This window comes from Rhododendron vialii, chromosome 1a, assembly GCF_030253575.1.
Source record: "Rhododendron vialii isolate Sample 1 chromosome 1a, ASM3025357v1".
In the NCBI taxonomy this organism is placed as follows: Eukaryota; Viridiplantae; Streptophyta; class Magnoliopsida; order Ericales; family Ericaceae; genus Rhododendron; species Rhododendron vialii.
In genome coordinates this window covers 38,323,481-38,384,428 of record NC_080557.1, presented here as the reverse complement: position 1 = coordinate 38,384,428, position 60,948 = coordinate 38,323,481, and the positions used below count along the sequence as shown (strand labels likewise).

Sequence of the window (60,948 nt, the reverse complement as noted above, 5' to 3'; positions counted from 1 at the left end):
TTAGAGAGCTTTTCTTCAAATATTTTCGTGAATCTTTATGCTATTTAACAGAAGTTGATACGATCAACTTCTGTTAAGTCTCATCTGGTACTAGTTGTCCAGTTTTTGAAGTCCAATATTAGTAGGACATATATGCAGGTAAAGAGATAAAAATATACTCTAGAAGAAAAAAGGGATACTACAACAGAAAACAAAGTTTCATAATGAGAAAGAAACCATTACGAACTCTAGCTAGGACTCTGTTTGTTTGAGCGTAAAATATTTTACTTATTTTTCAGTGTTTGGTTGTGTAAAAAATACTCCCTCCGTTCCTTTTTTTGTGTCCAGTATTTCATTTTGGGCTGTCCCTTAATAAGTGTCCATTTTGTAAAGTTAGGGGAGTAAAAGTTGGTGTATTGTCTATTTTGTCCCTAAAAGTAGATTTTATTTTGAAAAGTTAGTGAGTAAAAGTGTAATGATGATGGGTAAGTAGGGAAAGTGAAGGAAAAAGTTGATGTGAAAGGTGTAATGATGATGTCTTTTTAATAAGTTGGAGTTACGAAGTAGGACACTTAAAAAGGGACGGAGGGAGTAAGAAAAATATTTTACATGTAAAACATTTTTCATTAATTGGATGAAAATGACTTCCTCTTACATCTTCCGTACGTTATTTTCCGAAATGAGCCCACTGCCCTCTACTGCAATTCTCAATGCTCAGTTTTCTCAATCGTCAGTCCTGACCCACGTTCAATTCCAATATTCTCAATTTCTCATCTCTCCACCGTTTAAGCCTCCCTCTCTCTACACTATTTTGTTAATTTTTGAAAATATTTTCAAGTGCCAACCAAACACCAAAAAGTAAAAGTTTGAATTTTTTTTTCAAAAAAAATATTTTACATCGAAATAAACGGAGCCTGGATTCCAAAGTAATAACGATTTCTATATATGTGCTAATGTATGAAGCATAAGTCCATTTTGTGGACTGTTAGGCCTGGTGGTCTTGGCTTGGAACTTAGGAATTTGCTTCCTCCAAAAATTTCAGGTTTGATTCTTCTTGCCAACAATTCAATAGGTCATCTCTCTCTCATGCATAAACGTGTGAAACAGCTATTGGAGGGGCTGTATGGATTACTCCCAGGTGCGCTTAACCTGGCTTGAGACATCCTACATTACCAAAAAAAGAAAAAAAGAAAAGAAATGGGAGAAATACTAATTGATGGCCTTATGACGAGGAATAATGTGCAAAAAAAGTGCATTGCCTTTTGTAAAATAACTTCTTAAATTTTTGTTTTAAAAAAATGTGTATTAATATCTACGAAATATGTGCATTATAATTCTTATGTTTTCAGCACTCTACGAGTATTTGTACCTAAAATAAAATCTGCCCAAAAAGAATACTATTAGATGTAAAATGGGAAATCTGCCGCCAAATGTAAGAAAAAGTACAGTGGAAACAAAGAATGTCTCACCTTACCTATGCATGAAGTGACCTAGTCTACGTGCATGCCTAATTAACTCAAAGGCATAATTCCAAGTAAACCCCTTGAAGGAGAGAGAGAGAGAGAGAGAGAGAGAGAGAGAGAGAGAGAGAGAGAGAGAGAGAGAGAGAGAGAGAATGTCTGAAATTTGAATCCCATAAACAACTTAAAAAAGGTCCAAAACCAAAGCATGAACGAAAAGAAAAGGTATATCTGATATGGAAGAAATTTGAAAGAGTGCAAATTAAGAAGCCCTTAGGAAAAATGCATATAAAGGCCCCCCCTCTCTCTCTCCGTCTCAGCTGTCTGTCAGATTATCATCATCCTAGCTAAGAAAAACCAACCCTAGAAATTAAGGAAGGTTAATTTCTGAAGATGGATCAAAAGCGTAAATCTGCTGCACCAGGTCGGGAGTACATCGATTTTGATCCGGATACGCAGTTAGTAACGGAAGTAGACTGCGACACGCTGCACGTCGTTTTGCCCGGTTTGTTTCTTGAGAGAGACTGTTCACAGCGGGATGAATCTAGATCGTCCAAGATGTCCGGATTTTAAACAAACTTTTTCCGGAAAAATTTGTTTAAAATCCGGACCGTCAAAAACACTTTTGGACGGTCCGGATTCGCCTCCGTAAAACCTATTTACGAAACCCTCCGTAAATAAGTTTTTCTCTTGTTTCTTTACTTTTTTTTTTAAAGTTCTGTTGTCCTGACTAGATTAATAGCGGAAAAATATATAGTTTGATGGGAGTAGTACTGTTATGGGAGTAGCAGTAAAGAGATTAATAACACACATCTCCCACCATGTTTTAACGTTTTGTGGGATAATATTTGATGTTAATTTTACTAAGCGCTTGATTAATTGTCGCTTGACTACTCCTCGCCGCTAGGTGGTGGTCCAACGCCTAGATTACGCAGCCCATTAGTCCCACGCCTTGACGTTTAAGTGGCGGACTAGTCGGCGTCTAGGCGCTAGGTGACCCTTTTCCGCTCTAATTTTATCGCCTAACGACTTTTAGACATTGAATTTGACATTTTAATCCAGACAAATAGTTGTGGTGTAGGAGCGATATCATGAGAAACATTAGTTATCTGATGTGACGCTATCTGATAAATCTGCATACCCATGTGATTGACTTATTCGACATTTAAGATGCCACATGAGATGACTTCCCAATATAACTTACAAATATGGAATGCAGGATTTTTGTTAGTAGGAGAAAATCTTATTCACGGTGGAGCCGTGAATAAGGTTTACGGCGTTCAATCTCGGCTGTTCAAAAGTATTTTTGGACGATCAGCATTGAAAACAATCTATTAACATTAAAAGATTATCTATTACCGTTAATGGATTGTTTTCAATCTGAATTGTCCAAAAACACTTTTGGACGGCTGAAATTACGCGAAGCCGTGAATAACTTTATTCACGGTTAGTACATGTTTGAATCTAGTTTACAACTACAAACTAAACTTATTGGAATGCAGGATTAACTTATCGAATTGAGAAATTGGATTCATAAACAAACCATTAGAATTTGGATATGAATTTTGAAAGTACTGTTACTAAAAAAAGAGAGAATCGTGATAACCAACCAAGAAGGAGCAGAAAAAAGAAATCTCAGGGAGATTATGCAGACCATGTCAACTAATGCAATTAGGTGTTTGTACAGGTTTCACAAAGGAGCAACTGAGGCTTCAACTGACCACGGCGCAAACCCTGAGGATCATGGGAGAACGCCCGCTCGCCAATAACAGATGGCTCCGTCTGCAACGGGAGTATCCGATTTCAACGAACTGTGACACCAGTAGAATCAGTGCAAAGTTCGACAACGGCATCCTGTATGCTAGGCAGCCGAAATTAGTCCTCTATCCCGCGGTGAAAGGAGAAAAAAGTGAAACTCAGAAGGCAGTTATTGAAGCCCCTAAGCCTGACCAGAAGTCCGCAAATTACCAGCCGCGGCCTCAAAAGCCAGCTAGTGAAGTCCAAAAGGCTAATGAAAAGCCCGCAGATGATCAGCCGAGGCCTCAAAAGCCTGACCAGAAGCCGGTAAATGATCACCCGCAGCCTCAACAGACTAATGATCAAGAGACGAAATCAACGGTTGATCCGTCTAAGCAGAAAGAAGGGAAGAAAAGCGAGTCAGTGGATGATGGAAGTGTAGGTAAAGGAGATTTGGAGAGGGAGAAAGGTGAGGAGGAGGAGGGGAAGAGAAATAGGGTTGATGAAGACGGGAAAGGGAAGATGAGGGAAACAAGCGAGGGACAAGAGAGTCGTGGTCGTGCTGGTGGTAGGGCGCCACCCCTGGTGGCGATGGGGAGTAGGCCAATGGGGAAGTTGATCATCAACTTGGTTGTGGGTATTTTGCTGGTCCTTGTGATTGGGATTTATGCTAGAAATTGGATGAAGGCTTTGCCATGGAGTACGGAAAATGAGTCTTGATGTCTGGTTTGGACATAGTGTTGTGGAGTATTTGGTATATCTATGGCATGGGTTTGTCAGCTAATGTGAAGTGAATAAAAAGGAGTTTCAATTGCAGCAACTGTATGCAAGTGAGGTTTATGTGGATAACCCAAAAATAACACAAATAAAATAGGTGTATATAATTAACGATACTGTATGAATTGGGGAATGGTATTGTACCGGCACTTGGGTGCCTGGGAGGTTTTGGGTTTGAGCAGCATCGACACCCTTGTGGTACTCCAACTCGGTATCCCACCGATGCTACCTATGGCCAATACATAAACAAAAAAATGAAGACTAATGAAACTGTATGTAATTGGGACCGATAGTGTAATGACTAAATGGGATTTGAATGAATGATGCCAAACCCTACACATCCTATTAAAGGACAACTAAACTGTCCCCATCGATACATAATGTTATAGGCCAGGGGTGCTGCCGAAAGCACCCTTGACCTTTCAAGACTCCAGAGTCTGGTGAACATTAGAACATCTTTATAATCCTTATGCAAAAGCAATATGGCAGTTAGATGCGCTTCGTCATACCCAAAGAAATCTTGGTTAGTACATTAGACAAATAAGAAGCCAGCAAAGGGCATATATTCCAGTTAGAACTTAGAAATCCCAAGCAGAAGTTTGTTGAACACAACTCCAGCAGGATAAGTCTTGATGTGTTATATATGTCTCAAGTGATTCTCAGAAAACAGATGTGTCATCAAGTTAAAAATAGAAGTCATTCCATTTTCACCTTTATAGGCCATGATCGAAGCAGTCGATGAATCATTTACCCTTTTCATTAGGGAACTCCAAGCTCACGGCAACCCACTTGCAGTCGTCAATGGGAAGCAGCACAATGCCCTTGGGGAATGTAATTTCGGGAATGCATGTATAAACTCTGACCTTGTTGCCGAGCAAGTAACTCTTCACCTCCACATTCTTCTCTCTCTTTGAATCAGTTATTGCCAGAGTCGATGATTTAGGCGGTGATTCAAATGAAGAAGGTGATTTCCCACTTCCAATAGTTTCTTCCATCTTCGGTAATATTGGAGATTCCATAGTACTTGCAAGCACATTTTCAGTGGATACCACTTCTTCGTCTGTCAGAAAGATGAATGAGTAGACATAGAACACATGGGGAAAATTTGCCAATTTCTATTTTAAGGGAGATTTCGACATATAAAGCTAGACAGTACCTTAAGATGTAAGATACAAAAGGGTCATTTGGAATCGGAAAAAAGATGTTACCATTAGTTTCTTCAGCCTGTTTCACAAACTCTTTGGAAGGGTCTGGGCTAGGTGAGCATTTGAGCATTTCTTCTTCATCGGAACCTCCTGAAGTAGGATCACAACACCTGGTTGATTTACCTTAACCAAAGAAGTAAATTTGAACTTGTAAAAGCATTGTTGTGCTTTCCCAAGAAGAAGCTAAATAATGAATTCAATGCAATAGACCATGGCCTGTTCCATAAATTGGTTCCGCGTTCAAGCCTACACATACAGAGATGCTGTTGCAACTTAGATTATTATCCATAAATCTAGCTGCTTCTACATCCAGGCTTAACAAGTACGCATGAAGTGATTGCTGTCAACCAATTTTAGGAATGAATCCGTAACAGCGATAGACACACCTTACAACATGGAAGCCAAAAATGACGTTTACGGTAACTCAAACAGGAGCCCAAGAGGAACCAAAAACTAAACGTGTGGGGGATACTACTTTTTCTTTATATTCTGGATCCTAGAGTTGGAGATCTTCGTTGAAGATCTTTGAACACCCAGTTTCATAATCCTAATCCAGATCTCAAGTGTTCAGACTCGTAGAATATGTGCTTCTGCCTACCGTTGTCCAATAACCTAACACTGGACAGAGATTTCAAGTCAAACAGTTAGGTTAATTACTTTCACTAGAAACGTATAAAAATTTGCTTAAAAGTAACAACTGATAAGCAGTGCAGTTTCATTGCAGGGGACGTACTCTAGGTCTGTTCATTAACCTTATCTTGTCATAAGGGAAGCAACAAAAGCACAAAGAGCTATCTTCTCACAAATTACCATATAAATCAGTAAGATTAGCGTCACATTTTTTCCATTGTCATAACTATGATCATCAATCTATAGGATAGTCAGACTATGACCTGTGCTAAATGTTGTTAGAAAGAGAGAGAAATGAGAAAAGTGTTTAGGGTTGTTAAGTTACCCTAACACACAAAGACTTTATTTATATTATGAGATACTCATTACAATGAGATAATTAGCCAATGTGGGACTAACATAAGCCTGACAATACTCTAACACTCCCCTTCAAGCTGGAGAGTAAATATCACAAAGTCCCAGCTTGTTACATAACAACTCTAACCGGGGCTTGAACAATGACTTAGTAAACACGTCAGCTAACTGAGCACCTGTAGACACAAAGGGAGTAGCTATCACACCACCAACTAACTTCTCGCGCACCAAATGACAATCAACTTCAATATGCTTAGTCCTCTCATGAAATACCGGATTGGATGCAATGTGAATTGCTGCCTGATTATCACAATACAATGGAATGGGTAATTGCATCTGAAATCCCAGCTCCTCAAGAAAGGATCTCAGCCAAACAATCTCACATGTGGTATGAGCCATAGCACGGTACTCAGCCTCTGCACTAGACCTTGCAACAACAGTTTGCTTCTTACTCTTCCAAGTAACTAGGTTGCCACCAACGAAAGTACAATAACCAGTTGTTGAACGCCTGTCAGAAGGTGACCCTGCCCAATCTGCATCCGTAAATGCCTCAACACGAAAATGACCATTAGAACGGTAAAACAAACCGCGTCCAGGATGAGCCTTAAGGTACTTAACAATGCGAATACAAGCTTCCCAATGTGGAAGACGAGGAGCAGACATAAACTGACTCACGGTACTAACAGCAAATGAGATATCAGGACGTGTATTGGTAAGATAATTCAACTTACCAACCAATCGACGATACTGGTCTGGACGAGGAAATACCTCCCCCTGATCAATGCAGAGTTTCACATTAGGATCCATTGGAGTCTCAACAGATCTAGCTCCCAATAAACCTGTCTCCTCTAGAATATCCAACACATATTTCCTCTGGGATAGACTGATCCCATCCTTGGACCTCGCTACCTCAATGCCTAAAAAATATCTCAGCTTACCCAAGTCTTTAGTGTGGAACTGACTATGTAAGAACTGTTTTAGCTCATCAATCCCTTTTTGATCATCTCCAGTAATAATAATGTCATCTACATAGACAATGAGCAATACTTTCCCTCGAGCCGACATAAGGGAGAATACAGAGTGGTCTGATTGACTTCGACACATGCCAAACTTCATAACTGCATCACTAAACTTGCTGAACCACGCTCTAGGAGATTGCTTAAGTCCATAGAGTGCTTTGCGAAGACGACATACCTTATGATTCTCCCCATGAGCAACAAACCCAGGTGGTTGCGCCATGTAGACTTCCTCCTGGAGATCGCCATGGAGAAAGGCATTTTTGACGTCGAGTTGGAACAACGGCCAACCAAGATTAGCAGCAAGAGAAATAAGAATGCGCACAGAACCAAGCTTGGCAACGGGAGAGAACGTTTCTGAATAATCAACACCATAAGTCTGGGTGTACCCTTTGGCAACCAAACGGGCTTTGTGGCGCTCAACAGTGCCATCAGGAAGGTACTTGACAGTATAGACCCAACGACAACCGATAGTAGTTTGACCAGCAGGAAGAGTAACCAACTCCCACGTGCCATTATTATGAAGAGCAGACATTTCATCTTCCATAGCTTGCCGCCACTCAGACCGTGATAATGCCTCCTGAACAGTGTTAGGAACAAAAACAGAGGAGACAGTAGTAGTGAAAGCACGAAGAGATGGAGATAGATGATCATAGGAGATAACTTGAGAAAGAGGATGAGAAGTGCGAGAACAATTAGAAAAACCATATTTTACAGGCGGGTGGCGATTCTCACGAGTCGGATAGCGAGGAGCAGGCGGATCTGGCGACGGGGGAGAAGACGGAGGTGCTGGCGAAGACGGTTCGGCAGGCGAGGAGTGTTCTGTATATGGAGGCTGGGTTGGTGCTGGAGGCTGGGGTGGTGTTGGTGCAGGGGAACGCCGAACATAAACCTGCAAACGATTTGGTATAGTGCCAATTGGAATAGCCATAGGTAACACAGACTCTAGGGTAAGGAGGTCATTGGTAGTAATAGGAGCTGAGTAATATGGCAAAGACTCATTAAACGTGACATCAGCACAGACAAAGTGACGACGTAAAGTAGGAGAGTAACATCGATACCCTTTTTGAGTGTGTGAGTATCCCAGAAAAATACACCGAAAAGACCGAGGGTCAAGTTTACTCCTATCAGGGTCAAGAGCATGGACATAACAGGTGCACCCAAAAACTCGAGGAGGTAAGGAATGGAGAGGCCGATCAGGAAATAAGACCGTATGGGGAACCTGACCACCTAGGACCGTAGAGGGCATGCGATTGACTAAGTAACAGGCAGTGAGGGCAGCGTCGCTCCAATATGACTTAGGAACCTGCATTTGAAATAATAAGGCACGCATAACTTCAGACAAGTGCCGAATCTTGCGCTCAGCTACTCCATTTTGTTGTGGAGTCCGAGAGCAAGATGATTGGTGAATAATGCCATGATCATCAAAAAATTGAGAAAGGGTACTATGAAAATATTCACGGGCATTATCTGAACGAAATGTCTTAATGCACGTATCAAACTGATTCTTAATCTGCATGTAAAAGGATTTAAAAACAGATTTCAATTCAAATCTCTCTTTCATTAGATAAAGATAAGTGATACGAGAAAAATCATCCACAAAAATAACATAATACTGAAAACCAGAAATACTAGGCACATGAATAGGCCCCCAAATGTCTGAATGAACTAATTGAAAAGGACGCAATGCACGACGCTCAACCCTAGGATAAAAACTGACTCGATGATGTTTACTAAACTCACAAACTTCACAAACCAACTTATTAATGGAACGACACGAGGGCACAAGTCGCTGCAAACTCTTAAGAGAGGGATGACCAAGACGACAGTGCTGTTGATATGGAGACTCTGATGTCTGAAGGGCAACAGGTTGAGACACTGTCAAGTAATAGAGGCCACCTCGCTCAATGCCCCCACCAATCTTCCTCCCCGTCGTGAGATCCTGAAAAACACAACCATGAGGAAGAAATGTAACGGAACAATTTAAAGATTTTGTAAGACGGCTTACAGACATAAGATTAAATGGGAAACGAGGAACATGTAATACAGATGTCAATGTAAGAGAGGAAGAGACAGGAACTGAACCCAAACCAGTAACAGCAGTGGTAGATCCATCAGCTAAGGTAACATGAGATGATCTACCAACTGGCTGTGGATCACAAAGGAAAACAGGTGTACCAGTCATATGATCCGTAGCTCCCGAGTCAATAACCCAAGGAGAGGAAGAAGAGGAGGCAACACAAGCAATAGATGGACCGGTCTGAGCAAGCGTAGCAGCGGAAGATCCTGTCGTATTCTGAAATGACAATAAGCGCTGGTACTCATCAGCTGAAATAACCAAACTATCGGTAGAAGATTGAGCAAACTGTCCAATATCCTCAGAGACAGTGGCCTGATGAGCCTGAGGAAAACCATACAACTCATAACATGTGTCCACCCAATGATTGGTCCCCCCACAGTAAGTACACAACCGAGCACCACGGCCGCGACCACGGCCTCCCCCTGTCGTGCGGCCACCTCGACTAAATGTACGATCACCTCGACCACCGATAACAGTATCTGTACGGCCAACAGAACCACGACCATGTATTCCAAAATCGCGGCCACGACCTCTAAACCTAGAATCACTGCCGCGAGCACGACCACGGCTGACTGAGAACACAGAGCTATCAGAAACAGCGGAAGTTAAAGCAGAATGGTCAGGAGTCGGGGCAGAAATAGATGATGACTGACGGAGACGACTGAAAACCTCACTGAGAGGAGGTAAGTCACGAGTCCCTAAAATCTGATTACCCACAGGACCAAAGTTCGATGATGCACCGGAGAGAAACCGAGTGACCCTCATACGGTCACGCTGGCGCCGCATAACCTGAATATCAGTAGAAAGTGGCTCACAAATATCCAATTCATTACAAATGCGCCGAAACTTAGCATAATAATCTTCAAAAGAATCATCACCCTGAGTTATAGCAAAGAAAGACCGATGAAGGTCATATGTGCGACGGAGATTGTCGACACCTGAATACAATTCTTTTGCCTGGGTCCACACCTCTTTAGCAGTATCACAGAACATTAGAGTACTAGCAACTTGTTCAATCATACTATTCCATAACTCGGAACGAATACGGGCATCAATAGCTTTCCATGCCCTATATGTTGGTTCATCAGTAGTAGCAGGAGCATCATCAATCAAATAGGAGTCCTCGAATTGACCCATATAATACACTTCAACGGCTTTAGCCCAAAGAACATAATTGCCCCCATTTAATGGGGTGGAGGTAATAGGGCGCCTGTCGCGAGACCAAGAACCACCAGATAAGCTACCAACAAGAGTAGAACTAGTGCTAGATACAGTACCAGAATCAGAATCCTTCTTCTGCTCAGACATTTTACCGGTCAACGGAGAGGCACCAATCAATAAGAACCAACAAGATCAACTAACAGGAGCAATAACTACCAATAAGCGAACATCAACAAAAGCAAGAACAACTAGAACTGACCACAGCCATAAATACCCAACAGATTGGACGTGCGTTAGACATTACAGTCACGGATACGAACTCCATAGATGACGTAGATCCACCAATAACTAAACAGGATAAATCGAACACCGTCCAACCCAAATAAACTGAACAAAACAACTTCAAAATGTCTGACTTACATCAATATTGAGTAGAAGATAGAGAAACGACGATCACAGGAGGCTGAAATCACATGAATCTGCAACTAGGAGACTCGCCGGAGTCAGGCGAGGGTCGCCGGAGACTGGGTGACTGCCGGCGAGGGTCGCCGGTGGCTGGGCTGTGGGTGGCGACGGGTTTGAGGCTGGTACAAAAGAGAGTCGGCAGAGAAAGGGGTAGATATGATAGAGAAAGAAGCGGATCTGGTACAGAAGAGAGTCGCCGGAATGTCGCCGGAGTGTCGCCGGAGACTGGGCGACGGCCGGCGTGGGTCGCCGGCACCTGGATCACAGCTCTGATACCATGTTGTTAGAAAGAGAGAGAAATGAGAAAAGTGTTTAGGGTTGTTAAGTTACCCTAACACACAAAGACTTTATTTATATTATGAGATACTCATTACAATGAGATAATTAGCCAATGTGGGACTAACATAAGCCTGACAATACTCTAACACTAAACAAAATAGAAAGTCAATTGAAAGAAGACATACAGCTCTTCCAAGTTCTGAAGTATGAACATTTAGCACGATGAAGATTCTGCATGTCAAACATTCAAAACCAGCGGCATAGATATTTACAAGGTTGAGGGGCTTACGCTCCACAAAAGTCGCGTAAGCAACCTTTGCAGCATTTTGCTCTGCCAGTTTATGGGATTTCCCCCCTTTCCCCCGGAAAATTTCTCCTTCTACTTCCACAGTGGAGAAGAAGGTCAGCCTATGGGGTGGACCGCATTTTTCAGTTTTATATTCTGGCAAGGTAAAACCTTCACTCTGAGCCAACTCTTGCAAGAGATTCTTGTATAATCGAGCGTCAATCTGCACAAATAGGAAACAAGCCATAGTCAGACTAGAAGTAAATCACATCTATACACACATTTAAACAATAAACAAAGAAAAAAGGCAGAAAATTTGTAATGAGTACAATAAAGAGATGCATCTTAAAACTTGCCTCTTGAAAGGAATCCAAGGACAACGACATCAAAGCAACCTTTGCGGCAACATGTTCTGCTTCCTTTAAAGTCCTAAAGTGCCCCGGACTGTCAAAGGAATGGCCGTCAATGGTAACTGTTGCCTGGAATTGAAGAGCATGAGGTGGGCCTTCACTTTTACTAGAGTACAAAGGTGGATCAAGAGTTTTGCTTTGAGCATAATTCTGCAGCTGCATCTTGTACTTATGTTGTTTACCTATAATCATCAGGCCAGTGTAAGATGCAATTTTGTTTGAGAAAAGCAAGTAAATATAGCCACATGTATGCATAAGCATGTCACTGATTGAATTTCTTACCTACTTTCACATCTGACTCATTTGAAGGGATTATTGAGTTGATATGTGTTTCTTCAGTCTCTGCCCCTTCAGCAACGGGTTGGATATCTACAATTAAGTGAAGCGGATACAATTGAGATGCATAAACTACAGAGTGGAATTTGCAAAATAATCAGGGCGGGCAGAGTTCTCATCCAACAACTATTTGAAAACTAGATTATCATCAGACTCCTTAAATTTCGATGCAGAATGGTCTCAACATTTGCTCAAGCAGTCTAAGCATATGACCTCTTTCACTGTCATGACTTACAGGTTTATAAACAACACTTATCGCATGATTCACATCAAATAAAAGTTGTGATTAAGAAATTCTCTTTACAGGGCAGTTTACCCTGTCGGCTTTTTCATGAAAACAAAAGGCAATTCCGTCTAGAACAAAGAATTGTCATGAGGACATAATTTGTTCGTGATTTGCAAAAGCAGTCAATGGAACAAGTGTGAAAACATAATGGAATACTAGTATCCTATCAGGCAATCCTGTTGAGGCAAGCAGGAAGGAAATGTGAAATCGGATACAAGTTGTTGGGTATAGCAAATTATGATGCTTGTGATAAATAGAAATTATAAGTATATCCATGTAGGAAAAACCTTAGATATAATGCTTCAATTGGCATTATTCACAACATATGAGGTTTCTAACTTATTCTTGCTAGAGACGACAACATATACTCCCATGTTCCACCCATTTGTATATCCACTCATCTTCAATAGCAACATATCTAATTCCTTGGTGTAGGCCTTTTTTCAGCAGCTGTCTGCAAATAATCAATCTAAGTATGGGAACAGGACATGCTCACGGTCAAATAAAACGACAAAAGGACTAATAAGTTGTTCGGCAGGTTTTTTTTTTTTATGGCCGACGACATATTATTCGGGTTAGTCATAGTTTAATTTCTTGATTCAATCCCGTAAGCAGCAAATACGAACATAAAATTAGGACATATAGATGTACACAAATGCCATTTAACTGTTTAAGCAAGTGGCCGGTCCATACAGAGCTTTGCACTTTAATTGGGACCCCGCAGGTGGGTGGTAGAATTGGTCCCATTAGGGGTCGTCCCGGGGGAGCAAGGGGGGCCTGGACCTTGCACTACTCCAAATATTCTCAGGTATAATACTAATTTCTAGGTTAATTAGGAAAAATTATGGGGGATTAGCCCCTGCAAGTCCTTTGAGTTATTTTTAAAAAAAAATTCTATATGTGGGGTAAAAATCCCTAAACTTCAAGTTATCAATATTTTTTAGGTTGCATGTATAAAACTAAACGGTGGCTACACACGTATACACAATATCGTCTCTTCTTCGGTCTTCGCGAGTAGCAATATATACTTATAAGTATATACATTCTGTACCTAATAAATCAAACAAGAACCACCAACATTTTCATCGAAACGTCAAAAATATAACTACTCCGAAAATACTTAGAACCACCGAGACCATCAAATACAGAGACAGAGGTACGAACCAGGAGAAGCGAAGTGGAGGAAGGCGAGCATGGCGGCTTCGTTGAGAGCGTGTTTGGAGGATTTAGAGACGGAGGGGGAGTCGAAGGAGACGCCATTGACGGAGACGGATGCTCTGAAATGCGGGGCGTGGTCTGATCCGTCTTTGATGCAAGAGTACTTTGGCAACCCCCATTTGTTCCCTTGGCACACCTCCTGCAGTTTCGTCTTGTACATTTTCGTTCTGTTTGGCCCTCCTCAGTCGCCGCTCACAGAGAGAGAGAGAGAGAGAGAGAGAGAGAGAGAGAGTGGAAATGCAGGGATTATTTGGGAGTGCATGGATGAGTGGGTTGATGCTAATGACTATTCATATGTGTGTGTGTGTGTGTGTGTGTGTGTGTGAGAGAGAGAGAGAGAGAGAGAGAGAGAGAGAGAGAGAGAGAGAGAGAGAGAGAGAGAGAGAGAGGCATGCCATTGTCGTGATTAAAATATCTGAGATTTCTCAAACATTCCATTGTGAGCAGTTACAAGGACAATAACGGCCGTTTGGAACTCAGTGGAAAACTTTGAGGAATTAAATTTTTGGTTTGGTATCTTCCTCTCTATTTTCTCTCAAACCAGACGTTATTTTCACGGTACCAAAAAAGGAAAATGAACCAAACCGGTTTGTATACATAGCTCAAAGATTGGCTTATTACGAACTTATTCAAACCAGTTTGCTAAATAAATGAGCCAAGCTTGATGAACTTGACTCGATTATGTTTTCATTTGCAACCCCAACCCCGTACGCAAGTACGAATGTTCGAATCCTTTAGCTCGTTAAGGCTCGTGAGTTTCCAACTTGCGCCTATGGGAGCCCATTTTTTTTTAACTTTTTGAATTTTGCTTTTTCGCATTTTTAGCCTTTTGAATTATGGACAAAATGGATTATTGAATCTGCAAAGTGTTTGAGATATATGTGCATAATGTATTTCGCAACGGGATTAATGTTTGGAAGATATGTGTCAAAAACATTGTATAAGTGCTCAGTACTGCTATGTGTACATATGAAATGTACATACCATGTACATATGGGTTTTGTGGGGCCCACCTCGGGACCTACAAAAATGATTCAAACTGTCCATTATTTTTAAAATATTCTTTTATGGAGCCTTGTAAAAAATTAGCTCAACCCGATATCGGTAAAGATATTTTTTCGAATTTGTAAGCGTAAAATTGAGCAGTTAAGTAGTTTCGCCCCCACAAATTCAAAATAAAATTCTTACCGATGTCAGGTTAAACTGATTTTTTATAGAGCTCCATAAAAAATTGTTTTAAAAATAATAGACGATACAAATCATCTTTGTGGGACCTGAGGTGAACTCCACAAAACTTATGTACATAGTATGTACAATCTCATATGTACCCATAGCCTTTTCCATAAGCGCTTATGTTAAATAAAATGGAAAAAATACAAAATGAGAAGTCAAAAAACTACTCCCACCCTAGTTTTGCCTTTTGTTCTCTAACATCAAAAAATAAAAAATGCATTTTCATGGAATGCATTGTGGGTGAGACCATCCAAACATGAAACACTCACAAGTGTAAAATGTTAAAAAAACAAGGAAATGGACAAAGTAGAAAACCAACACCCCCAAATCAGGTTGGCTCGATTTTCCGCTTGACCAAAAAAAAAAAAATTCAGGTTGGCTCAAGCTTGATTTGCAAAATGTTCATTGAACTCGAGTTAAAACTTTGAGCTAGCTAAAAACTTCACAAACGAGCAGCAGCACACTGTGGACTCAACTCGGTTCAACGGTGGCCCAAAATAAGGTGCTTTGTGGGAATCTCAGATCCAAACTTTTGACAATGTATTGGGCAAAAAGGGAAAAAAAATCTTTTATCTTATTTCACAATGCTTCATGTACTGTTTCGTATTCAACAGATCTTCGTTCTCTCCCACTCTCTGTTTCAATATCTTTACAATTGCATCCCTTCGTATCCGTGTTTCATTATCTCACACAATTACAGGGTGCATCCGGAAAAGGTAAAATGCCAAGTTACTTCAATGGGAACAGGAACCACCAGGTTCTTTGCTGCCACTAGAAGCCAACTGGTAACTATTTTCCCAGGTGTCTGCAGGAGCTGCTTGTGCATGAGGGACATGGCTAGGATGCTTCTCTCTCTTGTCCCCCTTTATCTGCTTCAATGCATGCTTGAGGGCCGGTAACAGAGCCTCCACACACTCGGCAACTGCATTTGGATTCCCCGGCATGTTGATTATCTAAAAAGCATAGCAAAACCAGGAACAGTTTCAATCGATTCCATCATAAAATCCCACTTTTGGGCTACGAGGTTTGAGTCATATGGTACATATGCTAGTAAATAGTATTCCGAGAATATAATGAGGAACTTTCATGAAACTAAAACTGGAAAAACATATCAACATCCACGAAATTGTACACATATTTTCATGTAAGGTTACACTCAAGGACTGAAATTTCATTCAAGTAGGTCTTAATGGGGGAAAAAAAACATGGAAGCAGGAAAGTCAGACACGGCTGTGCCTTCTTTCATGATAACCATTATGTTGGCAGTAGCATTTTATACCAAAAGAGGCAGAAGAAATGCAATGAAGCTCGGTGCATGCTCTTAGGCGACACTCCTAGGTCACTTTAAGAGTAACCACCAGTGTTCTATTAATTTGGAACTTGCACTAACATGTCTGCTACTACAATCTGTAAGAGAGAGAACATCATTTGCATTTAAAAAACAATAACTGATAAGCAGTCATTAGGATCTTATCAAAAGGGGTTTGGACTTTGGGGAGTCCTATCAAATTCATGGTATCCGAAAGGTACCATTTCTTTTCCATACAGGCATTTACTAGATTTATGTTTCTCTCAGCCTGCATATATCCATACACAACAATGCCTCTGATAGGTGTTGGATAGCTTGATACAAAATTTGGGCTCATTTCTGAATACTTCAGCTTTTGGAATAATTGGCACCTTCTGTCTTAACAAGCTATCGGACCTTAGAATCGCCTGGGTCTTGAGTTCAAGACTCTCTCCATTTGCATTAGTCACTTGTTTGCATTTTCTATTTTTGGGCATCTTGCACATGAGGGAGGACGTTGGATAGCTTGATATACCTTATAGGTCAATTTTCTACCAGCTTAAACTTTTGAGATAAATGGTAACTTAACAATAAGGTGCAGGGAGATCAAGTGCTATATTTTCAAAGGCTTCCAACTGTGCTTACCAGTGTTGATCCTCTTATTCCAGCAGCAGAGCGTGAGAGCATAGCAAATGGTGTCACCTGCTTACAAATTATCAGAAGATAATCAACAAAGAATCTATGGCTGGTACATTTAGGATAACAATCAAGGATGGAGAAGCAACAGAACAGCAAGGGAAGATAAAACTTACTAATTTGCTTCGTTATAGCAGCCTCATATTATTTTCATCAAAGCACCTACTACTAGTCAGTCATGAGCTGGTTTTCGGCTATTATTATATGTATCATTATGTAAATCACCTAAGTAAAGATCATTGATGATACAGTAGCCGCGGTCCATAGATATGACACTTAGTTGCTGACCACTATACTTGTTATTACTTGAACCCAAATGTTACGGAGCACTACAAGAGTCTTTAGTGGGCTAAGCAACAAAGACTTCGTAAGAAAATCACTGTTTCTGTCCCACTAGTTACTCCTTAGGGCACTATTGACCATTCACTACTCTCATTTCATATGAAAATGTGTGCAGGGAAGAACTGGCAATTCTGTGTTTCATTGACAAAATAAATCCAGTTTTCTTTTGAATAAACATCAAGAATCCCACGTTGAAACAAACACTAGGGGGATATTTAAACACACATAATGACATAAGTGCATATGGAATGTTTAATTGTAAAGCTCATGAATCCATTTCATTTCATAGATAGCATAATTCCATTTTATTTCCAGGTGCAAGAGCTAAACCACAAAAATTTAAGAGACTCTAATCAGACATGGATTTACACAGCATCGCATTGTATATCCCGCTAACTGCGGTGAAGTGAATTTAGTGGAAGGCCTACTCAAAATCCAGTCTCTCCCAAACTGAATGTACATGAGCACTACTAAAGACCAGAATGCCGACAACATAAACAAGCTCATTGGAAAGCTCCTCTTACCTTCAGACTCTCTTGCATCATGACATATAGAAGACCAGGAGTTTCTTTCTCTATCACATCTTTTGTTGCTTCAGGGGTAACATCTCTGGGGGTGAAACCAGTACCACCTAAATTGAAAATTCATCAGAAGGGGAAAGAGAGCGGGAAAGAGAAACCACAACAGATTTTCACTAAACAACAAAAAAGGTGCTGGACTTGGAAAACCTTACCGAGCGTAAGAACAAGATCCACTTGGTCAACATCACTCCATCTCTGCAGAACGTCCTTGATTTTAGACACCTCATCAGGAACCACAGCTGTTGCAACTATCTTTGCTCCTCCTAATCTTTCTGATGACGAATTAACCACAGAAACAGCCCTTGGACCACTGCAGATTCGTATGTTCAAGAACATGTTCAACCATAAGACTATGATGATCTCAGTAAAAGTACTCTCAATAGATAGTAAGTTGTGATATAACGATCTAAATTAAGGAGCAAAATTAAACATCTGAAAGATTAACATATCTAACAGGCCAGCATCGTAGTTGCAATTTTTTTTCAAAATTGAAGAAACTACATGCAGGATTTCTTGCCTCACAAGTTCCTTAAAATTCTATGATCTAAAAGTTCGTTCCTCAAAATTTCTATCCAAGTGAATGAGGGAATAGGGAGAGACTCAAACACAAATAACTTTGGAACGCTAATAAGGAGAGAGATAAGGTAACGAGATAATGCAGCTATATAATTTCTTGTTTTCATCTCCTTTATGACACATTTTTCAAGTATCTTATCTATAGTTTCTAACAGAGAATTTTTTTTTTCTCGAAAAAATATCTTGAGATCGTAAGGGTCACCACTTCTGTGAGCCAGAGACAGATCTGGATATCAAATTGGAGTATACAATAACATAGGTTCTATACAAAACTTACTTTATATGCATTGACAGCAATATGATGTACTAGCACCATACAATAGAGAGACTATCAATAATAGGGTCTTCCATATCTTTTTCCTTTTCCTATACTTTTTTTACCAAACGCTGTCAAACTTCTAGCTGATAAGAATACCAAGAATGTGGAAACATACGACATCGGTGAGACTGGACTGGATGTGTCTACTCTAAGCACAATAACGTGCAAAACAAGTTACTGAATAAATGTCGCAAAGAACTCAGTACTTCCCTGTTCCACTTTAACAAGGAGCACAATCTACTTTGCTTTCTACTGTGGCATTAATGTAGTGACCTTTTAGGAATGATGATCCCAAGAGGTGTATCTTCATGCCTCAAATCGCCCAATCGCAATAATGTAGTGACCTCTTCTCTTTCTCTCTTCCCAATTGCCCCCATCGCATGTCAACTTTTCCCCAACAGGATTGGTCCCCTCACACGTGCTATGGAAGGTAGAATAATAGTCATCTCTAAACACAAGTAGCATATGAGGCATCCTTTGTAGCAATGGTGAATCATGCAATTCAGCCAACAAAACACTTCATTGCGAAGTTCTAAAAACCTAGAAGATATAAAGTTCTTGATTCCATGGTTCCTAACAGAGTTGGAAGCAACTGCTTAGCTCATTTGTTTTCTACTGGAGATAGAAAACATGGAAGCGATAAACATGTTGGCAAACAAAGGTGGAAAACATGAACACGGATCACATATGGTGGAAAAGTCAAGTAGGAAAAATAAGTTATAAAAGCACAGAACGCTCTAGCTAGATCCTATAAACAAAGAATTGGTTGGTAAAAGGTATTAGACTATTAGGTCAAAAAAGGATAATCGTCCCAGCTTTTCTCTCACCCCTTCTTGTTGTTCTCTCTTTGCGAGAACTAAAATCTCAAGTGTAATGGAAGCATGAAAAATTCCACTGCACAAAACTGAGCCTGTTGAAAAAGAGCATTGTAAAGTTAGGATACCTTCGGTCTGGTCCAGACCCTGATGCTACTGTATCACTCACTGTAAGGATAGCTACTCTAAACTCTGAACCCTGTGAATCACCTGCACTTGCTTCTTGAGTCACACTTCCTCGTGTAGCACAACCTAAATCTGGTGATACTAAACTCTTGCTCACAGAAGAACTACTAAAATCAGAAATTAAGATGGCTGTCACAGCAGTCCCAGCAGATATTACGCCATCTGATGCTGGCAGTTCTAACAACGCATTTGCTGACTTCATACTTAAAAGCCGACTACTCATCTGATGACCAGTGCTCTCAGCGACAAAACTGAAATTATTCAAAAAGTAAACTAGTAAGTCATTTTGGTGAAACCCTCAAGTACTCTCAACTTGTTGCCAAATGCCATGCTCTCAAACAAAAGAATCAAACTCTCACCCTGGATTGCCAGATCCATCATTGACCTCCCAACTAATAATGGAACGATGAAATTCTGGACGGACAGGATCTGGTTTTAAGGACCGCCTAAGACAAGCATGCACTCTGCACAAGAAACAGGAGCAAAGAGCCAATTGAAAATATTATCTATTCACTTCAGTTTCAAGGCAGATGGATAAGTAAAGAAAGGAAAAAAGTATCAAGAAGATTTGCCCACACACACAGAAGCAATTCTTTTAGAACTTTCACCAACCTTGGGAGGTGAGGATTTGCCCATCCTGCAAGGTGGCGAATGGTGGGAACCACAAAGACTTGGAAACCGACTATACAGCTCACTGGATTTCCTGGTAACCCAAATGCAAGAATCTTTTTTGCCGTCAAGTTATTTGGTGATTCTGGAACAATTTCAGCAAATGTGAGAGGCTTTCCTGGTTTCATGCAAACCTAAAGAGACCAACGTCAAACGAACGTAATTTAAGTCATACTGCTGCACAAACCAGTACTCCATTTATTAAACTTGGGTGTTCACATCTAGCAACTTTTTCTTACTTGTGCATTGTTTGTTTAGAAGTCAGGTGAAAAATTCCTATAAAGGAAGAAAATATAAGAACAAGCCAGTGCTGGAAAAATGGTTAGAAGTGGGCATCACTTTACCTTGTCAAAATACACTTTCCCTCTCTTGTGAAGCAAAGGCTTGATAAAATCCCTATCTCCCATGGAAACACCTCCCGAAGTTAAGAGAATATCAATTCCAAAAGAGAATGCACCATCCAAAACCCTCTCTATAGTTTCTTCATCATCGCTAGCGATACCAAGGTCAACGACCTTACACTGCTGCTGCGCTGCTGCAGCAAGAAGCATTGCACGGTTGGAGTCCCTAATCTGCATAAGAAAGTTACCATGTTAGTGAGAAGATCTAAGCATTTCAACCCAAGTGAATCGAGGTCAATATCGACACATGCAAATCCAAATATAACTGCTCCACTTTCTGTAATTTGTGGGTTTCTGATTCGGGCAAACAAACAAAAGGTGACCACCATAATTTACGTCCCTCCGCCAAATAGAAATTGAACAATAGAAAACCAAAGGAATTAGAGTTGAATGAAAAAATGCACATGAATATATAACTACATGTGTGTATGTGTGGGTGTTTTTTTTTTTTGGCGGGGGGGGGGGGGGCGGTGGTGGGAAGGGGGTTGAGAGAGGGAGCATCTAATCCTTCTCTAGAAGAGACCTAGTAATGTATTAGACACACACTTGAAAACATGCATCCAGGCATCCTACTGTGGCCTCAATGTCGCACTAGGCTTTTGGAAAAATATACGTGTTGCTTCATAATTTCCCTGTGTAAGTTATTCTACTCAGCTATAAATCTTCTCCGTTCAGCTCATTGGAAAGCCGTATCCTCTCCTTTAGTCTTAAAGCCCAAATGGACAGTGAAAAATCCATCACCTACTTCAGTAATCAAGCCAAAAGAAACTACTAGCTCCACCAGTAAGGAAATATAGGTTATCCTAGAACGATGTAGTACCTGGCCACGACTTAAATTTGCAGTTGCTGGCTCTACAAGTTCATCTCCTGTGGAAAGCACAGCAATTGTTGGGGAAGGATATACCTGCATAACGGCATTACATATCAGCCTAGTAGCTATTTCTCCACACCCCAACATTTTAATGTTTAGACTTTTGCCAATAATTATAACATACATCGTTTAACTAAACATATCATGAAACTCAACCGGGGAAAAACCTTTTCTCAACATTTTCCAGGAGTTAAAGGATACAGTACTCAATGGCCTAACTTAATTAAGTTCAATGGAAATAACCAACCAACCATAATGCCCTTTTCCTTCCAAAAAAAGGAGGGAGAATAAGCTAGGAAGAAAGAGGTCGGTTTTCTAGTACCTTCACAATCATTACACCTGCAGTGGCAAGTAGACCAATTTCTGCAGCCCCTAATCTCTCTCCAGACTTCAGCACCACATCATCTTTGTTTATGTCACATCCCTGGCCAAGAATATTCTACATGAGCATTTTAAATCTGGAACCAATGCAAGAAGAATCAGAATGTGCAGAAGAAATAAGGCATGTTAAGAAAGAGAACTTGAAAACATGTGTGATTGATCAACTTTTTAGGGTTTCATACACCATTTCAGGGGAAATGTATTTCCCTACAGGTGTAGCATTTGTGGCACTTAAGGTAACAGGTAGAGAATGGGAGAATATCTATGAATTGGGCTTCTCAGTGCAATTTCAGTAGCATAATGGTGGCTTCATATGTGCATTGGTGGCCCGTATCCAAAGGTCTCAGTCTGTTCATTTGCATTCTCTTCCCTTTGACTATGTATGATTGCATCTTCATGTACAATTGGGGTTGCATGTGAGGAATGGTGTTGGATATATGCAGTATTGAGCTCAAGGTTAGGCGCAAATGACAATGAACTTGAAAAGAAACTGAGACAATTAGAAATATAACACATACACACGGATACAAGCTTATACAATTGGAGATATTTATTTCCATAAATAGTCATACCACTGGACGAATATCAACACCTTGGCTAGTTTGTACCAATATTCTTACTCTCTTTGCTTCAATGGAATCACCTTTTATTACTTCGGTGTCCTCTACTTGCACAACTGCGTCAGCACCTTCAGGTATTGGTCCTACGAAGCGTACAAAATCCATTTAAACAAAATAAGCATTAAACGAGCCCAACTTCATAATCAACCAAATTGATCAGAAGGGATGGGGCATGATAAGATATTCCTTTCACTTTCATCTTAACTTGCAAATCTGTAGACCCATTTAAAAAAAAAAACAAATCAGATCACTTCACCCGTACATTTGAAGCATTGGAAACCATTAAAACACTTATCCTAGCAATGGACTAAAACCAAAACCCCTCGTTGCAAAGAGGTCCACCACACCTTTAAGGACCAAGCAGCTCGTGCAAATAATCTCAACATAAACTCATTAATTCCACACAGAATGGCTTTACGAGAAGATAATAGAAGCAAAGAGAAGACACTTAATCTACTTGGGCAATCCAAAAAATGATTTGAATTTCCAGCTTAAAATGGTGACAGAAAATGAGCAAAAACTGGAACATCATCAGTTAATGGCAGCTATTAGCTTTCTTGAAGTGAACTATTTTTTAAAAGAATAGCAAACCTCGAAAAATAGACAGAAAAAGACACGGCCCGGTATCTACGTGAAGAGGTCCAAATTAGTTATGTTTTTCTGGATGGTTTACAAGGACAGACATGCCACAAAGTAAACCACACCAACTACATCCATCGTTTACCTATTAGCAATTTCACCAGCAAGGTTGGTGCATAGAGGATTAGAGAGCATTTCCAACCGTTTAAGTAAATTAGCACTTTCTTCAGTCAAGGGCTCCATAATTTGTCCAAGCTCAACTTTATTAATGATAATTTTAGATTCAACATAAACAGGCTCACCTCCGGTCGTTACATATGCTATAGTTCCTGGGGTCACAGTCACACCAACTCCATCATTTCCTGCTCTTGATTCAGTTATTACGGGATATTCACCAGGCCCATCTGTGGCAACTACTGCAAAGCCATCCTGTAAAAAATCAAATCATGGAAAAGAAAAGAGTCAAAAGAAAGGTAAAGTTCTGATGTCAACAATGAAACAGTTTGCCAAAGCATTCAGATTTCACATGCATAGAGCCTTGAACACAGGGCCTTTCTCCTTTCCTTCTTTGTTACTTTCTTTCTGTCATTTTCTTCCCTTCTCCCTTTTCTTTCTTTCATAAATAACAATGTTCTAAAAGTCGCTAGGCGCTAGTCGGACGGTCGGCCACCTTCAAGTGATTAATCGGCGATTAATTGGTGCATATTAATTAGTAATCAGCAATAAATCATTAGTTGGACCTAATTGGATAGGTCCTGCCAGCGATTAATTCCTTGTTTTAGAATACTGATAAATAGAATACCATCCGCACAGAGCGAAGACGACCAAGCAACTTCCTCTTCTTGTTAAATATTCTTTTCCATTCTTGATGTAAGAACCTTTTCACGTGTTCATCGTGTATAGTTCCTTAAAACCTTTTACACAGGTTCCTTCCATCACGACACCATCTAAATATGTTCTTGATGGTGGACATGTCTCAATTGAATGGTTTGGTTCATGATCATAAACTGCTAGCTATGGGCATGGACAATTACTGAGGTCTCAATTTTTCTTTCTTTCTTTTTTTTTTTTTTTAAAGTCAAGCTGTAGAAAAATACAATAACACAACAACCCAAGAAATACTCCCCTGATAAGACCACAAACTAAAAACGAAAGAACTAATAATCAATGCTTGTCTTTGGCAAGTTTTGGACTCTTGACTTCTCAGTATCAAGGGTAATAAAAGCGAAGATGATATGTTGGTCTGGAGGAATGTTTTAAAACCAGTGGCCTAAAATTTTAAGCCAATTCATATATAAGATTAGTATTACCAAAACAGAGTCAATTCATCCAATCAAAAGAAAAAGTCAATTCATATGTTCGTTGGTGAATATATTGGAGAAAGGAACCCAAGGTCGTCAAAATCTGTGCTTAGGGGTTTGCTCTCTATTACGGTCTTGCGTTCAAAAACTGGTGCTATCAACTCCTCTGGTCTGTCCATTCGGCCTTAGGTTCAAAACCCGGTGCTATCAACTCCTTCGGGTCTTGTCCATACGGAGCTTGCTCCGGCTTCAATTGAGCTCCCGCTAATAGGCGGTAAGACTGATTCAGGATTAATCTCGAGATGCACGTAAATCGAACCGGACGACCGAATTATCAAATAGTACATGTATTATAAGTGGAAGCTAGGGTTTTAGGAAGACCTTGACGGAGGCAGGGTAAGGAGGGAGAGGATCGGGGGCCGTGATGTCTTCGGCCAAGACCATGCCCAGAGCTTCGTGCAAGGGTACCGAGACGGGTGGCAGGCGCTGAGCGACTCTCAGCACGATCTGCAGCGCCTCCTCCGCCGGTATCATCATCTCTGCTGGTTTGAGAAACCAAACCAACCGCTACCACTGTGTATCTTCCCACTTTCGAGGGATTGGATTGTAGCATGTCAAGACATGGGCAATTGGGCATCTGTGTAGTTTCTAATGGACTGGGCCAGACAGTCCGCCCAATGGGCCCATAGGCTATAGGGTACCCTACTTTTCTTACCTTTTTTTGTTTGCAACAGGAATAAACCCTACCGGATCGCTTTTCTACGGTCTCTCCTAAAATCAATTGGTGTTAGAAAGGGTTTTAATTAAGTCTTTTATGTTATTTGACATCGCACCCGCAAATCTATTTTTAGCGTGATTGCAGGAAGTGACATTGTGTAACCAAATTCATGCGGGCACTCCGGTTCAACGGGAGTTGGAATTGTCTTACAAAAAAATGGTTTTACTGCTTTGTTTTGTTATTCAATCTACTTTGTTTGGTTCTCCTCTCAGAAATAATCTCTTCAAAATTTTTGACTATTTCGTCATTTGTGTTTTTTCGTCTTTAGTGATTTTTTGTCTAATTTTTTACTTTTTAAATGTATATAGCGTATCTCTATTCAAAAAGTAAGAGTTTGTTAAAATGTTAAAAAATTTACCAAAGACGAAAAAAATATGCAAACCTATAAAAAAAATTTATCTCAAAAATAAATCTCAAAACTGCAAACCAAACATAGTGTTAATGTTTGTGAGAGATTGGTTTCAGTTATTTGGTTTTACATTAATGTCTACCGACTTTACCCTCACCGCATGAGTCCACCGCAAGCCTACTTGGGGCCCACTCCGGGCCTAAAAAAAATACAGAAAAATACTTGTAAAATTTAAAATGTTTTTTTATGGGGCCCTGTAAAAAACGAGTTCAATCGCATCATGGTAGGTATGTTTTTTTTAATTCGTAGGGCAAAACTGAATAATTGAGCAGTTTTGCCCCTACAAATTCAAAAAACATACTTACCAAAATGTGATTGAGCTGATTTTTTACAGAGTCCCATAGAAATGCGATTGAGTTGATTTTGTATAGGGTTCCATAAAAAAATATTTAAAATTGATGGTATTTTTATGTATTTTTGTGGGGTATGGAGTAAGTCCCACATAGGAGCGTGGTGGACTGAGTGGTGGACTCGTGCGGTGAACGTAGCATCATTTTTAAGTTTTGTTTACCTTCATATGATTAGGTTGTGGTCCTTACGTGCTTTCCCTATCGAACAAAGTCAAAAATACTACTATATACTCACATGACTTTTGGATCCCACATCAAATTTTATCATCGCATTCATGAACTATGTGAATGTGGAGGTCTATCTTTAGGTGTTTTCCCTATCAAACAAAGACGAAAATACTAATAATACTCACATGACTTTTGGATCCCACATCAAATATTACCGTTGCAACTTGGAAGAGGAACAAAGATAGGATATTCGTGTTCAGAGAAGAAATGTTACCGTCAAAAGACAAACAAAGATGAAAGTATATTACGTACATAATCCCATGAAGATCTTCCTGTTCAGAGAAGAGAAAGTAACAAAATTTTTTTGTTTCAGTTATTGGTTTGAGTTTCTGCGTCTTGTTTACCTTTTTGTTATTAAGTTGCGGTCCTTGTGTGCTTTCCCTCTCGAACAAGGTCAAAAATATACTCCATACTCAAATAACTTTTCGATCACACATCAAGTGTTATAGTGAGATCCACGAATTACGTGAGCATGAAGAATTCTATTATAGGACAAAGTAATCCTAGAACGTAGCACATAGTACTATTGTTCTTTCTCCCTTTTCCCCGTACCATTCTTCATCACAAACCTAGCTCAACAAAACTAAAAAATCGAAAAACCCAAAATCGGAGAACATAGCGAAAAACATACCATATATATGAAGCACTAAATTTTCAAACTACAGCAACAACTCCAATACTCCAATACCAAGCTATTGAATAATCTGTAAAAGCACTTCTCCAATAGATCTGGAGACGTCCAAACAGTTTGACTACATAACCAAACACTTTTTCTAAAGTAAAATTAAGGGTAAATGCTCCAGTACCAAGATTCAAGTTGGCCAAGCGAAATTCATGAGCTACGTTAGTTTAAGAAATAGCTCAATCAAACGGCTGCCCCCGCGCTGGAACTGGAGATATATTCCTCTAAATCCTCATCGCAATTTATTAAAATCAACTCCTCATCCTCATCTTTGTAATTGATGTTATAAGTGCCATCCTCGAATGACAGCCTCTTTTTCACTTCTTGTTCCAGCTCTACCTTTCTCGATGGACTAGACAACCGAAACATTATTGTTCCTTCTTCACACCTTACCTTTACCTTCACACTATATGTATCACTAGTAGCCGGGACTTGATTAGAAGACAACAACGTATCAGGATTCAATTGAAGGATTTGCTCTTGATCAACATCCGTGGGAGATTTTTTGGGGCGAGATTGACCGATAAGTTCTTGTTTCTTGCGTGGTGGCCATCTGTAGATATCATACTCTTGACATACTCGCTTAAGCGTAGATTTGCTAACTGCAAAAAATAGGAATCAAGAAGCTCAAAATTGTTCTACATGAGTAACTCCAACCTACATCTCCATTTTGCATACTTCAATATTTTAAGTCTTATTTCAAAAAGTACATTCAGATCGTATAACTATTCACACGCTTTACGTTGAACCACAAATTCCAAGTCCATCTGTAGTCTCTACCTTTTAAAGATCCAATACTTTCTTTGCGAAAATCAAATTCCCTTGTTGAATATATATGGGATATCGATATCATTTTCAAAGTAATTAGTACACTAGATCCAAAAAGAAAGTAATTACTATACTGCTTTAATGTTACCTATTCTTTTTGATACACATTTCTGGAGTTCAAAAAACATGAAAAAAGCAGTTCAAAAAAAGATTATACGCATTTCTCACTTAAAAGTGGTGAATGGCCTTAGTTCGGTTTTGTACTTAACTAAAAACCGAACCAAGTCGTGAAGATTTAATGTTTCAAGAACCAAACTTATTCATGAAAACGATGAACCGGACCAATCCAAACCATTTGACTATGAGCCGGTTCTAGTTTTGAAAGACAATTACCCTTAAGTTTAGATATCATAAGTATTGAGTCATTTATACCACTTACAAATCGCATTAGATGCTCGACACAAACCCATTTTTTAAAATGAGATCAATTAGAAGCTACCAAAAAAATTACTAAAATTCAGATACATCTTTTACGAATTGAGCATATTTTTAGTTACTAATGTATCCATTTTTGAGTTGAGTCTTCAAATATGGAAACGCAAATTGAGGTCTCCATTTTGATGATGCCATACAGAGAGCATGGTTGAAGCAAGACAGATTCTGAAATGTTTTTTTTTGTTGTTTTTGAGAGAAAAATCTATCTAGTTGGAAACAAGCAGCAAGATACTACCAACAAGATTAAGATTTTCATTTGTTGAAGAACTATATTCATGCATACCTTCGAGATGCTTCGCAGCATCTATAAGACGCATTCCCTTAGTTTGTAAGATATCTTCCTTTGAAATTGCAATTCTAACTCCAGTAGTTCTGTTGTTACCTCGATCTCTTTCCTCCTGGGGTATTTACCTTCCTTTTCCCTTTTTTTCCCAAACACCCTGAATTCAATTGGGCCTCTTCCATTATAGCCTCCCATGTTCCCTCAACCCCCACTCCAATTGCTTCAGCTTCATCGTTGCCAAAACCCGCACCAAGGTTCTTTTGTTGAGCTGTAGGCAAAAACTGAAGTGGCGGAATTTCCTTTTCAACAACACTATTTGTGTCAACAGTAGCCGTCAAGGCTTGATTAGAAGGCACAGTATGAGAAGTCAACTGTGGGATTCCCTCTTGATCGACAACCACGGGAGTTTCTTTAGGGAGAGATTGCCGGATAAGTTTGTGTTCATTGTGAGGTGGCCATCTGAGGATTCCATACTCCCGACAAGAACTCTTCAGTTTAGAGATGCTAATTGCAATAACAAAAAATTGAAAAACTTAATATTTTTTCTACTGAAGCAACTCCAACCCACATTTTTTATTTCAAGAGCGACAAAAAATATGTTTGAGTTAAAAGTAATTGCATTCATAGAATATCACCACATTCACATTGACTAAACAACAACAATTCTCAAGATGCTAACTGCAATAACAAAGAATAGAAAAGCTCAATATTTTTTCTACTGAAGCAACTCCAACCCACATTTTTAATTTCAAGAGCCACAAAAAATATGTTTTGAGTAAAAAGGAATTTGCATTCATAGAATATCACCGCATTCACATTGACTACACAACAACAATTCTCAATTCTTATGTACATAAGGTATGCATGCACTACTACTTTCTTCTTATGTGTGTCTCCAAATATAACATCTATAACTGAGGTCTTCGATCTCCCATACAGAGCATGATAGAAACTAAAAGGGTTCATAGGTTTTAGTTGGAGAAAACTATGATTGAGAAAGTTTTTGGTACTACGTAAATTGACAACAATTATATTCTTCTGAGTTGTATTGATTGAAATAGGATTTCACTTAATTAAAAAGCTTGCGCTTATAGTTTTGAATGCGAGAGAGTACTTATAGAGTCCTATGAACTTACCACATAATATATAGGAATCTAAACGTAAATGTGTATCTATAATTTTAAATTTTTTTGAAAAAAAGATTATTTGTTGATTAATGTAAAACTATAGGCTGTAAAGCTATTGAACTTAGAATTCACGAATGAGTTTATTCAAGAATAATTCCAAAAGTTGCCACTACACGTGATGAATGTTTTGGGGTTTTTTTCTGTTTAATGCGACCAAATTATATTATTTAGATGATGAATGCTTGAAGACATCATGTGAAGCAAGAAAATAGTTTGAAATATGAAGGGACGTTCGTTAATTTATTATGCGGGCATAAGTAATACTTTTACTGCTAAACAAGAAGAGTGATATATAAATAATGCTTTTAAAATATCATAATGTTCATGTTTTTGGAGAATAGTGATATTTAAGTGATGCCATTGAAACCTTGTATTGCTCTATTATTTTTTAAGTATATTTGTTTATTTTTGAAATGTAATTTATCTACTTAATCTATATTTTGTCTGTAAAAGTACATAAAGGGCCATGACCAAGATCATGAGTTCTATTCTCCAACATAGTCTCCCTGCTTGTAGAGGTGCTATCAACATTTTCCCAAGTCCTACACATCTAGGAGTTTGGAGCACTTTGTACGCCCTTCTAAGTCTAACTGAACTACTCCCTCCGTCCCAACATATTCGTCCAATTTGCAAAACGATGACTAAAATGCATTTCTTTCAAGAAAAAATTCAAATTTTTTTCATAAATTTAAAGAACTCGTCGATATCTAGTGAATTTTTTTCATAAATTTTTTTCTTGCAAAAATTGTATTATTTTACGTCATCGTTTGCAGATCAGACAAACATTATGGTACAGATTGAGTAGTTGGAGAAAAAAACACGAACAAAATTGAGATTTTCATTTATTGGAGGAGTGTATGTATGTGTACCTTTGAGATGATTTGCAACATCTTTACGACACATTCCCTTAGTTTGTAAGATATCATCCAAAGGAATTGCAATTCTAACTCCATTTGCTTTCTTGTTTCTTCTCTCTCCCCCTGGATTCTTTTCCCATGTTTTCCTTTTTTCCAAACACTCGAAATTAAACTGAGTTTGATCTACCATTGCACAATCCCCTATTCCCTCACAACCAATTGACAGTGGCGTAGCCAGGAATGAAGACCTCTGGGGGCATAACAAAAACACCACCTTTAAAATAAAAAAAAACTATAACAAAATGATACAACAATACTACCAAAAACCAAGATATTCATCAACCCACATAAGAGTTAATAACCTGTCCACATATACTAACAAAAACTACCGCAGCCATAAACAAAAGTTACTAAACTAAGGTTTTACAATAGACCACGACGAGTTTTCATGTTTTGAAAGCTTTGCAGGAAATTCTTTAAACCAAGCCGGAATAAAACGCCGCATCGTTTTCCCAAATGCTTTGTTCGGAAAGTTATGGTTATGAGGCTGGCAAGGACCTTTCTGTAGATATGCCCTACGGTTTTGGTCTCGATCATTTGGATTGCAATCCATAATCAAAGGACGTAGCCCTGGACCTGGATCCGCGGGAAGTTCTGTCAAATTGAGTTCCACACGACTTCTTTTGGAAAGAGGAGAACTCTCATCTTGTTTTTGGTCTCGATCATTTGGATTGCAATCCAGAATCGAAGGACATAGCCCTGGATCCGCGGGAAGTTCTGTCAAATTAAAATCCACACGACTTCGTTTGGAAAGAGGAGAACTCTCATCTTGTTTTTGAGAATCACGAATTTTATCAGTTTTTGGCTTTGTTTTATAGTATCTCTCCATATCTGTAAACAAAAAATAGTATATAACACATCCGAAAAAAAATAGAGGGGGTTATTTTGATGGTAGTGGGCATTATTGATTATTTTTTTTGCTAAGTAGTGTAGACTTATTTTATTCCCCTTGTTTTATATTATTCTAAAGGTATATGTATATTATCATTTGTCAGATTCACTTCCCTAGGTCCCCTTGTTTTCTTCCCCACAAGACCACGAATCAGTCAAACAGATGAATCATCATCAAAATACGATTCATACGAACATAGATTTACAATATACGAACATAGATTCAGAGAAAAGGAAGGAGAAACAACCCTAGTAAAGAGAGAGAAAGAGACGTGGGTCGGTGGAAATTGTAAAGAGGACATAAAGGTAGCACTAATAAAGAGGACATAAAGGTAGCACTAATTAAGGAGCAAATATTTTTTTAAAGTCAAAATTTAAAAAAAAAAAAAAACAGAAGTTCCGGAGTTTACAAAAAGGTAGCACTAATCCGCCGCACCTACCTAAGGCACATTTTTTATTGGTTGAATATTTCTTTTGGTTAAATTTATTTTTTATTGAAAGTGTCCATATTTATTATTTGGATTTCTAAATTACATGTCCATTGTAACCTTACGAAGTTTACATTTTGATGAAGAATAATCAAATTTAGTTTAAGAAAAGCCAAACCATCTTGAAAGAAAGTTATGATGAGTATATTATAACATGTTTGATAAACTAGAAACCACAATGCTAACACTGCACAAAATTGAACTATTAAATGCTTATACAAGTATAGTCACATGATCTATGACGTTCATATATTTTATTTTCCCCGATATAAGTGTTCTTAAGACATGTCAAACGGGATTGGGCGATCAATATCATTTTTGACAGAAATGATGTTCTTGCAAAGTTTTAAAAAACAAGCAATTTTGAATATCAAATTGATAAATTCGAAAAACCTGATAACCCCCTAGTAATTTTCCTGATGAAGCGCGAAAGCGAGCGGCTTCGCTAAGGACACCAGAGAATCCACTTGGTAATTTTTTATGAGAAAACATTCTTTCCCGAGGTGGAGGAAAAGGGGGGTTTTTTGCCACCCCTCTGGGCCTCTTTCGTGTATTTTTTTTGGATAATCTGAACTGTTCATCATATAGGATCCGCAAAATATTGTATCCATGCAATAAATCAGCTTGTCCGGACATCGATCGTGGACAGTTTAACTTAAAAAATAGTTGACAAATACATGTCGTCCATATTTCTGTTTAAAACTCAACTTTTGACATACCTATCAATGTCCGGACAAGTTGATTTTTTGCGCGAATACATTATTTTGTAAGCCCTACAAGATGCATGGTTCGGATTACCCAAAAAAACATGTGGTGGGGGCCCACACTGGGGGTGACAGAAAACCCCCTTGTCCGCCGGCGCCGGACAGAATTCATTCTCTTTTTTTATTCATCGCTTGGTAATTTTTTTTAAAAGAACTTTATTACGGAGCTTTATGTGAATAAATATTTATGGAGCCAAATCGTGTGCATTCAAAATATATTGGACGGTCCGAATTTTTAAAAAACTATTCGTGCGAAGAGTACTCTTTGTCCGAATAGTTTTTTTAAAATCCGGACCTTCTAATGTTGAAATGAACGACTGAAATTGTATAGCTCCACAAAATACTTATTCACGGCTCGTTGGTGAGTAATCCAATCTCAATTTTTTTATTCTTCCAGTCCTAGACCTTTTTGACTAGATAGATCACACCACTTTGGTAGAATATAACTACTACTCCTTTTCAAAGAGTGAAGTGGGGGAGGCGTTTCCTGGCCTTTTTGTTCTTTATAATAAAAAAATAAAAATAGCCGTCTTTGGCTTCAATTCTTAAGTTACAATTGATTTGGCCTTGTGAACTTAGCCAAAGGATCAAAACATTCAAAACGACACAGCCCTCGGAGCAAATGGGACACAATGGCAGTGGGAGAGGTAGAATTTTGTATAAGTGGTGACATTGCTTGATGGAAGTCCATCAGTATTGTTGCACACTTAATCACATAATTGTTCGGTAGGAGTCCTCGCTCCTGCTCAGAATCCTAATTTTTGAAAATTTAAGTAGTTTGAGGTGATTTTGAAAGATGTTTTCACACTCATGCTTGCTCAGACGCATTATGTGATTTACGTTCAATGTTGTTAATTTGAAGAAACACTAATAGAAATGTTAAGTGTAAAGTCAAATTTTATCATGAACTTTTAGACTTCAAAAAATTTGACATCTCAAGATTTGGCATTCAATTTGACATCTCAAGATTTGACTCCCAGACTATTGAATAATTGCTCTGCATATTAGAAATGCTCTTAGAGGTTAAACCATTTAATAAGGTTGTCAATATTAATATGCAAAAAAATTATTAATATGCAAAAATGACGCATGTCAACGATGTTATTGGTTAGCAAATAATGCAATAATACCTGAAATAATACATATGTCATTTTCATCAACGTTGCAGGTAATTAACGTCAAAAGTATTAAACAAAAGAAATTATAACGAACAATAAATTACACCAACAGAAAGAAAATATTTGTCTAGTTACGTCAATGTGATAAATGACAAACGTCAATGATAAATGACAAACGATGAAGATAGTGATAGATAGCACGGATCAAGATTTCATAGGTTTTTTGTTATTATGATTTTTGAACATGGTCATGTATATAACATAAATTTTGTGAGTTTGTTAATGATTTAGATCATTCAGCATTAACCATGGTCATGTATACAACATGAGAAAAACTTTTTTAGATAGGTTTCCGTAAAACTGAGTTCACAGTGCTCAATCCTGCGCTTCCAAAGTGTTCTGGACTTGGACGATCCGGATTTTTAAAAAACTTTTCCAGTCCTTGGAAAAGTTTTTAAAATTTTCGGATCATTGATTGTCGAGATAGACGGTTGAGATCGTCCGCCTCTGTAAATAAATTATTCACAGAGGAGGCGTGAATAATTCTCTCTCATACAACATATATTTTCTGATTTTTTAACATGATCATATATTCACTATTTTCTTCCACATTTTGTATATGATCAGATTGTGTAAAATATGACTACCAGTCTACCACGGCCGACACTATTAAGTCAAAATTCTTCACTTTATTTATTATCTTATTTTAGAAATTTAAAAAGAAGGAAAAATGACAGCTCAGGACGTGTTTAGATAATTAATACCCACTAAGAACATTTTCAGCATTAACAAATATTCTCAGCATGTCATTGGCGGGTATTAATTATCAAAACACGTCCTGAGCCATCATTTTCCCTAAGAAAAACAAATCAGATCACTTCACCCGTACATTCGAAGCATTAAAACACTTAATCCTAGCTAGCAATGGACTAAAACCAAAACCCCTCGTTGCAAAGAGGTCCACCACACCTGTAAGGACCAAGCAGTTTCTTGCAAATAATCTCAACATAAACTCATTAATTCCACACAGAATGGCTTTACGAGAAGATAATAGAAGCAAAGAGAAGACGCTTAATCTACTTGGGCAATCCAAAAAATGGCTTGAATTTCCAGCTTAAAACGGTGACAAAAATTGAGCAAAAACTGGAGCATCATCAGTTAATGGCAGCTATTAGCTTTCTTGAAGTGAACTATTTTTATAAAGAATAGCAAAACTCGGAAGATAGACAGAAAAAGACACGGCCCGGTATCTACGTGAAGAGGTCCAAATTAGTTATGTTTTTCTGAATGGTTTACAAGGAAAGACATGCCACAAAGTAAACCACACCGTTTACCTATTAGCAATTTCACCGGCAAGGTTGGTGCATGAAGGATTAGAGAGCATCTCCAACCGTCGAAGTAAATTAGCACTTTCTTCAGTCAAGGGTTCCATAATTTGTCCAAGCCCAAGTTTATTGATGATAATTTTAGATTCAACATAAACAGGCTCACCTCCGGTCGTTACATATGCTACAGTTCCTGGGGTCACTGTCACACCAACTCCATCATTTCCTGCTCTTGATTCAGTAATAATGGGATATTCACCAGGCCCATCTGTGGCAACTACTGCAAAGCCATCCTGTAAAAAATCAAATCATGGAAAAGAAAAGAGTCAAAAGAAAGGTAAAGTTCTGATGTCAACAATGAAACAGTTTGCCAAAGCATTCAGATTTCAGATACATAGAGCCTTGAACACAGGGCCTTTCTCCTTTCCTTCTTTGATACTTTCTTTCTGTCATTTTCTTCCCTTTTCCCTTTTCTTTCTTTCATAAATAACAATGTTCTAAAAGTCGCTAAGCGCTAGTCGGGCAGTCGGCCACCTTTGAGTGAATAATCAGATTAATTGGCGATTAATTGGTGCATATTAATTAGTAATCAGTGATTAATCATTAGTTGGACCTAATTGGATAGGCCCTGCCAGCGATTAATTCCTTGTTTTAGAACACTGATAAATAGAATACCATCCGCACAGAGCGATGACAACCAAGCAACTTCCTCTTCTTGTTAAATATTCTTTTCCATTCTTGATGTAAGAACCTTTTCAAGTGTTCATTGTGTATAGTTCCTTAAAACCTTTTACAGGTTCCTTTCATCACGACACCATCAAAATATGTTCTTGATGGTGGACATGTCTCAGTTGAATGGTTGGGTTCATGATCATAAACTGCTAGCTACGGGCATGGACAATTACTGAGGTCTAAATTTTTCTTTCTTTCTTTCTTTAAGTCAAGCCGTAGAAAAATACAATAACGAAACAGTATATCAATAAGATTGGCAATAACTAAATCAACCCAATGCACAACAACCCAAGAAATACTCCCCTGATAAGACCACAAACTAAAAACGAAAGAACTAATAATCAATGAAAGGAACCCAAGGGTTTGGATGCCAAGGTCTTCAAGGTCTGTGCGTAGGGGTTTGCTCTCTATTACGATCTTGCGTTCAAAAACTGGTGCTATCAACTCCTCGGGTCTGTCCATTCGGCCTTAGGTTCAAAACCCGGTGCTATCAACTCCTTCGGGGTCTTGTCCATACGGAGCTTCCTCCGGCTTCAATTGGGCTCCCGCTAATAGACGGTGAGACTGATTCAGGATTAATTCCGAGATGCGCATAAATCGGCCCGGACGACCATGTATTGTAAGTGGAAGTTAGCGTTTTAGGAAGACCGTGATGGAGGCAGGGTAAGGAGGGAGAGGATCAGGGGCCGTGATGTCTTCGGCCAAGACCTTGCCCAGAGCTTCGAGCAAGGGTAACGAGACGGGTGGCAGGCGCTGAGCTACTCTCAGCACGATCTGCAGCGCCTCCTCCGCCGGTATCATCATCTCTGCCGGTTTGAGAAACCAAACCAACCGCTACCACTGTGTATCTCCAACTTTCGAGGGATTGGATTGTAGCATGTCAAGACATGGGCATCTGTCTAGTTTCTAATGGACTGGGCCAGACAGTCCGCCCAATGGGCCCATCGGCTATAGGGTACCCTACTTACCTTTTTTTGTTTGCAGCAGGAATAAACCTGTCGGACCGCTTTTCTACGGCCTATTCTAAAATCAATCGGTGTTAGGAAGAGTTTTAATTAAGTCTTTTATATTATTCGGCATCGCACCCGTAAATCTGTTTTTAGAGCGATTGCAGGAAGTGACATTGTGTAACCAAATCCATGCAGGCACTCGTGTAACCAAATCCATGCAGGCACTCCGGACCCAATAAATCCAAAGCCACAGGAGTTGGAGTTGTGTTAGTTGTCTTACAAGACAATGGTTTTACTGCTTTGTTCTGTTATTCAATCTATTGACTACTAATGTTTGTGAGAGATTGGTTTCAGTTATTTGGTTTTACATTAATGTCTACACTCACCGCATTAGTCCACCGCAAGCTTATTTGGCGCCCACTCCGGGCCTCAAAAAAATACATAAAAATATCCGTAAAATTCAAAATGTTTTTTTATGGGGCTCTATAAAAAACGAGCTCAATCGCATCACGGTAGGTATGTTTTCTTGAATTCGTAGGGCAATACTGAATAGTTGAGTAGACAAATTCAAAAAACATACCAAAATGCGATTGAGCTAGTTTTTTACAGAGCCCCATACAAATGCGATTGAGCTGATTTTGTACAGGGTTCCATAAAAAATATTATAAAATTTATGGTATTTTTAGGTATTTTTGTGGGGCATGAAGTAAGTCTCATGTAGATGTGCGGTGGACATCATTTTTAAGTTTTGTTTACCTTTGTATGATTAGGTTGTGGTCTTTATGTGCTTTCCCTATCGAACAAAGTCAAAAATACTACAAAGTCACGTGACTTTTGGATCCCACATCAAATTTTATCATTGCATTCATGAACTATGTGAATGTGGAGGTCTTTAGGTGTTTTCCCTATCAAACACAGACGAAAATACTACTCACTCTGTCCCATAATATTTGTCCGATCCGCGAAACGAGTACTATAAAATAATGCATTTCTTTCAAGAAAAAATTCAAATTTTTTTCATAAGTTAAAAGAACTCGTCAAGATCTAATAAATTGTTGAATTTTTTTCCAACTTTTCTTACGAAAATTGTATTATTTTTACGTCTCCGTTTTGCGGACCGGACAAATATTATGGGACGGAGGGAGTAATTCTTACATGGCTTTTGAATCCCACATCAAATGTTACCGTCAAAAGACAAACAAAGACGAAAGTATTATTACGTACATAATCCCATGAAGATCTACCTGTTCGGAGAAGAGAAAGTAACAAAAGTTTTTTTTTTTTTTTTTCCCTTTCGGAAGAGAAGAAGAACAAAAGTTCAGGTGACCTAGAAGTAGGCCTGGGTAATAGGTCGTGTCGGATCGTGTTCGTGTTCGTGTTAGTTGGGTTCATGTCACAAATCACCCAATCCGAACCCAACCCATTTAGAATTCGTGTTTCTCGAGTCGTGTTATTTTCGTGTTTCGTGTCAGAAATGTTCAACCCTAACCCGTTAACTTCGTGTCCGGTTCGTGTTGTGTTATCGTGTTTGTTGCCCAACTCTATATAGAATTACAAATATACCATATATTATGTATATACGTTCGTGTTAATGGGTGACACAGATTAGTAACCGTGTTAGTCGTGTCAATTTCGTGTCTCTCGTGTTCAACCCGAACCCAACCCATTTAGAATTCGTGTTCTCGAGTTGTGTCATTTTCGTGTTTCGTGTCAGAAATGTTCAACCCTAACCCGCTAACTTCGTATCCTGTTCGTATCGTGTTATCGTGTCTTGTGTCCGTTGCCCAGCTCTACCTAGAAGTATACAAAGGTTTTCCTTATTAATTTAGTTATTCATTTGATAACTTATTCTTTTCAGATGTGCTACTTCTAGCATCTGTATCGGTAAAGTTTTGTACAGAGTGAAGTTTTTGTCAGAGGTTTGTTTCAGTTATTGGTTTGAGTTTATGTGACTTGTTTACCTTTTTTGTAATCAAGTTGCGGTCTTTGTGTGCTTTCCCTCTCGAACAAGGCCGAAAATATACTCCACACTTAAATAACATTTCGATCACACATCAAGCGTTATGGTGAGATCCACGAATTTTGTGAGCATAGAGAATTCTATTATTATAAGACAAAGTAATCCTAGCACGTACTATTATTCCTTCTCCCTTTTTCCCGTACCATTCTTCATCACAATTATAGCTCAACAAAGCTAAAAAATCGAAAACCCATAATTGGAGAACATAGCGAAAAACATAGTATCATATATATATATGAAGCACTAAATTTTCAAACTACAGCAACAACAACTCCAATACCAAGCTATTGGATATATAATCTGTAAATGCACTTCTCCGATGCAATAGATCTGGAGACGTCCAAACAGTTTGACTGCATAACCAAACACTTCTAAAGTAAAATTAAGAAGGGTAAATGCTCCAGTACCAAGATTAAAGTTGGCCAAAGCGAAACCACGAGTTACTTTAGTTTAAGAAATAGCTCAATCGAACGGCTGCCCACTGGGCTAGAACTGGAGATACATTCAGCTAAATCCTCATCGCAACTTAGTAAAATCAAATCGTCATCCTCATCTTTGTATTTGATGTCGTAAGTTCCAGCCTCGAATGGCAGCCTCTTTTTCACTTCTTGTTCCAGCTCTACCTTTCGCCATGGACTGGACAACCGAAACTTTATTATTGTTCCTTCTTCACACTTTACCTTCACTCTATATGTATCACTATTAGCCGGGACTTGATTAGGAGGCAGCAACGTATCAGGATTCAATTGTGGGATTTGCTCTTGATCAACAACCGCAGGAGATTTGTTGGGGCGAGATTGACTGATAAGTTCTTGTTCCTTGCGAGGTGGCCATCTCTTGATACCATATTCCCGGCAGATTCGCTTAAGCGTAGATTTGCTAACTGCAAAAAATATGAATCAAAAAGCTCAAAATTCTTCTACGTGAGTAACTCAACTTCAACATTTTAACTCTTATTTCAAAAAGTACATTTAAATCGTACAACTATTCACACGCTTTAAGTTGAACCACAAATTCCAAGTCCATCTGTAGTCTCTACCTTTTAAAGATCCAATACTTTCTTTGTGAAAATCAAATTCCCTTGTGGATATATATATATATATATATATATATATATATATATATATATATATATATATATATATATATATATATATATACAGTCGGGTTCCGGTAAGGGATCTCGCATTTTTTTAAAATGCGGGACTCCCCTTCCCGATTGAATTTCGATGATCCGAGCCGCTCAAAGTGATCAGAACGTGATTTTAAGGGTCCCCGCGAGAAATCAGCAAAAAAAATGACCGGGAAGGGCTTCATCCGAGCAGTTTTCATTGAACGGTTCAAAAAAAACTGCTCGGATGAAGCCCTTCCCGGTCATTTTTTTTGCTGATTTCTCGTGGGGACCCTTAAAATCACGTTCTGCACACATTGAACGGTTCGGATTTTCAAAATTTGATCGGGAAATGAAAGTCCCTCATTTTAAAAAAATGAGGGATCCCTCACTTGATAATTTGTGTATATATATATATATATATATATATATATATAGGATATTGATATAATTTTCAAAGTAATTAGTACACTAGATCCAAAAAGAAAGTAATTACTATACTACTGTAATGTTACCTATTCTTTTTGATAGCTTAGATGAACATAAACTAGGTTATACACATTTCTGCTGTTAAAAAAGAAGAAGAAGAAAAAAGCCGTTCAAAAAAAGGTTATACACATTTCTCACGTAAATGGAGATTGAATCTCCATTTTAGTGGTGAACATGGCACGTCTTAGTTCAGTTTTGTACTAAACTAAAAACCGAACCAAGTCGTGAGGATTTAATATTTCAAGAACCAAACATATCCATGAAACGATGTGTATAACCTAGAGATTTGGATTGGGAAAAAAACACGAACAAAATTGAGATTTTCATTCATTGGAGTGAATGTATGTGTACCTTTGAGATCATTTGCAGCATTTTTAATGCACATTCCCTTCCTTTGTAAGATATCATCCGAAGGAATTTCAATTCTAACTCCCTTTGCTTTCTTGTTTGAAGTCTCACCCCCTGGGTTCTTTTCCCTTGTTTTCCTTGTTTTCGAACACTCAGAATTAAACTGAGCTTGATCTGCCATTGCACAATCCCCTATTCCCTCACATCCAATTCCACCATCTTGGTTCTCTTCTTGTGCCGTCGGTGGCAACTGCAGCGGTTGTGATCTGTTTTCAATTAGGAAGGGTTGAGGGTAATCGAAAAGATCCTTCCCTCCCCTCCACCTTTTAAAAGATTCAGCGGTTGAGGGGGCGCCTTCGGCAGTTTTGAAGGTGCCGAGGTTGAGCCAATTCCACCCGTAACGAATATCGGCCACCAATTGGCCGCGGGATCCCAGCCATACTCTTACGGAGAGCTTCTCCACGAATACAACCGATGATTCCGGAGTCGTAGACAAGGCCTGACGTTTCCTGTATTCCACCCCGTTAATCGTCAAAACTGCCGCTACTGAGAACAAATCCAACTTATCGCCCCTGTACCCAATTACACTATGATCCACTTCCGCGAAGTCGATGACCAGCTGGTCAACGATGTCCTCGTGTTGGTGTTCCAAGTAGTTGATCTCATTCAACGACAACCAGTCATATGAGTCCTCCAACGCATGCATTTCCAATTGGTTGATCACATTCAGCGCACCGCCTTCCAACCCGTTGATCACATTCAACTCACCGCCCCTCTTCTCAATTAGGTATTCCACCACAAGGACGGGCAGGTCAACGACGTACTCGTGCTGTTGATTTTGGAAACCATGAAAGATATCAAATGCAGTCCATACACGCATAGGTCTAGAAGCGGATGAGGATGGTGGCGGCGGCGATGCCGGCGAATACAAAGGGAAAGACGGTGGCGACGGAGGGAAACTTGTGGGGCCCCCCACACCCAAATATGTGGGCGACGGAGGAAAATACGGAAAATTTGTGGGCCCCCGTGGAGGGGAATATGTGGTCGGCGGAGAGGAATACAACTCCTCGAAGAAGGATTCTTCAATAGGCTCGTCTGATTCCAATGCTCCACTGTCCCTAAGCACAACCATTGGCACAATTACCAAATTCAACCAAAAGAAAAACACAGGGGACTGAGACAATGCTTCGCCCCAATCAAAAGCAGAAACAAGAAGATGGAACTGAAGTTGGCTGCAAACCCAAGTGAAAAATGAAGCGGAACAAGAGAACCCAGATCCTAATTTGGTGAGAAAACACGATCGAATTCTTGGAATCAGGGTTTTACAAAAAGAAACTGAACGGGACACAAAAAGCAATTGAATTTAGAAGGATACATCCTAAACCTCTAAAGATCAATGGATGGATGGAGAGAGAGAGATGAGGAGAAGGGAGGATCCACACCCCTTTTTATTGATGGATTTGGTGAGGAAGAAATGAAACGAACTGAGGATTCACACTGCTACTGTACTTTCAAAAGAAGGTGGGATGAAGTTTCTTACCATTGTTATTATTCACCTTGGACTCCTATTTCAGAATTAATTTTGTCTTCTTGAACCCTTTTGATCCCAAAAGATTCAAAAAGACACAACAGTCAGAGCAAATGGTACACGTGACACACGACCATAATGATACGTTTACTTTTATTATTCCCCATTAACCTTCATGTCCCTCCTCTGAAGAAAAACAAGAAGAACCGCCTCTTTTAAAGAAGTGTTTTGGGATGTTATGAAGAGATATGTAGAAAGAAAGACACACATTTTGTTTGGTTGAGCTTTTAGAAAGTTATTTTGAGAATTGAAGTGGTAATGAGTGTAGAGAGATAGAGAGAAAGATTTATTGAAAATTGTATCAAGAGGTGAAAGTTACTCTAAAAAAGGGCAACCAAACACAGTGACAATAATAATTTGAAAGAAAACTTACTGAAAAGTGAAAACTCTACTGACAGAGAGGGGTATTACTTGTAACCCCATCTGACTTTGTTTTACTTGGGGTTGCTAGAACATAGCCTCTCTCCCGGTATGGTTTTTGATAATTTTCTCTTCAACTCTTCATTTCTCTCCGCTTATTACTTTAAAATTCTAAAGAGTGATAACAAATGACAGTGATGCTAACTTTTGAGGTAAAATGACTTTTAATAAAGCGAAAACAAGAGAAGTCATATCGAAAATCTTTCTCCTATTTGATTTAGTGTGAATAAGGACAGATTAAATCATTTTACATAGGTGCCTTTTTTTTTAATGCCGTTTTGCTTGCACAATATAATGTAGTTACAGAAATGCTAGGGACAAAGAAAATTTATCCCAAAAGTACCCCGAACACAGCGATCAATGGTTGAGATTCACTTTGATATGTGTGACCCAATCATCAAAGTGATTCTCAACCATTGATTATTATTTTCGAGGTACTTTCGGGGTAAATTTTCTTTGTACGTAGCATTCCCCATGTAGTTATGCACGTGCTACTACCTAAGATGCATTTATTGGTTGAATACTTCTTTTGGTTAAACTTATTTTTTTTTTATTGAAGTGTACATATTTATTATTTGGATTTCTAAATTACATGTCCAATGTAACCGCACGAAGTTTACATTTTGATGAAGAATAATCAAATTCAGTTTAAGGAAAGCCCCACCATCTTAATTCTTAAAGATAGTTATGATGGGTGTGTTACAACATGATTGATAAATTGGATACCACAATACTAACACTGCACAAAACTAAATAATTAAACGCTTGTACAACGTAAAATCACATGATGTATGGCATCCAAATATTTTATTTTCCTAAGATAAGTGTGTTCCAAAGACATGTCAAACGGGATTGGGTGACCGATATCATTTTTGACATAAATGATGTTCTAGAAAAGTTTTAAAAAACAAGCAATTTTGAATATCAAATTACTCCCACCGTCCCAATTTAATTGTCCTCATTGAGAGTTCGTGTCACTTTTCAATTGATTAAATCTTGTAATTTATAATATTTTACGTGATTTTGAAAACAGTGCATTATAGTTTTAATCGAGATTTATCAAATAAGATCCATATTGAATATAAAATTTATTACCGATTTAAAAATATAACTAATTTTTTATCCGATTAAAATAAAACGAGAGACTATTAAATTGAGACGGAAGGAGTAATAGATTCGAAAAACTTGATAACCACACCTAGTAATTTTCGTGATGAAGCGAGAAAGTCAGCGGTTTCAATGAGGAGTCCAGAGAATCCACTTGGTAATTTCTTATTCTTCGAGCTCTAGACCTTTTTGACTAAAAGGGTTACACCACTTTAGACTACTTTTCAAAAAGAGTAATGAAGTGGGGGGAGGCGGTTCCTTCCCATTTTGTTCTTGAAGAGAAATAGCCTTCTTTGACTTCATTTCTTAAGAGACAATTGATTTGGCCTTGTGAACTTCGCCAAAGGATCAAAACATTCAAAATGACACAGCCCTCGTAGCAAATGAGACACAATGGCAGTGGCAGTAATTTGCAAGCACACGAATTGTACCAAAGTATAGTTTGGTGAGAGCGAGGCATACTTTGGTGAGAGAGATGCCAAATCCATAAGAACTTGTAATTTTTTATAGAAAAATAACCTAAATTGATTGGAAGCCTAAAGTAGTTAATAAAGGCTGTGAATTGTATATGATCAGATCGTGTAAAATATGACAACCAGTTTACCACGGCCGGCACTAGTAAGGCCTTGTTTGGCTAAATAATCTATTTTGATTATAATTTTTTATTTGTTATTTTTTGTTCATTTTTTTTAGATTATTGCTTTATCATGATGAGAAGAATCTCAAAATTAAAAAATTAGTATCGAAATCAATAATTTTATAAATAAAGACGAAAATAAGTGACTTTTAAAAAAAAATTGGGTTTGGATCGTAATTTTTTACCTTTTAGATTCCTCTCGTCATGAAAAAATAATAATTCTAAAAAATTGATGAAAAATTAACAAATGCGAAAAAAATAAATAAAGACCAAAAAAAGAAGCCACATTGCTTATATTTGTGTGCAAATTAATTAGGCCCAATGTTGTGTTCTCTATATATATAAGTCAATGTAACAAGTCTCAAATCTCTAGAACTATTGGAATGAGAAAAAATCTGAGTCCTTCCCCACTCCCCTGTTTTCCAGTTTCGTGTGTGTTCTCCCCGACCAAGTTACGGCAATTGTTTTCTTGCTTGGTCCACTAATGTTAGCCAACATTCTATGCCATGGGACAGATGTCAGCCAATAGATACCCAAAAGGGTTTCTGGACCTCCAGAAGGACTTGATCAAGTTTTATCAGTTGCGTGCGCGCGGCACTTGGCATTTCGCATTGGTAACTTCTAATGGAAAGCTCTTTACTTTTGGGGATGGAACATTTGGTGTCTTGGGTCATGCTGATCGAGAAACTGTGCGTTATCCAAAGGAGGTTCAATTATATTGAGAGGACTAAAGACGTTGCCTGTGGAGTTTGGCACACTGCAGCCATTGTAGAGGTCATGGGCCAAGGAGGCGTCAATGTACGTCTCATCCAGAAAGTTGTTTACTTGGGGCGACTGGAGAATAAAAACACATTGGGTCATGGAAACAAGGACATGTATATGATAAAAATCTAATAGTTCTTGTAAAAGCATATGAGTCTCATATGAGGGATTGAAAGTTTTGAAAAACTGTATTACAATTTCATTTTATGTCAATCTTGGACTCAAAAAATTAAACCAATCATGAGCGCACTATCACGCAAAGATGCTGAGAATACATGTAAAAGAGTCACTTCATCGTTACCAAAAGCTTCCTCAAGGTTATGAACATACGAAAAAGGATTTTCTGAACCCAAACCATAAACTATAGGAAGTGACACTGGACAATCAAATTGTCTTGCATAACCTCCATACCACCTTGCAAAATGGGCCATTTTTTTTTTTTTTTTTGCTTTTCAACAATTAAAAAAAAGAACTAAAAAAAACAAATAAAAAATAATTACCCGAATTCTTAACACACAATACCGTCCCCGGCAACGGCGTCAAAAATGCTTGACGATTTCCTAGTCCTAAAATAATGGGTTGCCTCAAGCGTAAGGCGGAGATCGACGCAGCATAATATTCGGTAAGTCCGGAGTCAAATCCACAAAGACGGTGATATGTGCTGACTAAAAACTCGGGTTGTTATTAATTAAACGGGCTCTTAGGTGGCCACCCCTTATCGATTGATTGAGATCAACTAAAAGCTAGGAAAATATTTATTCTTTTCAAATAATTAAAAAAGAGGTATAGTCGTGGGGTTTATAGCCTTCGCAACCAGTCCGGGTTAAGCATGAAAGAAAATAAACGAGAGATAACAATTAACTGAAAATCAACGAACAACTTTAATTAAGAACAGAAATTAAAACTAATTACCAAAATACGAGTAATTGAACAAAGTTTGAAAAGCAGAGAGAACTCGCAGCCCCCGATCTTTGTTTCGGCAGCCCCCGTCCTTTTTTTTCTTTTCCACCCCAGGTACCTCACGTCATCAGCAGGGTTATATAGGGATTGTAGACCTTAATTACTTAAAGGCCCTTAAACTTTAAGAAATAATAAATGAACCACTCAATTTTGGATCATTCGCATTTTAACTCCAATCTTCTTTAAAATCTTCTTTTTATCCAAAGTATCAAACAATAGGCTCGAACAACCTATAAACAATAGAAGAACAAAATAAATATCAATTAACAAAAATAAATGACTAACAAATGTAGTTTGGAGGGCCAAAATATGTATATTTTGGCACTTATCACTTCACTAACAAGTTCTTCAGAGGCCCAGACCTCGATCAAAGCAGGTTACTGGTATTCCGGACGCCAATCCGTAGTTCCCGATATAGACGCTTTTGCATATATCAACAATTCTGTTAATGTAATTGGCGATTTCCGGATGCGACAAACCGTTGGAATCTGTATTTATTCTTTTTCCATTTGGGTTGGGAGGTGATTTTATTTTGTCTAGATTAGATAATCTGCCCGTTGGTTCAAGAGTTGATCACGAAGGCCGTGCCGTGTATTTTGCTTGGATAGGTATATGCATCTCATGTGCATTTAGCTTAATATTTTTTCATGCATCATTAAAGCTATTTGGTGTCTTAATCTTTTATGAAATATCATTTATGCACTAACCTTATATTATTGGCCTTGTTTTATTTGAAGGGAAATTTTGTCTAAGGCCTTTTTAAGTGCTTGCGCCTTAGCAGCGCCTTACCAGACTAAGGCCCTTGCACGCGTGTTAAGAGAGCCTTAGTAGTGCCTTAGCCGAGTAAGGCCCTTGTACGCGTGCTAAGAGCGCCTTTAGAGGGCTCTTCAGGATTTTTCTTGCTTGGACATATATAAGCTTGATTTTCATTTTTCTAGGGTAAGAAGAGATACAAGAGCCCACTTTAGAAAGAGAAAGCATTGTCTTCTTCACTCTTGTGCCTTCATTTGCTTTTGGATGATTTGAATCTAGCATTCAATCATCTTTGTTCAATCTAGAGAAATACTTTCTTGATCCATGTATTCTCTCTAGGTTGATTCTTTTGCATAAAAATCTTCACTTTACAAAATCCATACTTTCATGCCAATGATGCTACTTGGCCGGATGATACCGGAGCCGTGGTGAACGGAGATCGAGGTGTTGGACTCGTGGTGGCTATGGGATCAAGAAGGAGTTCGGGGAGCTACATCAAAGTGGTGGAGTTAGGATAAGCTTTTGGGGTAAAGTTGTTAATCCTCTCTTAGCACTTTGGAAACCTTTTGATCTATAGCAATTTTGGTAGCTAGGCCGTGGTTTTATGCTTAGGGTGTGATTGACCCTAAGTAGTTTCCACGTATATCTCGGTGTTTGCGTTCTTTAGATTAATTGCTCTTAACTTATATTATTAATTTGGATAGCATTGGCATGGAGTTTGGATGGTAGCTTGAATTGTTTAAGTTGGTGGTTGAGTTAATTTAAATTGGTCTTCCTATTCACCCCCCCTCTAGGACTTTGTAGTGCATTAGATTATTTCAATTGGTATCAGAGCGGGCTGCTCTTTGTTGGCATAATTGCCTGAGTAGATCCTGTTTTTGCTCTATGGATAGAGATTCCTTGATGGAGGGTGCTTCTAATTTTCGACCACCTTATTTTGATGGAAGTGACTATGCTCTCTGGAAAACAAAAATGAAAAATCATTTAATATCTCAAGGCATTAGGGTTTGGAGGTCTGTTTTGTATGGTTACGAAGAACCTACAATCGAGGATGCCACCACTAAGGTGATTAGAGCGAAAAAGGAGTCCGAGTGGAATTCCAGTGATAATACGAGTTGTGAGGCTAATGCCAGTGCTTTAGGTGCCATCTTTGGTGCTATGTCTAGAAACGAAGTCACACGTATTTCCTCTTGTGTCACGGCCAAAGAGGCTTGGGAAATTCTTCGTACATCTCATGAGGGAATAGAGACAGTTAGAGTGTCTAAGCTTCAAATGTGCACCACGAAATTTGAGCAACTTAAAATGCATGACGAGGAAAACTTTGATAGTTTCATCTCTAGGCTAACCGAAATTGTTAACACTTTTCATAGTCTTGGTGAACCTCTCTCCGATCTCAAAGTGTGTCGCAAAATCCTTAGGTCTCTTCCCGAGAGGTTTAGGGTTAAGGTCACCGCCATAGAAGAGCGTCCAGATGTTGACAATTTGACCTTTGCCGAGCTTGTAGGAAAACTTCAAATCTTTGAGATTAACCACCTCTCCGATTTCAAACCCTCTAAGTCTAGTACCGGTATAGCTTTTAAGTCCGCCCATGAGGACACCTCGGAGACTTGTGAAGATGATGATGATTTGAGTGATGAAGAGATTACTAAATTTGCTAAAAAATTTAAGAAGTTTTTTAAGAGAAGAAACGACCTAGGTAAGTCCCATAAACCTTCGTCTAATCTTATGAAAAACACTCTAGGAAATGATGATAAGAGGCCATCGTTTGACAAGTCTAGAAAGCCACAAGGAATCCAATGTCATGAATGTCATGGTTTTGGGCATATTCAATCCGAGTGCGCTAACACCCTCAAGAAAAAGATGAAAAAGGGTCTTAGAGTCACGTGGGATGATGATAGTGGAGATGATGATAGTGAGAGTGGTTTTCAAATAGGAGGTGAATGGAATTCTAGTGCCTCTGTGCTAGTGGCTACCGTTGACTCACCCATTTCTCCTAACTCTTGTCCATTTCCTCCTCTTCTAGTCTTGAGAGCATTGAGAGTGAGAATTCTAGTGCTGAAGTGAAGATAGCTAGAAGTGTTGATAATGAAGGAGAGGAATTTGAGATAGAATCTATTCATGAGGCCTATGACCTAATGTATCAAGACTATATGAAACAAGGAAAAAAGAAGAAGGAGTTGGAAATTAGCCTTAAAGTAGCGGAGAAGGAGAAAATGTCTCTTAGGGAAGATTTGATCAATATCTCTCAAGAATTAGATGAGCTTAAGAAGTATAATGCCAAATTAGCCGATAAGTTTTCCATCATAGAGAACGAGAGGTTAGAAGCCTTGAGAGAAATTGAAAAAGCTAAGTCTAGGATTAGTGAGCTTGAGAGAGATCTTGATGAGGCGAGTGAAGCAATTAAGAGAAATGATTGTGGAGCCACTAGGCTTGCCGAGATGACACGCACATTTAGAGACAAGAGTGGTTTAGGGTTCATAGATCCTCCTTCCCTTAAATCGGAGTCTAGTGAGCCTAAGAAGAAAATCACGTTTGTGAGTGCTAAAACTATAATGAATCCTTCCTCTTCTAGCAATGCTAAGTCTTGTGTGAATGAAACACTCGTGAGTACTAAAGTCGTAGCAAATTCACATTCTTCTATCAACTCAAAACCTATAATAAATGAGTTTCTTAAGAAGAGAGTGCTTACGTGTCACCATTGTGGTGTTGACGGTCACATTCGTCCTAATTGTCATCGTTTGAGGAGAGAGCTTCAAAAGAAAGGTCAAACTCAAAGACCTCAAAAGCGTTTTATTCCTCGGAGCATAGTCCTTGGTCAACCCAATGTGGGAAGACCTCGAAATACCACTCTCGTGTAGCCTAAGGCTCCGAATAGTAGCTTTCTTACTCAATTAAATCACCTTGCTACTGAATCCTCATATATTATAGAAGAGATCAATAAGTTGACTTTGCTTGCTAAGGACATGAATGGTGCATCTCTTGTTCATAACAAACTTAATCAAGTGTGGAAGAAAGTTGATTGTGGTTCCAGTGTTGTTCAACCTTTAGATACTCCTAAGGAGTTTTGGGGTTCTACTCCTCTTGCTTAAGTTTGGTTGTAGTTTGCATGTCACTCTTGTGTGCTTCATGTCTTGATTGTATTTAGAGTGTGCATGTGTCATTTTCACTTTTATTTTTGTGTCTATTTCTCTTTTCTCTCTTTTTCTTGCATTAAATTTTAGATTGCATCACTTTCCATTTTGCCGTTGAGTGTGCTTGCTTGTCCGTATGGTTGCATGCATGTGTTAAATATTCTCCTTGTATCATGCTTAAGGATGAGCTTGGCTTTTCATGCGTATTGAGCTTTGAACTTTGATGACACTTCATGAGTCCATGGAATTATGCATAATTGCCTATATCGTGAAGAGTATCATAGTGTCATTTGAATCTCATGCTCTCTACTATTTGTACACACTCTCTTGGGGCTTGGTCCTTTTGGTGTCTAAGGGTTCTCAATTTGATTCTTGGTTGAATTTTACTTGTTGTCTTGATCTTAGATTGACCAAATGTTTGAGGTTTACCTTTAGATGCTTTCCCCCATTGATTCTACTCGAGTGACCGCCTAGGGATTAGTGTGAAAGCTTCCCTTGGTGCATAAAAGAGTGAGATCCTTGCTTATTGTCTTTTAGTTGTATTAAAAAAAAATACAAAAACAATAAAATAAATAAAATAAATAAAATAAAAATTGATGCAGCTCTAGTCTTGGGGTTGTTGCTCTAGTGCACCTCCGTTATTTATGCAATTCTAGACTTGGGGTTGTTGCTCTAGTGCACCTCCTTTTCTTTATGAGATCTCGCACCTCGGGCAAATGGCTACCTAATCATTGCACCATCCTAGGTGTGTGAGTCGCTTGGGTCCACAAGAATGCGATATGGGGTTTGAGCGTGAAGTCTTTAGGTCCAAACGACTTATGGTTTGACTTCTTTCATCAACCTTGAGTGAATTCTCCTTGGGAATTATATTGAGTATTCCTTGGCATTTTTAAGGGCCTCGCTCCACCCTCACAGAGTTCACTTGATCACTTTGATAGCATAGAGCATGAAATTCTATTGAAAAACATGATTCTCTTTAAAATATATTCATGTTATGTTTAAGCTTTATGTTATCATTTTGGTGTCATTACTGCTTCTCTCAATTTCAATGAAATTCCATATTTTATGCTTGAGCATGATATTTGAGAATTTTATTTTCTGTGTGCTTGATTTTTAGAATGCTTTTGGATGCTTGTATGATCATATTTTATTTGGGCATTTCAGTAAGGGGGAGTAATGAGTCAAAGTATTTCCAGTTATTTTTACTCTTTATGCCTTAGTTTAATCTTGGTATAGGCTTCTATTCCTTTACCTGTTGTATTTACGTGGCTTCTATTCCTTTACCTGTTGTATTTACGTTTCAGAGATTAAGGGCCTTAAGAGGGTTTTAGCAGTGCGGGCGCCCATCCTAGCAGGTTTTGCCTCTTTAAAAATTTTGGGAGATTCTGAAGCTATGGGCTTCAATCGTGCGTTAGTGGGGCGCTTGCCCTTTTTAGCAGGAGAAAATGTTTGGACGAGATTCAGAGAGTTGGGGCGGTCAGTGGATGTTCCTTTAACGCTCTCGTACGGACCATTAGCGGGAATCTCCTACACGCGTCCATTTTTCTTTGGTTCAGATTAGCGCCCTTGGTCGCGTGTTTTCGGCGCTCTAGTGGCGCGCCATCCCCAGCTAATCCCAGCCGTCGATCGTGCAACATCTGTCCGTGTTCCTCTCTCGCGCGCTTGTAGCGGATAACATCTCCTTAGTGCCCTTTCTCGCGTGTTTACAGCGCTTCTGTAGCGCTCGTTCATTGCCTGGATATATTTACTCCCAGCCAAATCTTTTTTCATTCCTTCGACCCTTATCCAATTCTCACATTTTTTTTTGAGATGGCTTTTCCTACTTGAGCACAGCAGCTGCCGTTCTTCCTCTGGGTTCCTCATCTAGGGCCTCCTTTCGGCTTTGAGTGATTTATTCACTCTCCGGTACGTAATTTCTTCCCATTCTCTTAGAAATCACAGTCTTTTTCTGCCATGGCTGGTGGTTCCTCATCTCGTGCTGCTCCGAAACCGTGGACCCAACCCTCCGAGTCCCGAGTCGGCTACAAGTTCTTTATTAATGCTGTAGCTCGTGCATCTTATATTGGGATCTTTTTTCAAAAAGCTGAAAATTTGTGTGAGCAACATGTTTTTCCGTTGGACCTTGTTTCCATGGGTATTTATAATTGGTTTATTGCTTGTGGTTGGGATGATTTGTGCTCCGGTCATGAGTATGTTTTGCTCTTTGTTCTCATTGGTGACTTCGAGTTTAAATGTCCATTTATGGAGCAATTTCTCACCTTATGCTTGGGTTTGATATTTTGGGAATTTTTATTTTGTGCATGCCTGTTTTTAATGCCTTGTGGATGCGTGTGTGTTCACTTTGTGTAGGCATTTAGCCATTTAGTGAGGGGGAGTTAACTTTTTATGAGAATATAGCACTTGGTGAGGGGGAGTGTTGTGCCTTCATGGTCCTTTCTTGTGTGTCGGTTTCTAGAAAAGGGGAGTATCGTAGTTGGATAGTTTTCTTCATTTAGTCTTCATTGGAGGCTTGAAAACATCCTCTTGCTTTTATCTACACACTCTTTCTTGTCACTCGTGTTCTCGTATTGTTGTTTGAGTGCTCTATTGGCTCTTCTCTGTTTTTATGTGCCCTTTTGCCTTCCCGTGACAAAAAGGGGGAGAGATTAGTTAGTTGGTACGTTTGCTTTGTTGCATGATGGTGCCCATGGTTAGGGCTTATGGTTTATGTTAATATGTGTGGTCGTGGCTAAGGTCGCTTTATCTATACTTTAAATGCCTGTATTGCTCGTTCTCTTCCATTAGCATTGCATTAAATATGATAGCTTCTCTTGGTAATTTGATTTCCGTTGCGCTAAATCCTTACTGCTGTCATATATCTATGCATGCTTGTTGCTTTGGTTGAGTTATCTTTTGCAGGATCATTTTGATTTATATGGAAGCTTTTGGTTTCTAGGTTGTTAGAGTTTTTAGAAGGTTCTCTAGCATTCTAGAATTTGTTTCCTTGTAATGAGTTTTTGTTGGAACGGTTTTGACCCGGAAATGCCAAAGGGGGAGATTGTTAATGTAATTGGCGATTTCCGGATGCGACAAACCGTTGGAGTCTGTATTTATTCTTTTTCCATTTGGGTTGGGAGGTGATTTTATTTTGTCTAGATTAGATACTCCGCCCGTTGGTTCAAGAGTTGATCACGAAGGCCGTGCCGTGCATTTTGCTTGGAAAGGTATATGCATCTCATGTGCATTTAGCTTAATATTTTTTCATGCATCATTAAAGCTATTCGGTGTCTTAATCTTTTATGAAATATCATTTATGCACTAACCTTATATTATTGGCCTTGTTTTATTTGAAGGGAAATTTTGTCTAAGGCCTTTTTAAGTGCTTGCGCCTTAGCAGCGCCTTACCAGACTAAGGCCCTTGCACGCGTGTTAAGAGAGCCTTAGTAGTGCCTTAGCCGAGTAAGGCCCTTGTACGCGTGCTAAGAGCGCCTTTAGAGGGCTCTTCAGGATTTTTCTTGCTTGGACATATATAAGCTTGATTTTCATTTTTCTAGGGTAAGAAGAGATACAAGAGCCCACTTTAGAGAGAGAAAGCATTGTCTTCTTCACTCTTGTGCCTTCATTTGCTTTTGGATGATTTGAATCTAGCATTCAATCATCTTTGTTCAATCTAGAGAAATACTTTCTTGATCCATGTATTCTCTCTAGGTTGATTCTTTTGCATAAAAATCTTCACTTTACAAAATCCATACTTTCATGCCAATGATGCTACTTGGCCGGATGATACCGGAGCCGTGGTGAACGGAGATCGAGGTGTTGGACTCGGTGGCTATGGGATCAAGAAGGAGTTCGGGGAGCTACATCAAAGTGGTGGAGTTAGGATAAGCTTTTGGGGTAAAGTTGTTAATCCTCTCTTAGCACTTTGTAAACCTTTTGATCTATAGCAATTTTGGTAGCTAGGCCGTGGTTTTATGCTTAGGGTGTGATTGACCCTAAGTAGTTTCCACGTATATCTCGGTGTTTGCGTTCTTTAGATTAATTGCTCTTAACTTATATTATTAATTTGGATAGCATTGGCATGGAGTTTGGATGGTAGCTTGAATTGTTTAAGTTGGTGGTTGAGTTAATTTAAATTGGTCGTCCTATTCACCCCCCTCTAGGACTTTGTAGTGCATTAGATTATTTCAAATTCAACTTATGAGCTCTGGATCGAACCCGATGATGTACCTTATATTCTACTTCTTATTCATAACTACACCCTAGAGATCGGTGTTCATCTTCAGGTGTGCATCTGCCACTACCGGATCCCCTGAGTCATCAAAACATAGAACGAAACAAAAAAAGCTAGAAGTATTCCCTAACGCCTATTAAGTATTGTTGAAACAAATTTGGGCAATATAAGATTTTTTATTTTTTATTTTTCACGTTGGAAGGGATAGGAGTGTTTTTGTTTCTCTTTGTAGACACCCCGATCTGACTTCCCGATCGTTTTACTTTGTTCTTCGGTTTCTTGATTCCCCGATGATGAATCAGGTCGAAAACAGTCTCGAGAACTTGGAATGGCTTGAGTTTGGCGTGCGAGGAACCCATCCTTAGCCCTAAAACCCTTGAATCAAAACCTGGACCTTGGGTTTGACAGTCGCGCGACACACTGGGATCCTCGCGCGATGGTCCTTTTGCCAGGTGGTGGTCAAAGTCAAAGCTTTGACTATTGACCCTCGCGGGGTTGGCTGGACCCCCGCGCGATGCTCTCACTGTCTCGCGCGATGGTCAACACCTGTCATTTTCACCCGGATTGCGTGGTGGTCAGGGGGCTACAGGCCTATGTGACCCCGTTTTCGTCGGCTGAACAGCGTTCTGGGGGGCTCCCCTTGCACCACCTCACCCCCCATTCTCCCATCACCTTTGCCACCCCACTTCTCCACCAAGTGATTCTAACCAGCCTTGTTGGCTGGTTACAAGGCCTTCGCTAGCCACCAACTAACCTTTTCTTCTATAAATCCCCCCCCCCCCCCCCCCCCCCCATGCTTCATTGCAAAGGGTTACAAAATTCTCTCTAAGAAAGAAGAAGCAAAGCTCTAGCACAAATATCCTATACCACACTCACTCCCACATAATCATCTTCCAAGCCTCACCACCTCATTCAAGCCATCTCCAAGGAACTCAAGCAAAGGTATAATATCTTTCTGCTCACTGTTCGAACCCCTGAGGGGGGCTGGCAGGGTCAAGGCTGGTAATCGATACCAGTTCTGGCCCTAAAGCTAGCAGGGTTTCAAGAGCCATTACTTGGAACACCCTCGCGCGATGGTCCCATACACTCGCGCGACACTTCTGTCTGCGTGAGATTGGACCACGTGGGGAAGGGATCCTGGTCTTTAAGTTTATTGTTGTGTTCATAGTCTTTTTAAAGTCTTTTAAGGAGCTTTAGCTCCCTGCTTTGCAAGTTTGCATGTTAAAAATCATTGTTTAAGCCTAGTTCATAACTCCTCTTGATTTGGAATGCTCTTGGGATGCTCTTGAATATGTCTCAGAGCCCCGAGTATGCAAAGCAATTCCTGGAAATCCAGTCTGAACAATCGCGCGCCCGTATGACTCTGTCGCGCGATGGTTCTGGGTTTTCCAGGGACTGTCCTTGCATGAGCAGCTTGGCCTTGGCCTCCGTTTAGATACCCCCACTGTTTAGGGGTCGTGTTCTCACAATATTTCTATCTGCTTGCTGTAATATTGTTTACTTTCAAGTACTTATAAACTGCTTGGTTTGCACCTGGGTGAGCACTGGTCCTTCCAGACCCAGAAGGGGGTAAAATCCAAAACATTGGTGGAACGTCAACACTCGCGCGAGTGTATGGGAGTGTTGCGCGATGGTTGGCTTGCATGTAGATGGATTCATGCATGCAAGCTGGCTGTTTGTTCGTGCCAAAATCATACACAGCACTGCTTTGATGTATGGTCGATGTTTTGAACTTTATTCCATTTATTATGTGTCATCTCACTAATCCACGCCATATCTTATCACATCCTGCAAATTGTTACAGTTTTAATCCCCGATTAATTGTTCCCTCGCCCTAATTGGCTAAAATTTGATTAATCAAACAGAATCGCAAACAAATATTTTCGCAAATCCCTAAGTAGAGACCGATCTCCGGATTGGGCGAGAGGGGTGCCATAAAACCCTTCCCCTCTCGTAACCTGGCTCCCGAACCATGATATGGTTATGACGGACTGGTTCCTTAACTTTTTCAAATCAATCAGCGCGGCAAGTGCTTCGAAATACGGTTCCTTGGGTGTCGGACCTTCAAACCCGAGTGGCGACTCTGTATTTTGCGAGCGCTTGCTTCCCCGCTCGAGCTCTCCCGATCTGGGCCCCTCGCGTCTCGGAATCCGAAAATTCCGAAGGGCACGCTGCCCACAGTGGCGACTCTGCTGGGGATCGAACCAATATTGGTCTATGTTTAGATTTCAATACACTTGAAGAACGACCCACAAAAGTTTGTCAAAACGGTGAGCTTCGCGCTGCCGAAGGTTGGAGTGGTGATTTAACGGGACCTTGTGTCCGGCCAATCCAATCTGGGACCTTTCCGATTGTTCTCTTGTGTAGTTTCTTCTAAGCATTGACTAAATAAAGTGAGCCGAATTTGAAAACAGCATTTGCGAATTTGCAATTCTGTTTCAATAATCAAACCCTTTAGCATTCTCATTTGCATCGATGTGGGATAAGCCCCGTTGGATCGTTTTGGCAATCCGGCATGGTTTACCGGAGCTCGGGGACCCCGAATGACCAACAACTTTCGACGATGATGAGTCATTCTACCGTTTGACTGTTGCTCTGCGATTACGCGGGCAGCGGGAGGTATATCTTGGCTCTAGTCCGAGGAACCCGTTACAAGCCAAAACCAGCCTTTTTCATGTACAAAGCACTAGAACCCTCCAAACTAGGACAGGTACCTGCAGGGTAAGGTCTACTTGCATCTAACCCCCATATACTGTCTATGTGTTACTGCTTTCCCTATCGCATGCACTGTACATACATACCGTTTTACGTAGGGGCATGTTTAGGGCGGCTTCTAGGTTGTCTCTCTTTCGAGTCTATCTTATGTTTATTAGGACGCTGCTAGGCCCGATGAAGAGTCATGCATCTTTGCGGTGCGTGTTGTCAGATTTTCAAAAATCCTAGGATCAATGAGACTTTGGGAAATCAAACTTTTTTAAGTCCTTGTCTATATACCCAATCGAAGTTTCAAACAGAAAACAAGGAACGACGGAGAAAACGCCGTGATGCTCACACCACCCTGGTTATCGTGCGCAACACGTACACCGCTCAGGCTATGGCGCTGTGTCGCCTATGCTGCCCTGGTTAAGGTATCACGTCATCCACCCCGAGTTATTCCAAGTTCAAAGTTGAAACTTCAAGAACAGAAAAGTCAAAGGCTTAGACTATTTTTGACATCTCTTAGTATTATTCGATTCAAATGAGGATACACTCTCGAAAAGAAATTCGAGGATTTTGGCAGCGTCCGAACATCATGAGACAGACTCGTCTATAGTCTTAGAGTCTAAGGGCGACACTGACGACGATGGCTGCATTATCACTTTAAAGTCTTTTGTTTAGAGTAAGGTTGCTGCAGGGCCCTTATCGAACCTTTTCTTACAGCAAAGCAAAGCAGAATTCTGAACCATTGCGCCACCAAGGAAAGTATCGAGGCAGAAAGCCAAACCCACTTGGGAACGTCTGCATCAGAATTCGGTTCAAAGGCTAGTCAGGTTGCAAGCTCAGTCAGTCACAACGGAAGACTCTCTGTGCTCCCTGTTGGCCGCTTTACGATCAGGATCACCGTCAGTCATCCAGGAAATTGAGTCTCCGGCGTCACCAACCTCCCCGTCCTCGTCAAGTTCATCCGGAACCTCCATTATGGCAGATCATCCGCAACCACTGAGTCTCGAAACCATGCTCATGAACATCCAGAACAGCATCGCCACCATGCAGCAAAGGGGTGCTCAGACCGACGCAAATCTCACTAGGCTCAATGACCTTATCAACACTCGTCTTCCGCCAGCTGCAGAAGTGGGAGGCGAGGTCGATGAGGACGACCATGCGGAACCAATCTTTGTTGAAGACCCTAACCATGCAGGGCGGATCATAATTCAGCCCAACCCGAGAGAGGCTCACCCGGAGGCAGCAAATCTGAATCTCGCTGTGGCAAGACCTGTTTTGGATCCTAACATGACTGCTCTCATGGCGAAGATCGTCAAGCTGGAGGAATCTGTGTCCAAGTCTGAAAAGATCAGCACCGGGGGAATTGACCTAGATCGTCTCTGCTTGTATCCCAATGCTAAGCTCCCCGACAAGTTCAAAATGCCTGATCTCGCCAAGTTTGATGGGAGTGGCGACCCGAAGACTCATCTCTATGGCTATCATGCCGCCATGAAACTCTTGGCTGTTGAACCCGAGGCCATGTCCCAGCTGTTCCCTCAGACTCTCTCGAGGCCCGCTTTTAACTGGTTTCTGTCGCTTGACATTGCTAAAAGGAGGACGTGGGAAGACATCGGTGCTGCGTTTATTTCGCAGTATAGTTACAACTCCCAGCTCAAGATGACAACCCGAGAGCTTGAGTCCACGAAAATGGAAGTTAAAGAATCCTTTGCGGATTTTGTCAAAAGATGGAGGACGAAGGCTGCTCAGATGACCGATCGCCCGAGTGAGAGAGATCAGCTCCGAATCATCTCTCGCAATCTTCAACCTGATTATGCTAGGCATTTGGTTCTTGTCCAGGCCTCCTCGAACTTCGATACTTTCTTCGAATCTGGGTTGGCCATTGAGGATGCGCTACAAAGTGGGATTCTGTCAAGAGGGGAGTCCTCTAACCCTTCGAAACCAAAGCCTCGGGTCTACTCAGGGAACACCAATGCGTTGTTTGGAAGTGGGGGATCTTCCAACACAACAACCAGCGGCAATAACGCCTCATCTTCCAATGCAACCAATCGCATCGCTGAGATTAACCAAGTGCAAACCCCTTAAAATAACCGACCCCGCAGTCAGCCCCGCAGTTTCTCTGCGTTTGAAGCTCCACTGTCATCTGTCATGGAGAAGTTAATCCAGTCAGGGCATCTGAAACCCCTTGACCCAACTCCTCTGCCTAAGAACCCTTCACCCAACTTCAAAGCCAATCTTTATTGCGCCTACCACCAAGGGGCTGGACATCTGACGGACTCCTGTTTCCGTCTCCGACATGCGATCCAGGATCTCATAGATGAAGGGACTCTCCACGCTCCACCTCCACCAACCCAAAAACCAAACATCCTTTCCAACTCCCTGCCAAAGCACAATGCTGCTCCCCGCATCAACCAAATATCCCTCAACTCCACTTATATCAACCCTAACTCCACCATATTCAACCCCACTGACTATATAACCTCAACAGGCCAACCCAAGCCGGTCGTGCCCATGCCTTCTCAGCCCAAAGCCGAGATCTTCTACATCCATCTTGAAGAAGGATAGTCGCCCAATCCCAATGTACCCCTCGCACGCCTGCAGAATGGAGCGTTTGTGTTCAACGCTTCCATCAGCGACCTGTTTCACCAGTCCATCACTTCCGTACAACTCAACTCTGCTTCTTCCTTGGACAGCCCGTATTTTGATGTGACGGATCCAAACCCCTCTCCGAATTTGATAAGCCGTTTTAGGCCTGCTGTCCATTTTCTACTGGAACGGCAGGTTGATATGCAAGCGGTGGGGTGGGCTATTGCCTATAATGATGACTATGCAGCCCCCATAATCAATGAATGGACGGAGCTAGAATTAGATGGCTTCCCCCAGAACCCCGAATATGTCCCATTTAACCATGCTTGGTATGACGCTTGGATGGCTAATTATGAGGCAGACATGCTTGACCCTTTGGATGGATTCTCCTTGAACATGCTATTTCAACAGCCTGAACCCGTTCTGCCTGAGGAGGATTACTATTGGGATCCCGAGCCGCGTGGCAGTTTCCATTAGAGTTTGACCTCAATCCTCTGCAAGGTTACGCTCTACCCAATCATGAGATTCAATTCATAGAAGAGGGTCTCGTTCAGGAGGAAACTCGCGTCTTGGGGGAATGCTTTCTCCCTTCTACTCTTGACAGGCTGGTTGACTCTGTAACTAACACTGAGTACGACCCTACATTTTACATTGTTAGCGAGGAGCTCTCGCGCCCCGCACCGCCTTATCTGACCGAGGACGATCGCAGCATTATGGTTACAGACCTTGTTCTGCCAGCGGACCTCTGGGACATTGATGATGTGGTTAATATCCAAGTTGGGTCCGAGGTTTGGACTGTCAACCGCTCTCTTGCCGACGGGGGACTCTGGGACGTCCCATTCATTGCTAACACGGAGCCCATTGGGGAGGCTGTGGCTGTTAAGGATCCAGATTTCTGGGAGTCGCTACTGTGGAACGATTTAGCTGAAGACCTTGATCTAGGCATGGAAGCACCTATAGCCCCACCACCTTCTGACAAAGGAAAACACAAATTGGGGGAAGTCCCTGCTGATCTTTGGAATGACAGTTAAGACCTTCAAGTGATACCCTCTCTACAGAACGTTCTCAACGTTACGAGGAGTGGACGAATTTTTCAGCCTTCCAATCTGCAGGCTGGGAGCTCGTCCAACTCTTCTAACAAAAGGAACGAACCTTCTGCATTCTCAAGGTCTGCACCGTTTGAGGTACCTCCTAGCTCCCCGAATGAGGACATGATTCAGAGGC

The 60,948-nt window shown here is 39.9% G+C and overlaps 5 protein-coding genes and 1 long non-coding RNA gene across 10 annotated transcripts; 2 read left to right on the top strand and 4 right to left on the bottom strand.

The window, feature by feature from the left end:
• Positions 1 to 1,758: 1,758 nt before the first annotated feature.
• On the top strand, positions 1,759 to 3,996 carry LOC131306803 (inactive protein RESTRICTED TEV MOVEMENT 2-like). 2 transcript variants are annotated; one of them, XM_058333288.1, is made up of 3 exons: positions 1,766 to 1,944; positions 3,127 to 3,645; positions 3,694 to 3,996. In XM_058333288.1, the coding sequence occupies exons 1-3, from the start codon at positions 1,833 to 1,835 to the stop codon at positions 3,894 to 3,896; spliced, it is 834 nt and encodes a 277-aa protein (XP_058189271.1). In that variant the 5' UTR covers positions 1,766 to 1,832; the 3' UTR covers positions 3,897 to 3,996. The 2 variants fall into 2 exon arrangements, with proteins under 2 accessions (XP_058189232.1, XP_058189271.1); XM_058333249.1 differs by having other exon boundaries at positions 1,759 to 1,944; positions 3,127 to 3,996.
• A 481-nt stretch (positions 3,997 to 4,477) lies between these two features.
• Positions 4,478 to 13,946, bottom strand: LOC131306734 (double-stranded RNA-binding protein 1-like). Its single transcript, XM_058333184.1, has 6 exons — positions 13,626 to 13,946; positions 12,122 to 12,208; positions 11,786 to 12,021; positions 11,433 to 11,652; positions 5,162 to 5,281; positions 4,478 to 5,013 (listed from the first exon to the last, which is right to left on the bottom strand). Exons 1-6 carry the CDS (start codon positions 13,837 to 13,839, stop codon positions 4,697 to 4,699), a joined length of 1,194 nt encoding a protein of 397 aa, XP_058189167.1. The 5' UTR covers positions 13,840 to 13,946; the 3' UTR covers positions 4,478 to 4,696.
• Positions 13,947 to 15,286: 1,340 nt separating this feature from the next.
• Positions 15,287 to 15,767, top strand: LOC131306620 (uncharacterized). The gene is made up of 2 exons (XR_009193944.1): positions 15,287 to 15,377; positions 15,415 to 15,767. It is a non-coding gene; the product is annotated as an uncharacterized LOC131306620 (long non-coding RNA).
• LOC131306342 (molybdopterin biosynthesis protein CNX1) lies at positions 15,456 to 36,799 on the bottom strand. Of its 3 annotated transcripts, none has more exons than XM_058332639.1 (13): positions 36,601 to 36,799; positions 35,387 to 35,513; positions 22,610 to 22,740; positions 21,979 to 22,080; positions 21,606 to 21,689; positions 20,729 to 20,956; positions 20,328 to 20,518; positions 20,075 to 20,179; positions 19,658 to 19,966; positions 17,972 to 18,129; positions 17,763 to 17,869; positions 16,846 to 16,902; positions 15,456 to 15,865 (listed from the first exon to the last, which is right to left on the bottom strand). In XM_058332639.1, exons 1-13 carry the CDS (start codon positions 36,754 to 36,756, stop codon positions 15,647 to 15,649), a joined length of 1,974 nt encoding a protein of 657 aa, XP_058188622.1. In that variant the 5' UTR covers positions 36,757 to 36,799; the 3' UTR covers positions 15,456 to 15,646. The 3 variants fall into 3 exon arrangements, with proteins under 3 accessions (XP_058188622.1, XP_058188545.1, XP_058188685.1); XM_058332562.1 differs by lacking the exons at positions 35,387 to 35,513; positions 36,601 to 36,799 and adding exons at positions 23,539 to 23,665; positions 24,919 to 25,153; XM_058332702.1 differs by lacking the exons at positions 35,387 to 35,513; positions 36,601 to 36,799 and adding an exon at positions 23,539 to 23,619 and having other exon boundaries at positions 22,681 to 22,740.
• LOC131306503 (protein NLP5-like) lies at positions 27,097 to 30,789 on the bottom strand. Of its 2 annotated transcripts, XM_058332893.1 has the most exons (3): positions 30,587 to 30,789; positions 28,531 to 29,034; positions 27,097 to 27,586 (listed from the first exon to the last, which is right to left on the bottom strand). In XM_058332893.1, the coding sequence occupies exons 2-3, from the start codon at positions 28,562 to 28,564 to the stop codon at positions 27,168 to 27,170; spliced, it is 453 nt and encodes a 150-aa protein (XP_058188876.1). In that variant the 5' UTR covers positions 28,565 to 29,034; positions 30,587 to 30,789; the 3' UTR covers positions 27,097 to 27,167. The 2 variants fall into 2 exon arrangements, with proteins under 2 accessions (XP_058188876.1, XP_058188791.1); XM_058332808.1 differs by lacking the exon at positions 28,531 to 29,034.
• A 2,329-nt stretch (positions 36,800 to 39,128) lies between the features above and the next one.
• LOC131306237 (uncharacterized) lies at positions 39,129 to 42,585 on the bottom strand. The gene is made up of 2 exons (XM_058332453.1): positions 40,874 to 42,585; positions 39,129 to 39,805 (listed from the first exon to the last, which is right to left on the bottom strand). The coding sequence occupies exons 1-2, from the start codon at positions 42,000 to 42,002 to the stop codon at positions 39,363 to 39,365; spliced, it is 1,572 nt and encodes a 523-aa protein (XP_058188436.1). The 5' UTR covers positions 42,003 to 42,585; the 3' UTR covers positions 39,129 to 39,362.
• Between the last annotated feature and the right edge of the window lie 18,363 nt (positions 42,586 to 60,948).

Coding starts and splice junctions, on each gene's coding strand:
- LOC131306503 (XM_058332808.1), bottom strand. CDS start 30,764: ATGGTAGATCAAACTCAGTTTAATTTCGAGTGTTTGGAAAAAAGGAAA. Junction 27,587..30,586: donor TGTTGCAAATCATCTCAAAG/GTACACATACAT, acceptor TATTTTTTGCAG/TTAGCAAATCTACGCTTAAG.
- LOC131306237 (XM_058332453.1), bottom strand. CDS start 42,002: ATGGTTGTGCTTAGGGACAGTGGAGCATTGGAATCAGACGAGCCTATT. Junction 39,806..40,873: donor TGCTGCAAATGATCTCAAAG/GTACACATACAT, acceptor TATTTTTTGCAG/TTAGCAAATCTACGCTTAAG.
- LOC131306734 (XM_058333184.1), bottom strand. CDS start 13,839: ATGTACAAGACGAAACTGCAGGAGGTGTGCCAAGGGAACAAATGGGGG. Junction 11,653..11,785: donor CCTTGGATTCCTTTCAAGAG/GCAAGTTTTAAG, acceptor CTATTTGTGCAG/ATTGACGCTCGATTATACAA. Junction 5,014..5,161: donor ACAGGCTGAAGAAACTAATG/GTAACATCTTTT, acceptor TCTTTCTGACAG/ACGAAGAAGTGGTATCCACT.
- LOC131306342 (XM_058332639.1), bottom strand. CDS start 36,756: ATGATGATACCGGCGGAGGAGGCGCTGCAGATCGTGCTGAGAGTAGCT. Junction 35,514..36,600: donor CTTACCCTGCCTCCATCACG/GTCTTCCTAAAA, acceptor GATTTTTTACAG/GATGGCTTTGCAGTAGTTGC. Junction 20,957..21,605: donor CAAATTTAAGTCGTGGCCAG/GTACTACATCGT, acceptor TTTCTTATGCAG/ATTAGGGACTCCAACCGTGC.
- LOC131306803 (XM_058333249.1), top strand. CDS start 1,833: ATGGATCAAAAGCGTAAATCTGCTGCACCAGGTCGGGAGTACATCGAT. Junction 1,945..3,126: donor GCTGCACGTCGTTTTGCCCG/GTTTGTTTCTTG, acceptor GTGTTTGTACAG/GTTTCACAAAGGAGCAACTG.